The 72,089-nt window shown below is 33.3% G+C and overlaps 1 protein-coding gene across 1 annotated transcript; it reads right to left on the reverse strand.

Moving 5' to 3' along the window:
- Positions 1-2,578: 2,578 nt before the first annotated feature.
- On the reverse strand, positions 2,579-27,759 carry LOC124371922. Its single transcript, XM_046830294.1, has 5 exons — positions 27,682-27,759; positions 14,872-14,984; positions 8,894-8,964; positions 4,065-4,230; positions 2,579-2,667 (listed from the first exon to the last, which is right to left on the reverse strand). The coding sequence occupies exons 1-4, from the start codon at positions 27,757-27,759 to the stop codon at positions 4,145-4,147; spliced, it is 348 nt and encodes a 115-aa protein (XP_046686250.1). The 3' UTR covers positions 2,579-2,667; positions 4,065-4,144.
- Between the last annotated feature and the right edge of the window lie 44,330 nt (positions 27,760-72,089).

The following is a 72,089-nucleotide window of genomic DNA, read 5'->3' on the forward strand; positions in this document are numbered from 1 at the left end:
TCCTTCTGTTTTGCAAGCGTGTGTGGAAAAAACTATATTAAAAAAACTATTCAACCGATTTGAATAATTTTTTTTTAGTTTGTGTGTTATAAAACAAGGTATTTTTTTCCATATAATATTATAATTTTATTTTTATTTACATAAAAAGAATATAGGTTATAACAAAAAACTAAAAAATGAAAAAAATAAATTTCAAGTTTGAACTAAATTTTTATTTATACAATATTTTTTTAAATTTTTTTTTAGCTATACCATATGAAAGAACATGAAAAACTGAACAAAAATCATGCATAATATGGTGTGTTACAGTAATATTTAACCAGATACTGCAATATATACAAAATACAACAAAAAGCAATTTTTGTTCAAGTTTGTCAAAAGTTTAGAAACAATATTATAACTATCCTATTTCACTCAATGAAGTAAGACGGACTGTAAAATACTAATTATATAAAAATATACACAGGCCTACAATATAACCTTAGTTCTATAACCTTACTTCACCTAAAAATCAATAGTTTGATTGGAAGTTGCGTTTTACTTCATCACCAATCCCAACAATAAAATATACGTCACTAAACACGAAAAAAGAAGTTTATAAATGCATTGTAAGTTTTACTGAACACAATTGCAGAATAGTAATAACAACAGTTTTCAGCATAAACACACGAAACTAGCACAATGTAAACACACAACAAACGAAACTGTGTAGTTAATGGCAACAAGTAGCAGCTGACCAACTATTGCGTCATCTTTTTTTTTCTGATGGCAAATAACTACAAGGGGGCGGTGAACAATAAAAATCAATCACAATCGATTGTTCGAAACTTGTAGATTGCCGTGAAATAAGTTATTTGTCAAAACAAAAATTAATTATATGTGATATTAATTAAATACAAATCGTCTACTGGGTAGATGCCGGCAATTTTTGCACATTTAACAACATCTACTATGTAGACGCTGCGGCACTCAAAGGGTTAAAAAGAAAACAAGAGGCTTGTCTATGGTTTAATTGTAAATATCGAAAAATAAGATGTATTTTCTTCTTTTAAAACCTGAGCAATTATAAAAATTACATGATTCTACATTGGTTAATTTTAATTTGCTGGATGAAATACATTTGAATAAACAGCATTATTCAGGAAGGGAAAACATGCCATGAACGTTGTTAAAGAAGGAATGTTATTAATATGTCCTATCGTCATGCTCTTGTAAGGCAAGTTTCAAACTTACTTGATTTGAAGTCAGACTGATCTAGCATAGTAAAGGATTGGCAGTTGTACTTCATTAAATTTAACTTACTACAATGAGGTAAAAACTTGACCCCACCTCAGCATCTTTAAATCACAAAGAAACTGAAAAAATTGTTATAGGTTACCGGTCAAGTTTTACTGAAGAAAATTAATTAGTTCCTATGAACACAGTCTGCCTTAGAACAACCAAAACCAATGCCAGAATGGATTGTTAGCCAAGAAAACAAGTTCTACTCAGATTGCTTCAAACTCTTGTAACTTCAAAAATGAATGGTATTGACTGGCGAGGTTACATACATGGAATACTGCTTATTGGAATGATGGAGTAAATTTGAGGTGAAATAAAGAAATGGGTTTAAACATCAATCGAAATTCACTGGACTCACAGTAAATTTCAGTCCTCTTCAATGAATCAACTACTGTATAAGGACCTCATGGCAGTCTTCTTCATCTCATGTGTTGCTAATTCTATCCATTATGTATGACAATTTGGCTGAACTTACAGTAATTTCTTGTGGCTTATGTCATTAAGGAAGAGGTTTAATTGAACTGTGTTTTTTAAACAATAAATCCAAAGATTAAATTTGCCAATTACAGCCAACTTAAATAAGGTGATTAAACAATCTGAATAGGATAATGCTTATTATCAAATCAAGCATCAAATGGTTTTCTTAAAGTAAGAATGAATAAGATTCTTATTTTAAAAATTATTATGTTATAAAGTGGTAGGAGTTGAAAATGTTTGCAAAAAATTCAAGCTCAATGAAAAACTATTTTGCTTTCGAGATTTTATTGAGGAAAGTTTATGAATAACGTAGATCAAAATTAGTCCCCTTGCTAAATTCATGAAGTTTATGCCTTACTTCATGGAATAGATAGCACAATATATTTGCATAGCACTACTTAGAAATAATGCTTGTACATGTACTGTTTATTGGTGCATACACAACACAACATGTTTTTATTCAAACTAAATATTGCATGAAGCCCTTATTGCAATATTTATAAATGCCAATATACCAATAAATGCTTAAGTATAATTATAATATTTTAGTAATAAATATGAATATTAAAAGGTTTACTTTTTATGCATTTCTACATTAACACACAAGTACAATTTTTTTCCAAGTTAAATAATGCTGCTATAATAAAGTTGTACAAGACGTGACATACATTTTCATACAAGTTAAATTAATAATATTCTAATCATATCAATTCAGACTTTCTTGAATCCTGTTTATATGCATTTAATAAAAATAATAATTTTATATTTTATATAGTAAATAAATATACTTGTAAAATAAAACTAAAACTCGTTACTTGACCCTGTAAACTCCCAATCAGCAAGACTCACAGAAGAAAGCAGGGAAGCCAAATGAGCACCCAATTAGTGTCCATATGAACATTCTTGCTACTAAAGAACAGAAATAGATCAAATTAACAAACAAATAAATATAATAATGTTAAATTTATGTAGTTTATTGAAATTAAACCCTTCTTAATAGATTAATGAGAAAATATACCTTCATTATTTTGCAACAACAATAATCAAAATTTAAAGTCAGAACCATTAATTCTATTTTCTAGATACATCAATCACAGTTTTTAAAGAGCACAACTAAATTTTTTAGGACAGAGTAAAATTATTTTAAATGATTTTAAAATAAATCTGCATTTTTATACATCAAAATTAAAAGGATCAATAAAAAGTAGTAAGCTTTACAAAACTTACCAACCATCATAGGGGTATAGTCAAGGGGGAGAGCATGATAGTAAAAACTTCATAAATAAGACCCAAAATAGAATCAAAGAGAACAGAATCACGATAAACAATTTATACTTCATCAATCAAGCCAATCAGCTTAATTTGTTCTTTAAATAAAACACAATCAAGGATGTTTGATTGTGTTGTTTTCATTGTCCATATACATTTACCTCTAATAAGGACGTTTAAAATTTACTATGGTATCGGTTCCGTACCATCTGAGGGGTATGTTATGGTCACTGGAAGATACCTGCATTTCAGTATATTTTTCTGCAGCATCTCATCGTTTCTGAGGTAACACATGATTTTTAAAAGTTCAATCTCAACACTCAATTTTTGTAACATTGCTTCAATAGGAATTCTGAGTAATGTTAGTTTACAAAACTTTCCACAGCAACAATATATTTTATAGTGATTTGGAAAATAAAAATCCACACTCAATCCTATCCCCTTTGCTCTATGAAGGTCTTTTTAGTCCTTCCTAGAGCAAAAGATCTGATATCACTGTAATCACAACAAAGAACCTTTCTGAGGTAGCACATGATTTTTAAAAGTTCAATCTCAACCACTCAATTTTGTGACATTGCTTCAATAGGAATTCTGAGTAATGTAGTTTACAAAACTTTCCACAGCAACAATATATTTTATAGTGATTTGGAAAATAAAAATCCACACTCAATCCTATCACCCCTTTGCTCTATGAAGGTCTTTTTAGTCCTTCCTAGAGCAAAAGATCTGATATCACCATAATCACAACACAGAACCTTTAATAATAAATAACATTAACCTTAAACACTACATAAATGGCCTACTCTACATATTAAATAAAGAGTTCAACATTGGAGTAAGACTGCAGTTGTCTGTAATTTAGAGGTAACAGGTTTCAATTCCGTGGAGGTAGATCAAAATTAGCTTATGGGTAATCCTTAAAAAAGTTTAGTGTAATTAATTAAAATGCCTTTGGCATAGTAAGACTCCCTTCCAAAAAGGTTAATCTTTCAAACAAAAGATAATTGCATTCAAAAATAAATTTGTTTTGAAATCACCTGAATAATTGAAGACAGCTGCTTTAATTTTTAATTTGTAGTTTTTTGTGTAAACAGATTCAATAATATCTAAGTTAAACTCAAATGAGGTCTCTGGATGCTCTTCTAATTGTGTGATTGTCTCCAAGCCTCCCCACATGATCAGCGCTGACAGAGAAGCACCAAACTGTAAGAGCAAACAAAGCAATGGAATGTCAAGTAATAATTTCATTTAAACTACAATAAAAAATATAGTGCTGTTACTTAATATTTTGTATAACAGTTATAAAAACAACTTCTTTGTCTTTGGAGATGGAAGACTTCTGAAAAAATTCATGAGACTTGCTTCATACACTGCAAGTCCAGAAACTCCTTCAGATAGTCCTCTTTCTGGTATGTTTTCTCTTTATGCCAGACATCCAGCAGTTTTTTTCAGATTGAAAGATCAGCTGATCCTTAGAATGAAGATGCCAACCTCTCTCATTAACATACCACAGATATACTATCAGTTGGTACTACATCAGTTATGTAAGATGTACAAATCTGCCAAAGAATTTGCTTCTAAAATAAAGTAACAGATTAATGATCAACAATTCCCCAGCATGCTCACCCAGCCAAATGCAATACCAGACAGAATCATTCTGGAGAGGTACAAATTTTAAAAAATTGAAAGTTGTTAAAGAATCCAATACATATGTGTTGAGTGAGGATGAAATGTATGTTAGTCAAAATTCTAGTGCCAGTGTACGGATGGGGGTGAATCCTGGGCTGCAATAATCTTCAGGCCAGTGATGTCTCTTGAAATTCTCTATTCATTATTAATACTAAATTTAAACTGTATAATAGCATATTAGTGCTCGTAGTTAATCCCATATTTACAACTTTTTGTGCCTATAAAAATACAATGTATATTTAGTGTCTTATTCTTTTTGTTATTCCTCATGGCATAATTGTCCATAAATGATTGTGGAACTTAGAGGCAGTGGCACTTTGGTATTATCTGGAGGCCATTATGTTTGGAACAGTTTTTCTTACCAGGAACCTAAAAAAACTACATTATTAAGAAAAAACTAGACTTTATTTGACTTACTGTTGAAAATTGCATGTTATTAATATGACTGGTTCTTGTTTTCTGCCTCTCGTAAAAAAAATCAATATTGGCGAGAAGTAGGCTACACTGTTCTTATCTACTTCTTGTTAGTTTATGATGATAAGGTATAGATTAGTTCTCATAAATGTGTTACTAGTAGTACCAGAGTTTAAAAATAACTTTTACGATCACTCATGTGACCTGGAGCTTGAGTTTGTATACTATTTCGAGGGATGTTTCTCTTTTTTCACCAGAAGTAAGATTGACTTTAAACAATTACCAAATGATTTGTTGCAATGGATGTTTGTGCTACTTGTGTTTACCGTGATTCTTATGTATAACTACAAAGTTGTAGAAAAGGTTAGAACCAATATTTTAAAACTAAATAACCTTCCCATTATATGTGATCCTCAAGGCAAAATAAATTATGCTCAATGAAAGGGATAAGTTTATATTACAATCTACAATAAATTAATTTAATGATTTAACTAAAGTCTAACTAAAGTAGAGAGGATTTGGGTATTAACATACTCTGTCAGTTTCATAGCACACTAAGAATTGACTGGTTTTACTGATAAATATCTCAGCTTCAAGATGGTGTCTAGAAGTGATCAGTTTCTTTAGAAATTTTTATCCCTTCATCACCTTGACAGAATCAGCAATACACGGTTTTTTATGTAAACTTTTGATCTCACCAGCCTCATGGAACGTGGAAGTACACAGACTTCTTCATCTGCAATCTAGTTTGGTTTAGACACTGGTTTGACATATTCAGTTCAATATTAACAATACAATTGGCCTTATAATATTGCATTTTGATAATTTAAAAAAAAACTGTGCTCTAGTTTTTAACTATACCACTAAAAGAGCAAGGTTTCACTTGTAAGAAAATTGTACACAATAGGAGACTACTAATAAAGTTGTCCGATATAAGAGTTAAAATGTTCAGTGAAATAAGACCAGGAGAATGGGCACCTAAGTTGAAACATTTGGAATTCGAGAAGCACCCAACTAATTGGAGACAAGCATTGATGACAGACTTCAGCATCCAGTCACTCACTATAGAAGTTTTATCATTGTTATATGGCTCTTCAGACAGCAAAAGTGATAGTATGATGATAATATCAATGGCGTGTAGAGAATTTATCCATTATAAAAATGTCAGCTTTTCACATAAAGTATACAATCAGTTTTGGTATAGGAATCTTTCATTTTATAAAACTTTCTATTAAAATAAGCTTTCCTACACTAACTAAAAAGTGTTTGTTAAATATAGGAAATTTAAAAAATATCAGGTAGGGCAATCACAAAAGTGTCTAGTAAATCAAAACCCTTTTTCAATATATTTTAACGGAATAGTAATAAACAATACATATTAATCTTAAATAGACTTGATCAATTACTGTTTATAATTATTTAAACTAAACAATCATTTATGAATTTTCTATTTACACTACATTATGTTTTCTTTAGGTAGCTAAATTTACTAAAACAATCTAGATATTATCAATTTCCAATAAACTATTTTGGAATACAGTATTTTAGGCTTAAAACACTTTTAAGGTGCAGGAATTAATTAACTAACTTTATACTTGTTATAAAAGAGGATTGTCTGTTTTTGTAATGTTTTTATGCTTGATCGTACTGTGGCTGTTGCGGTTGGAAAAACTTTGATGATCATTCCAAGATAAATATGCAGTGTTTAGGGTCATACTCACAAAGAAAAAAACTACTGAAGATTAAGATATGAATTGTTAATGTATGTATATGAAAGATGACTAGAAGGAATGACATGTTCACATTTATAACAAGTTAAAGTACACCACGCCATGTGTTGTGTAACAGGCTTCACTAAGGTTGCTTGCAAAATTTAAAAACTATAGCTCATTTCATTCTTAAATTTCCAGTGGATTGATATATAGTCAATCATACGTAACAAATTTATTACATCCCTCAGCAGGCAAAAGAGACATTTTGTCAGCCTACAAAGTTCCACGGTAACCAAATTCCATGGCTGGGCGTGTATCACCATAAAACCTTTCTTGTCTCTGTAGATTCATGCAAAATGTAAAGTTTACATGTGATATATTTCTGGAATTATCTTTCTACACATTTACTTCACAGTTTTCTTCTTTAAGTAAAGTTTCATAACAGTTTTCAAATACCTTAATAAAAGTTTCAGTGGGCTAGGGAGGGTACTACGTTACGTTGTTTACAAAACTATTTATTCTTTTATTCTTTCATTGTCAATTGGTTATCCAAAGACTTATGTAAAAATGTTCATCAACGCTCAGCAAAATCCCATAACATGCATCATCACGTGTTGCCTAAATTTGCTTGAATTTAATTTGATTAGAAATGTAATTTTCTTAAGGCATAAATCATTAAAAAAACATGATGTTTCCTGAAATCATCATTTACATACATCTGTGAAAATTCAAATTCTTATCTCCAACTATTTTTCTTTTTCAGTGAACACTGCCAAAATTCCTACCTCTAATATCTACAACTCCTATTAAATTATTCAAATTTGTTAAAAATTAAAAAGCTTAAACCTATTAATTTGTTCCTTGTGTTTAGATAAATATCAAAATCATTAATAAAAAAACATAAATTTTCCCAATAAAAAAATATGCCTTTATATTCTCCCATATAATTTGATTCTATGCCTTTTTTTTAGAAATAATCCAATTATAGCAAAATACAAGTTGGTAATGCAAGAAACAAAATAAAACACAAAACAATTAACCAATAAAAAATTTACACATCTACTGGTTTTATATTGAATAAAAAATTAATTTCCTAAATAAATTAGTGTTTAAAAAAAATTTTTTTACAACAAAGAGTTGTATCACCCGTATAGGCAGTTCCTGTGTGGCAGTGATGATTTTGTCATTGACATAAATCAGGTAAGTAAAGAATTTAACTGAGAATGTACTCTTGAAGGACTCCAAAACTCTTTTTTCTATAGAACTGGAAACATGATTAGAGATTTCAATGTCTTGGGTTCTTTGACTTGGAAATGAACTAAGGCATATGCGAGGCAAGTCACGAATACCATGGGACTTGAGTATGTAAAACAGTGTATTGTGGTCAACATAATCAAACATTTTGGATAAGTTGAAAAACTTAATCCAATCCCCAACTTTGATATGAGCCATTTTTGAAGGATTTGATTTATTATTAATTATGCCCCAAATAGTTTTAGAAATGTTTTTAGAAGCCATAATCATTTTTGAGACATCAAATACTTTTTACTGCTTGGATTAACTTTTCATAAATTGTTTTATACTTTCAGAAAAATGTTTTTAAAATTGTCATCTTGAGTTTGTCTATAAATGTCAGTGTAAAACTTAAGTTTTTCTCTCGAGATAGAATTCCTTTAGTAATTCACTTATCGTTTTCTTTTTTGTTAAACATTGATAGTTCTTTTTTGACAACATAGAACTAAATAAAAATTGATATAGCTGTTAAAGATTAACATTTATGATCTTTTTTAATAGAATTCGATCAAACCAACATAATTTGGTTACACTTATAAATGTAGTTAATCAGGAAAAATATATAAAATTGTCTTTTTTAAGAAAAAAGACATGTTAACCTGTAGTGTGCCCCTACAGAACTATTATATTAAATTGGAAATACATTGAGCTTTGTTTTATGTTGCATTTTATCACACAGTTGATGTTTATTTATGTAAGTAAAACATTAAAAGAAATCAAAAACTCTAGTGTACTTTGTTTAGAAAATGAAAACTTACCATACTGAACCATCCAATTACTTTTGCACCTGTAGAGAGTGAACACCCACAACAGCAGGACACCATTGTTACTGAAAAACCAAATTACATCATAAAATAAGATGGGGAACTGAGGTAGTAGTATTTTGTTTTGGGTCTCATCTCTGTCATTCATCATTTACATGTTCTTCTTAAGATTCACATTTGATAACCCATTACACACGCTAATTACTTTGCAAGTTTAAATGAATGTCTGCGTATAGACCTTGATGTATATTTTTTGTTTAGTTTTTTACATAACCACTGTTACTTTCAAAATTTTAAACAGGAAAGGATATTTTACCAAAATAAAATTCAACTAATTAAATTTAAATGAAATTCTGAGTGCTTCAAGTAAAACAAAGTTTCAAAATAAAATTAATAAGAGGCACTATTTTCTAAAAATTTTATAAAATCATATCTTATTAAATATCAAGAACAAATTCAAAACAAAACAAAATTATATACTTAAACTTATTCGAGAATTAATATTTTTAATTATCTTCAAAAACAAATTTTTCATCATCACAAGGACACCACGTCAGCGTCCTATTTAAAACTGTCCAACACTACAACTATAAATTCCTAAACACAATACCTTCTTAAATTCAAAATAATAAACTCAGAACAATGCAAAGTATCAACTATTATTATATCACCAGAACTATCCCAAGAAATACAGTTAATTCCAACAGAATCAAATTTTCAAATCCAGTTTGTTACAAACTCAACCTGTACCACTTTTGTTTCTTTTTTTGTCAAAAGAATTATTCAACTTTGTAGTATTTTCCTTAAAATATATCGATATGTATTTAATAATCCGTAAAATCCAACGCAAATCTGGTTAATAAATAAATATATTTGCCCTCTTAATTTCACAGCATTCTTTTTTTAATTTGGTTGTAATTAGTAACTAATAACTCTTTCTTCAAAATTAAATTTCTTGTGAAATTTGTTATAATAAAGACTTATTGATTGTATTTATAGTCAACTGTTTTATTATTTGTGCACGAAAAAGGCTTAACAAACTTTGAAATACAGGAATAGCTGTGTCTGGCCCAGCTCAATTCAATTGCTGTCACCACCGGCCCGAGTATCTGTGGAATTTCAAGTTAAAACTTACCCAATAATTAGCACCTAATTTGTCCCAATTATTTTAGTCAAAAAAAGGAGTGACACTGGTCAAGTTTTAAGTAAATCCAAACTATGATATTATTTTCATTATCTATTGCACAGTTCAAGTTTGTACTGTCATATTCCAAATGTATGTCAATGCCCTAAATAAAAGTAGATGCAACAATAATATTTAAAACATCATGTTTTGTATATTTTTACATTTGAGCATAAAGAGTTTTTTTTTAAATATATTTGTAATTTTCAAATGCAATTTTTTTAAGTAATACCTATACTTTGTACACTTTAGAAACAGGAGTTACAAAATTCAATTCAATTCAGGAGGTGGGTGCATAGGCTATAATTCCGAGCACCTTAGACAAGCTTTGTCATCTTGGAAATGTACAATTAGGAGTTGAATAATCATAGAGCAGTTATATGATCGGTATGAATTTGTACAGAAGTATTGGTAGGGGGGGGGGGGGGGGGGGGGGGGGGGGAAGGTCAAGGCAAAAGTAGTCCCTTGTGAACTTAGTGCGCTGATACCCTAGAGGCTTGCCACAAGAAACCAATTATACTTATTTAATTGGTCGCTGTGCCACGCCATAGACGGAGAGAATCACTCAACGCTCGGTGAATACACTATAGTATTCATGGTACCCAAACCGTAATCAGAAATGTTGCCCCTTAGTACCTGTATAATTGGTCTCTGTACCATGCTGTAGACAGAGAGAATCACTCTCAACACTCCGTGAATACACTATAGTATTTATAGTACCCAAACCGTAATCAGAAATGTTGCCCCTTAGTACTTGTATAATTGGTCTCTGTACCATGCTATATACGGAGAGAATCACTCTCAACACTCCGTGAATACACTATGGTATTCATGGTACCCAAACCATAATCAGATATGTTGCCCCTTAGTAGGACCTGTATAATTGGTCTCTGTACCATGCTGTAGACAGAGAGAATCACTATCAACACTCCGTGAATACACTATAGTATTCATGGTACCCAAACCGTAAATCAGATATGTTGCCCCTTAGTAGGACCTGTATAATTGGTCTCTGTACCATGCTATAGACGGAGAAAATCACTCTCAACACTCCGTGAATACACTATAGTATTCATGGTACCCAAACCATAATCAGATATGTTGCCCCTTAGTAGGACCTGTATAATTGGTCTCTGTACCATGCTATAGACGGAGAGAATCACTCTCAACACTCCGTGAATACACTATAGTATTCATGGTACCCAAACCGTAATCAGAAATTTTGCCCCTTTAGTACTTGTATAATTGGTCTCTGTACCATGCTATAGACGGAGAGAATAACTCTCAACACTCCGTGAATACACTATAGTATTCATGGTACCCAAACCGTAATCAGAAATGTTGCCCCTTAGTAACCTGTATATTGGTACCTGTATAATTGGTCTCTGTACCATGCTATACACGGAGAGAATCACTCTCAACACTCCGTGAATACACTATAGTATTCATGGTACCCAAACCGTAATCAGAAATGTTGCCCCTTAGTACCTGTATAATTGGTCTATGTACCATGCTATAGACGGAGAGAATCACTCTCAACACTCCGTGAATACACTATAGTATTCATGGTACCCAAACCGTAATCAGAAATGTTGCCCCTTAGTACTTGTATAGTTGGTCTCTGTACCATGCTATAGACGGAGAGAATCACTCTCAACACTCCGTGAATACACTATAGTATTCATGGTACCCAAACCGTAATCAGAAATGTTGCCCCTTAGTACTTGTATAGTTGGTCTCTGTACCATGCTATAGACGGAGAGAATCACTCTCATACACTCCGTGAATACACTATAGTATTCGTGGTACCCAAACCGTAATCAGAAATGTTGTCTATTACGTACTTGTCGGATTACACGAATTTCCAGTCATATTGCATAAGATAATGCAGAAAGGTTCCTGACGTCTCTGTTGAGGACAATTTATTTCCGTGTCTGGTTCGATGAAAACGGTAAAAGGCGTATAAATAAGTGTATGTTTCAATGTTTATGTCTGACTAGAATTTTGAGAGTTTGTTTATAATAAATTTACCAATGGCGAAGCCATTGAATACTCGTATATGAGCGGGCGAAACAAGGAAAATGCTATTTACTATACTACCAATGCTGCCATCCTCAAAACCGGTTTTCTGCAATTGGGTCACGTTTTTACACCACGCCACTGCAGAGTTCCTGACTGTTCTGTAATTTGAAAATAACCTGCCAACACACCTCTTATTTACTTAGTATTTTAAAGTTAATTCAAGGAAATTGTTGTAAAGTTTTAATGCTGCTATCTATAAGCAGTTTTAATGCTGCAGTCGAAAATAGTGATGGAATCAGTTCATGAGTATTTTCGTTACAAATTATAAATTTTTCTTAAAATTTACTGTCCATGGAATGAATTTTTATGGTGTTTAAGAATTCAAGGAATATAGAAGCCACGTGACCCTTTTTGTTTTAGTTGCTGATGTAGTGTCAAATTATATATAAGTAGTATTGCAAAAGGTTTGAGGATAACATTTGTATTTTACTAATTCTATAATTACGTTGATTTTACTATAAACATAATTTATTACTTCATATGTAATAAGGCTCTCTTAAAAGCCGAAAAGCTAAATTTTACTTTAAACTAATCTTTGGCCATTTATAATAGGTACAATGTCTTTACGCTCAAATCTTTTTCAAATATACAAAACGTGACGTTTTAAAAATTATTGTTACAATTATTTTTGTTTCGGATATTGACAGCCATTTAGATATCCCAGTAGCCTACAAGCTTCAGCTGTGCAGAAGATAATGAAAATAACTATTTTAGTATGGATTTACTTTAAAACTTAACCAATGTATTTGCTGCATTTTTATACTAAAATGCCTAAAATAATCTATTGATTGACAACATTAAAATTTAATTTGCGTTAAGATTACTTATAAAAAAACTTTGGTTCATTAATTTATATTTATTTCATATTAAATTTTGATTATATTCATGATTGAAGATTATAATACAAATTCAGTATAAATGAAGAATAATACATATCATTACTAGTCACAAAACATACATATTGCGGGTCGAGATTATATTTACACGCAAGGAGAAGCCAAAAGAGAATAGAACTATCCCGCAATAGAACTATCGAGACGAGTATGAACAATATTTTTTCATAACAATGCCCAAAAAACACATGAAATCGTTTAAAATATTTTCTGACATTTGATGTAATAATAATATATATTATTGATGTCAGACAATTACAACGGATTGTATAGCAAAGCACAATTATTAATTTAAAATAAGCTAAAATTTATCACTCACTCATCCCGTCAAAAATACAAAAGAGCATTCATTAAGCTTACACCTGCTCGCCAATTATTTCCCTCCGACACCAGGGTATATTATCTTTCTCCGAAATCATTGGTCTCCTAGTTACGAGGGTGGTTTGATAAGTCAGTGAATTTTTTTCCGCGCAGAAAATACACGAATGTTTGGACACGAAAAACTGTCCGCGAGAAGGTGAGGCGACTGCTCACAATCGATCGTAAGCGCAACCGTGTGGCCACTTCAAAAGAGTGCTTAGTTATGTTCAGTCGTAATCCAGACGAGTTTTGGCGTTGTTTTGTTACTGTAGACAAAACATGGATCCAACGCTCCAGGGACGAAGGAACCATCGAAAACAGTGGGTTGATCGTGGACCACGTGTACCAAAGAAGGCCAAGGTGAGTCTGTCAGCCAACAAGGTCACAAGTCACAGCCACAGTTATTTGAGATGCACGGGGTGTCACTTACGTCGATAACCTTGAGAAGGGTAAGAGGATCACGGCGAATATTATTCAGACCTTTTGGATATATTCGACGTTGGTTTGAAGCAAAAACGACCGCATTTGGCGAAGAAGAAAGTACTGTTCCATAAAGTGCAAGTGTACTCGATTGTCTAGTCACGATGGCAAAAATCCATATATAAATTTTGGCCACGAACTGCTACCCCATTCAGCATATTATTCTTCAGATCTAGCTCCCTACGACTATTTCCTGTTTCCAAACCTAAAGAAATGGCTGGGCGGTGGCGATCTTGGTCGAGTGAAGAAGTCATTACTGAAACAAACGTCCATTTTTAGAGCCCTGAGAAAACCTATTATTTTGAGGAAGTAAACAAATTATAAAAACGTGAACTAAATGCATCAAGCTAAAAGTTGCTTATCTTGAAAAATAAAATATTTATTTGGGCGAAAAAATTGTTTTGTTCAAAAAGTTATTGACTTATCAAACCGGCCTTGTATATGTCAGAAACTCGCCACGCTATAAAACGCGTTTGAGACCAGAATGCGATTGAGGCGAGCCTTAAATACCTTGATAATTTCTTGAATTTTGAGTCAGTTTGGCACATTATTAAATAATACAACACCGATTGCGAGGGCAAATGCTCGAAGGCTACTGTCATGTGCCGGCCTGAACCGAGATTATTCATGCCTCTATAATGTTGTGACTGTATATGTGTCGGCCTCGTGTTAAGGCACATTTAGACAAGCAAATATGATAGTCAAGTAATTGTTTTTTCCATAAGGAAACGTAACACTATTTTATAACTCGTTTTGGTGTTAAAATCAGCTGTTTGAGCATAGGATTATGAAAACAAATAACCAATTTTATTGATTATTCGGGGAAAGAGGCGCTTACATGATGAAAGTAATGTCTGGAAAAGAGAAATTCAGCTGACAGCTATAAGGGAAACGATGACTTTCGCAGAACTGTGCTGTACTGGAAAGTAGCTTATTACCATACACAGTGACGACAAATTATTTTATAAACTCACCTCGATGATGAACAGGAATGCTCTACACTTGACTCGTTGACAGGATGCCTTGTGCTGGCAGCAAGAAGCACTTTGAACCGGGGGCGCACAAACGGTCCAAGGAACAAGCGATCCTATTTTTCTATTGGAAAACATTACGTACAAATCAGAGGGCAGAATGGCGGTGGGGGCGTGGTTTATGCAACCTCCAAAGTAATACAAGCAAAGAGTATCAGGCGCACAGAGGTTGGCAAGAGAATTGGATGATGCTACCCTCACAGCTGTTTAGAGAGATGGCGATGGGAGAGAGCGATATGACGTAACAGTGTCTGAAAATGTCAGTGATGAACGTCTCAAGTATCAGGAGAGTAGAGAACAACAATAACATTGGGGCAGAGTGACCATCGCTATCTTGCTTTGCGCCCTACGTTGAAGTCGTTGAGAGCCCACCGTACTCACGACGGATGTATTAGATAAGACAATGAAATTGCAGCCGTATTTTAGTTATCTCTATACACATAAGTTTGTTGTATTTCTTGATCACATATTACATCATATTTTTGCAGTTCAAAAAACTGCATTTATCTATTACCAGCCCAATTCTATGCAGCTTTAGTATAGACTGGTTTTCTAAAGAAGATCAGTTTTGTGTTTTTAATTTTAAGCGCTCTCTACTTTAACCAATTAACAAGAAAATATTGACAATAAAAATATCTTATTCAGAAATTGTAAGAGACATCTCTTGGGATATTTAGGAGTATATTGTTTTAAAATTCTAAATTAATGATATAGCAACGATATCCATAATTGGAAGTAAGAAAATCAATAATTACGTCATGTGACTGCCGTAAGAATTTGTCATCATTCAGCACAAGCGTATATTGCGTAATTCGGCAGCCGTGTATGTGTATTTAGCGGCGAACAGCGTTTCTAGATTTTATTTAAGAATATCAAGTACGATCATATAGCGGCTATGAATATTGTACCTGTGTCAGGCCTGTCCCGGAGCTGTGATTACAGAGTCCTGTCACGCTCACCGCTTACAGGCGTAGGTTAACGGTTAAAATTTATTGTATTTTAAACGAATGTTCCACCGCGGCGCCTTTCATGTCCTGTCAACCGCGTGCAGCACCTGCGGCTCGTGCACAGCATCTGCAGCTTCAAGATTCTAGTCCAAAATTATAAACTTTATTATTTATTCTCGTAGACAATTTGTATACTGCAATATGCTTCATATATTCATGTCTTAATCAAATATTATATTATAAGGTACGCGACACGTGGTTTGGTTCAAAATGAAAAAGAGCAAGGAAGGAAACCTATTGAGAAATGTATTTATTTCTTCACTTTGTTTATTATCTATGTCTATTTAGATCTCTCCTAAAACATTTGATAGTGCTGAAGTGGTTTGAGACATAATATCGTTACAATTTCGTATGAATGTCTATTGAATGCCTACTACTAGTATGCAAACTATCTCTGTGTTTGTATCGTCATGACGCAAAAATACATTGCTTATATTTAACCTCTTTCCACTAGTCAACAGAGCTGAAATGTTGCATGTAAATTCTAATCCTGTAATGTTTTTTAAAAATATATAACAATTATTTATTTAATTACAACAGCTGTATACCGTTATACATTAGTGTTTAGTAACTGAGTTATTGTTGTGTATGAGTGTAATTTACTTCACTATAGCTATTTAACAAAGTAGGATATCGTTTAAAAAGAATTTGATGTGACTGAGATGCAAAAGGCTTATTAAGTCCCTTAAAAATTGAAATATTACGCCTCAACTCTAATTGTATATTTTAGATGACGGATGTTTAAAAATTGTTTCTGTAAAAACAAAATGATGATCATAATGTATTTATTTAAAAACTACCGATGATATTTCAATTATAACTGGTTTTCTGTTGAAACAATTAGAGTACAAAGCACCTCAAATAAATAATAAATTGCTCAAAAAAACCCTAAGTAATTGTAAGGTTCAGACACATTTAATGAACATTTATTTGTTTATGTGACTCTTAACAATTGGAAAATATGTTAACGGATTGAAGTAGCACATGAACAATGTTTATAGACTGGTGTTGTCACTTCTACGATAGGAATCACTTTGTTCCTGCTACATATGTGGTTTTGGTAGAAAACAGACTTGGTGGTGTCGCTATGCAGAGAGATTCCACGGGCCATGAAACTTAGTCGGCTGCTCTCTCTCTCTCGCATTCCAATCTATTTCAACTCATCTTCCGGTACAGTACGCGCGCTGAAGGTTCGGCCCTGCCGTTGCCCTACTAACCAAATAAAAACATTGACTCTCCAATGATCCGTCACGGACGGCAATGTTTAATTCTCGCTCGACAATCAACTTATGGTTAGGCCAACTTCCTGTACAAATAAAATTCTGAAACTTTGCAGATCTATTTTCCTGTTTATGCCAATGCTAATGGATGTATTAAGTTTCAATTTCTTATTACTTTTCTTCAATAAAATATATTTTAAAATTAACTGTGTGCCAAAATTGTGTTACAAAAAAGTTTGTATGTCAGGATTTTTCTTTTTATTTTTGGTCAGGAAACTTTCACAAGCGGGAAAGTTTTTCTGAATGAACTGAAGTTAATTTTAGAATTAACTTTTTTCAGATACATAGTTTAGGTTAGCCGTAACTTAGTCTGAAGTGGAATGTATCACCGACACCGCTGCCCTACAGTTTATGGCCCATTCACCTCACTACTAACTAAACTAATGAATTGTGAATAACGCACTTAAACAACCTGTCCACTTCTAACAACAGTGAATACTCGACTGTGAGGGAGAACAGGGACAATAAATATTCAGACTACAGCGGGCCAAACATTGGCGGATGTCTGCAGAACAGTTGTTATATCGGGCAATCCACCCGTCCCCCGCCATAGTCCGCTCGGTTGACTCGGAGCCGAACCTTCAGCGCGCGTACTGTACCAACCTATGTTTTGTTTCTAGACCATATCGGCTGATGACTCGATACACCCAGCTCCTAAATAGTCGTTAATATTTTGCGCACTTGTTTTCCAACAACCCAATCCGTTTTGGAAGTTCTTAATCAATATATATACACACAAAAATTATAATTTAAATTATTTTGTAGAATTTGTTAGTAGCTATTTAAGGTTCAAGATTTTAAAGGTCGCAATAAAAATACTTAATGAGTAGCCCATCTCGTGGCATATGGTTTAACACTGCTTTTCCCTACCGAATACCGATACCTTTGGTAGAATCAAAACTGAAAATTATTTCACTACTTTCAAGACAAAATTTTGGATTTTTAAAGCATTTTAAAACCTAGAAGACGACAGCCATGCTATAAATTGTTTACTATAATTTGTTTTTCTAAAGAAGATCCCTGACGGAGCTGGGTCCAGACGACCTCTATTACAAGCTAAACATTATTATTTCAAACTTCTACCACATAAAAAGTATACACCTATATCACTTTGGAAAATTGTTTACTGATTGGGTTGTATTTACACATGTATATTGAGGTTTGTGATAACCAAAAACAGTTTTCTGTTTAAAATATAAGCTTTCTTCACGTTAACTTATTATTATTCCATATTCTTATTCTGCATTTTGTGTGTGTCTTTTGAAGAACGACATACAAAAAATTTAGAGTTCACGTTAATAATTAAAGGCGTAATTATTTTTGTTGAAAACCCTTACATAATCGGTTATCAGTTATTATTTTTAGATTTATAAAATACTGTATGATGTTAAATGTTCTGCATGTGAATACAGATTTTGATTTGTCCTCATTAAACTTGCATTTATTTATAAATCAACTATCTGTTACCTTTGGCCGTAGCCTACTTTGTCAAAGCACTTATAATATTTGAATGTTGAATTTAGCTCAAATTCACATTACTTTTATTGCAGTGTGTGTAGTATTTGACGCTGTCTCAGACTTTACTCCTGGAATGAGATCCAAAGAAAGTCGGCAACTACGAAGCTCAAAACGAAGCTTTAAAACCTTTTCGACATCAGAGACACCTATAAATAGAAGAAGTGGAGTTCTCATTATCTCATCATGTGTACAGCTGAGTGCACTACGATGTTCTGACGTGGTCTCTAAGCATGATAGAAAGAGTTTGTTCCATTTGAATTTATTTTGGCTATTTTTTCGATGTAGAAAACATATAACTTGCGTGCGACTTAAAAGTTACTGCGGTTAAAAAGAGTCACGTCCGTTCTAATTTATTTACGGTTCACAATTGAATTATGCCGTTGAACTTACCAAGGAAATAGTCCTATATTTGCGACCAGCTCTTATGTAAATCGTTCTTAACTTTGTGCAGAATCGAACATTATTGTATGTTTTAAAATTATAAAATAGTAGTTAATTATAAAATATATGTTTAGGAAATATAGTTCTCAGTAATTATCTAAACTTACTCATGAGGCTTGAAACATTTTCATTTCTATATGCCTGTCTGTCTATACACACGATATCTTTAAAACTACCTGACGTGTTAGATTTGAATTCAAGAAGAACATCACAAATTTTATAGCACTCTTCAAAGTATTTTTTATTTAAAAATTTTTTAACATCTACATCACATATATCACCTTAACACACTAAAAGAATGTAAACATTCTACATTAATGATATTTTAAAAATAATACACCAATCATCAATGATGAACTTAAATCTAAGAATTGTTTCAAATTTAAACTAATGTTCGAATATGATCAGGGACCAGGAATGTATACACGTATAGGCCTACTAATTCCATACTAACTGCTGAATTACATCTACCAATTTATACTATAAGATAACCAGCAACGTATTTAACTCCTAAAATTATAAATACGGAATGAGATGAAAAATAAAGTTGTACATTTTATAATAAACCTGCCATACAAAATTAAATTATAACTATGTGATATTGAAGGGAGTTGAATTGACTAAAAGCTAAAAAATAAACATTATACCAAGTTTATACAAATAAGGTCTTAACATTTCAATTTATTGTGGACAAAATCTTGAGCTGATCTTATAAAATATTATTAGTTCTCAGGTACTGCACTTAATTGTAAAGTTTTAAAATTTATTCCTTTTCCCAAAAATGTTTTATAGAAATAAATGCGCACAAATGTTATTATTTTATTAAATTCTCCTATTTTTTTGGTCATTGGCACTTTTAACAAATTTAAGAATACAGAAGGCCAATGCGCAATACTGTTTCTTGTATTATACCTTTTTATTGGCCCTTTTTAAGTTACTGAATTTGGAAAGAAATATTATGGTATTACATAATGAGATATTACACAAGCACATTTCCATATAGCATAATATAAAACCATAAAATGTAGCTAAGGTCTGTTCACACTCTACATTCACAGATGGTATAACTCTTCGTTATACTCTGCATTAAAAGATGGTACATAAAAGCAACATATATCTTTTCACATTCTAATTCTGTATTAAACATATCGGAATTGGTTAATAATATACGAGGGTGGTCTGAAAAGTTTGCTTTCTGAACGTGAAGATGGAAGCTTCGTTAACAAAAGCTACTGAATTTCGTCTGTAGACAGTTACTAAGTTTTAGCTACGAGTATTTTCGACGCGCCGTTTTTATGTAACATTCGAGTGAGTTGATGTGAGTGTTTTTGTGATATGGACACTATTATCGTTCTGCCATTAAATATTTGTGTTTGAAAGGCAATACGCCTTCTTAAATAAAAAATGAGTTGGATTCTGTGTATATAAACTCTGCACGATCATTTACCTCAGTGAAATTTTGGGCTGCTTCATTTAAAAATGGATCTTGGGAGACGATGAACGTTCGGGACGTCCAAAAACTGCAACTACCCACGGAATCATCGACAAAGTTAATCAAATGGTGCTAGACGACCACCGAATTAAAGCAAAAAAATATATCACAGGTTATATTTCTAAAGAACGTGTCTATCACATTTTAAATCAACATTTTACGCATGAAAAAGCTGTCCGCGCGTTTAAGTAATGTCGCGTTTGCTCACGTTAGACTAAAAACATTTTAGGATGAACATTTCCAACGCTCTTATCGTGCAGTTTAGGCGAAATAATCCAAATGCGCTGATTAATTACTGTAGATAAAACTTGACTATACCATTATACACCCGAAAGAAAAATAAAAAAGGGGAACCGACTCAAAAAAAGAAAATATGCTGCTTTTTTGGTTGGGAAAGAGATGATGACTGTTTATGCGATATTAATAGAATTAATTTAATCGATTAGCTTCAAAAAGGAAAACAATTACAGGAGCATACTGTCCATAATTGCTTGACAAGGTAAAGGTAGAAATTTTTTAAAGAAACGCCCACATTTGTATAAAAAGAATATAATGTTTCACCAAGGCTACGAACCTTCTCATCCCTTAGCGGTTATGATAGCGAAAATCCATGAATTACGGGTCCATCCGTCTTACTCACCAGCTCCGATCCCAAGCGAATTCTTTTCGTTCCTTCATCTCAAAATTGCGCTCGGAGGACAAAGATGATCGTCTAATGAAGAGGCAATCACCTTCGTGAACAATTATTTTTCAGAAAAATATTCCGAGTACAATGTTTACGGGTTACAGAGATGGTATCGCTGATAGAAGTGTGTAGAGTGACAAGGATGCTATGTTGATTTTTTTTATTTCACAAATGATGTCATGTTTGTTAGGTCGGAAACTTTTCAGACCTCTCTCGTAGATGTAAAGCTTTATTAATGGCTTTTAAGACCTACATGCATTGAATGTATAAAATATTTGTCAAGTTCGTAAATTAGGACCAAAAAAACGGATGGATATCAAAATTTTATTTTTGTACGTAATTTAGAACTTCAGGAAAGGACAAAGTATTTAATAAATAATTACATACTTATTATTCCACATATCTTAAAAAATATCTATATTTAAATCAAATATAATTTAACAATTTTATTATGAATAAAATAAAAATATTCCCACAAGCCACTTTTCTAGCACGTACGGTAAAATGTATTATCCTTATTATCAATGATTTTTAGGCCTAGATATAACATGAAGGTATTAATAATATGTTTTATTTGTTTTGCTTTCACGCTTTAACTATTTAACCCATTGTACTGCAATTTTACGTTGACATTCTTAGGGTTCCCTGGATGAATATATGCATATTCTTATTTTAAAAAAAAATCTCTTCGGGCTACTCCCTACTGGTCTATAAAATAGCTAAAAATCCCATTTTCCGTCTCTACAGTAAGCCTACAAAAATTAGTTAGTAAAAAGAGCCTTTTAAATGTCAACTGTTGTAAAATATTATAGGTGCGAATTTTGCACATTGATTATTTTATGATCATCATTATAAATTTCTTTGTGTTAGGGAACCGCCCCAAATAGAGAATGGTGTGAACGTACCGATAAAAAGGTTTAAAGAAATATATATTTTTTAATAAATTTAAACGTTTTTACACACCTAATGCTTAAGCCGAATAAGGTTGCTTTACGCATATGTGCATTACACTTGATTAGCCAAATAAACTCTCCCTCCCCAATTCTTTCACATTCATACACACGATAATAATACCTTGCTCAAGTCGTTGCATAGAATGTTAATTATAATTAGCTTTTAGTATATTTTTAATGAAAACGAATTCAAGATATTTCTATAGATTTAAACACTACACGACACAGTAATAACAGCTAAATATACTCTTATGGGATAAATATGGAAGAGGTTTCCAATGTTGCTCGATTTTGAAACTTCAACGCCGCGCCTTAGTTTCTCGTATATAGTTGTGTTATGTATTATGTATATATTATGTATGTTATGTAAATGCGGTGGATAAACACTCAGTAAATCGCGTTAAATCACTGATTCCATCATAGAGTTTAGAATATTTGTTTGCACTAAGTCTGGTGCATAAATCTAAAAGCAAGGCGTTCTTAAAAGTGTGTCACGAAGTTCTGTGTCTGATAGTACTTATGATCCCTAACCAAATATGTCCTATAAGGAACTGAGACCTATTTGATTGGATTTAAACCCTATCAACATTTAAACGCTACGGGACGCCAATGCACAATACTGTTTCTTATTTACCATTAAATGTTAAACATATACTGTAACTTATGATATTAACCTTTCACTTATTTCATTTCGTTTATAATTAACTGCATTTTTTCCAACGATCATACTTGCATTCCTTTCTCCAAATAACATATAAATGTTTCCGTCTTATTGCAAGAAACCACAAAATACTAATTTAAAGTTACTAAACACGGGAGGAAGTAATTCCTCACTACATAATGAGTTACATCAAATCATAGATATCTCCAAGTAGAATAATAAGAAGACTCAGCAAATCTGTTCACAATCTACATTGCCATTTGTAAAACCGAGGTCTCGTTATACTCTGCATTAACAGAAGGTTTAACAAAGGCAACACGTGTAATTGCTTTTCACATATTACCTCAATATAAGTCGTAAGAGAATAAGTTAATAATATAGGGATACAGCAATATTAAAGGATTTTTACGATTAATATATGTTTAAATGAGAAAATGTTTGTGATGAAGTCTAAATTAAACGGCTGATGCCGATGATAAAAAGTGAATTTTGTACAGTACGTAGATTAATAATAACTTCAGGACGTGACATTTCTTAATTAATGATTTGAGAAAATTAAATTTGTTAAGATTAAATATAGCTTTAAAATGTTTAACAAAATATTTAAATAGTTAAAAAATGTTTTATAAATAAATTCATGACATTTTATTCAGCCAGACTACTTGCACCTAATTTAAAAATTCATATATTTATCATCAACAGTTTTTAGTTCTGGTTATGAGATTAATCTAAACATTTTTTTTAATACCCAAAATTACAGTATTAGGAATAATCATAAAGTCAACCTTAAAGATCGGCTGCCAACATAGAGTTAAGTGGGAGCGAGCGTTAGTTATTGAACTGTTTTAGAAAAACTCAGGAATGAATCCCTGACCAAGTGCAGGAGGTGCTGACCACGGTCAAGGCACGCCGGACATGAGTAGTATTGTCGCGTCGTAGTGGTAGTAAGAGTACTATATTGGTCAGCGGGGCGGATGTTCATTCTTTGTCATTAGACTGCTCGCTCTCTCTCCCACGTGAGATGATGGTCTGTGTCACTCTATAGAGTTTGGTTAGGCACTAGCCGGAGAGTGGTAATAACACTAATACCTTTGTTTCGTATTGCACACAATAATTTATACTATAGATTAATTATACCTCATATTTTTCTATTGAGTAATTATTTGGGCAAGATATTCATAAAATAAATAATAACTAAAGAAGAAGTTATCAACATACAAAAAATAAATATTTGTATCGTGAATGCTTAGCTGTTAGCTGTAATATTTTTAGGAAAGGGGTAAATTTATTTAATTAACAATAAATTCAACATTTTCAAAAATAATATTTTGGCCTGACAAATTGGCCCCTTGTGCATACTAGTATGTCTAAATTACTACAATGATTTTTTTATGTATCAAAGGAATTTTATATTGTGGAAAATTAGCATTTCTTTGTTATACACATTATTTTGCTCGAAAGGTTTTAACAAATACCACACAGTTAGAACACATTTTATAATATTCTTTTTAATATGCACTGTTAAGATATTATAATTGCGTTATCGTCTTATTGTATTGTCTTATTGAGCTGTCTTCTCTGGAGCGGTTCCCTGATATTTATAACTCCAGGCTGTCGCTTTCCAGATAATAAACGCGCCACTCAGAACACTCAACCATTGAAACCGTTGGCCTAACATAACATAAACTTACATGATGTTTCATTCCAATTTGCTAATTAAATAGCAATATAATGAAAAATGTGTCAAAACAATAATTTTCCAAACTCCTGCCTATCATGAAAATTTACATTGGACTAAAATCCTAATTACAAATAAATTATTGACATGCGTAGATATTAACTTCTTCATCATTCAGCTAACGCACTTTTCCCTATCTACAGTGTCATAAACATCGTTAAAAAATTCAATACCCATGCGATAATTTTAATACACGCTGTTCTAATGTATTGATAGAGTTTACCAACCACGTCATTCATGAGAGGGCGCAATGAAAGCTGATTAAAAAGAGGAAGGAAATTACTTTGCTTGTTCTCAATTTATTTATACAATCATATTTAGTATTATTGCCAGATTTAGGAACTACATTGGCTTTTTGTATCAATAAAAAAGGTCATGGATGTATTTAAATATAAAACTATAGACTTTAATAGATGATTCTACGAGTTTTTCACTCCGGAAGCAAACCGATATGAACCTCTGGAAATTCGTCTGAGTCGTCCCGAATCTGCTTTGCTGGCCGAATCTCGGTATACAATATAATAATATTTCATATTACTCTATATTTAATTCTTATAAAACATTTATCAAAGGTTTTAAATTCAATCTCATCATTCCCCATCAAAAGCAATACCATACTTTGCTGCTTTTGTATTAAGGACATTTTAATAAATCATTATTACCAGTTTTCCATTAAAAAATTGTCTCAATAAATATTATAGACTTGAAAACTGTGCCATCACTCCTATCACACAATAAATGTCTCAAATCTGCTACTTACAAATTAAAAAATAGTTTTAAAATACCATTTGACATACACTCTTGAGTCTTTCGCCTAGCTGACCACTGTGACCCTGGCTTATCTCGTCACAGACAGCTCTTATTGAAATCGTTCTAAACTGAATGTGGAATCGTAGAACGCTATGTTTTAGCAATATGTTTAGTAGTAAATTGTTAAATAGGTTAATAATTACGGCTTAACAAATCCGTTCAATAAATTATTAAGTGAAATATACCTTTTCCAGAACTAAGCCTGAGTCACTGTTGTTGATATTTGTAAGTAATATTTATATCACCGTCAGCCAACGAGATAAACGAGAACACAGTTTTCAACAAAATAATCCGTCTTCATAACAGTTTCACAACCTATTCTGTTATTAGGGCCTCTCCTTAACAGATTAAAGAAAATTACGTTGTATACTTATAAAATTGAAATTGGCTCTCGGCATCAAGACTATACATTATGGTTAAGTTAAATGACGAATAGTGGCCTAACTTTAGCTCCTAATATATATTTTGCTAACACTCTTATTAACAGCTTAGAAAAATTTAATGTTCATAGCTAAATTCGCTATCAAAATATCACAATGAGTTATTTCAAGTTATTGGTTTTGATAAAGCTCAGCCAAATCCTATAGAGAAATATGACTTATCTTAGAACTCTATATTGTCTCTATAGAAACAAACAGATACAACAGAAAATATTCCGGCTTGCTAAGAATATTCTCAAACCTAAAAGGTTTGAGAAAACGCAACGAAAGTCTTGTGTATTGCGTTTCGTATTTACACATTGATTTATTCTCCGATTTTCTCGTTATTATCATGGTTAACATTAAGACAAATGTAACATTCGCAAACGCTCAGCATCATCATGAAGTGGAATGTAGAAATAAATGTTCATTGCTAAATTTATAGGTTCATTTAAAATTGTTTAATTGAGTGACAGGTTTCTAAATGCTTTGAGTCAAAGATGACTACTATTAAACGGTACAATTCGTTATATTTGTATTGCACCATCCATGAAAAAATCAAGGTTCAATATTTTAAATGTTGTTGGGTGCTTATTATAGTTTTCATACTGACTCCTGAACCTGAAACTAGTGAATTTTTGCAAGAAGTAAAAACACATAATAGCTTTGAATACATTATTGTTTTAAAAAATAGATAACTGTAAACGATATTTCTTATGACTGGGTTCTTATAATTTTATAAATACTTTAAAATCCTAAACCTTTCAATACATTGAAAATCATATAAAGCTAATTTATTTTACAGTTAGGTTTTGTACATATAAAAAGATTAAAGGGATTGGGTTGTTGGAAAGTCGTAGAGCGCAAAGTATTAAGGAGTATTAAAGAGCTTGTTATATCAAGCCGATACACCCAAGAAAACAGAGCATACGTTGGTACCGGAAGACGAATAGGCAAGGATTAGTGTAATGCAGAGGAGGGAACCTCGCGACTTGGTTCGTGGGATCATCGGGCGACACCACCGAGCGTTAGTGTAGAAACAGATAATTAGGGCTCCATAGCTACAACGTGAATAAAATTGTATTATTGGGCCAAAAACAAAATTTAATCAATATACAGATTCTACTCCTATTATTAAATTCCTAGATTTTTAAGTTCCACGCTCCGCCAGGCCCAAAGCTTCCTCCCAGTTGCTCCCCTCAAACAACAAAGCCGTGTCGTCGGCATAAAAGAACGCCCGGTTCCCGACAAAATTGACTTTATCTAGGTTATTTACAAAAGTGAGAAACAGGAGATGACCCCACATACTTCCCTGCAAAACCCCATAATCAGTTTTCATTTTAGAACTATTCTGGTAAAATATCCTAACTGGATAGCGATCAGTTAGGTGCTTTGCAACCATCAGAGCCTTTTTTTTTATTTTTTTTTTTATTTATTTATTTTTTTTTTTTTTTAATCAATGAAGCTGTAACATTATCAATGTCAGGAGGCAAGCCGTCCTTCATACCCGTAACAACACGGCCTCAGGAAAACTTTGTTTCCTTTTTAATTTATTTTCATACGTCTTTGCCGGATGTTATTGTACTGACAGTAGTTTGGATACAAAATTGTGAAATAAATTTGTTTTTAACTAGTGGGTATAACCAGTATTCAAACTGTAATGACAGCTACAGATCAGGTAGAGTGATTGTTTATGTGAGTGATCGATATGAGACCATACGATCAGGCGCTGCTATGCAATCAGCTGACGCTCTCAAGGTCACTGTTGACATTGAGTCTGTTGGGCTTTCTGTTGCGGTCGTAGCGGTTTAAAGGCTGCATTCCCATTCCATTGCGTCTTTCTTGAACGAATTAAATATCTTATTGTCTGAATCCAAACATCGGAATTTAGTTGTTACCGGGGATATGAATTTATGCTATGGTCACGCTCGTCGACAAGTATTTAGCGATTATGTCAAGTAATGGCCTTGAGCAACTGATTGACTCACCCACAGAGGAAATAACTGTTTATATCATATATCTTTAGAACTAGAGATCAATGTAGCTTTTAATAGCATGTTTTAACTTCTTTCAGACAAGACCATAATGCGGTAGTTTTTTAATATGTAATATCCTAATATGTCACTTTGTCTTCTGAATTTAAAAATAAATTAGAGGTGGCCACACACTGGGAAATATAAGCGTTCACTAAATTAGGTTACTAATGTTAAACCGTGTAACTATGCCTTTTCCTAAATTAGAAGTTTACAAAAGTATTTATACATATTAGAAATTTACAAAAGTATTTATACATATTTAGCTCCTAGGCTCTATAACACATTATGTTTCGCAGCGTCTTCCTCGAAAACATTGGGCACGCTCTTACGCAAGCTGACATGCTGGGGGTTTTTACAATTAATTGTTGACATAGAGCAACTCATATATTAGAAACTTTGTTTGACTGTTAATAAATGTATTTGCTGAATCTTTTGTTTAATCTGTATGTACTTGGTTACACATTAACAATGCACTTTACGTTAACTTACAAAAAACTGACATTTGAAATATTGAGCGCCAAAATAAACCGTCATTTTAATATTGAATAACGAAAGAAAAGAGGTATTGTATTTGTTTGACTGGTATTTTTGTGCATTCTAAGAATCGAATGGTTTCTACTATGTTTTATGTACTTTCAATAACACCTTCTTATAACTATTGGTGGCTTGATTTCTTAAATGGAACGTAAAATTATCATAGTGCGATTCTACAAAGAGACAAAATGATTCATAAATCTTTGTCCTTTATTTTTACAGAACATAGGACGCTGTATAAAATGTAGGTAGACTTCAATGTTACCAATATGTAATAAAAAAGAAGTATCTGTCTTAGATGAGAAAATAAACAAAGAACGGAAGAAATCTTGTTCATACGTCTAGAAACCTTTAGGCCCCGGGCACGATACGAGCGTCGAGCGCCGAGCGTCAGAGCGGCACCGCTCTGCCAACTCTTTGCAATCGGGCCCCAAATGTTGTCGTGCAAATGTGAAGAGGGGTGTCACGATAAACTTGAGCGGTGAGCGACAGTGAGCGGCGCCGCTTAGCGTCGAAGACACCGCAAAACCCTGCCCGATTACTTTTTGTACGACGCTCAACGCTCAGATGAGTCATGCTTCTTTCCACGGTTTCAGTCTATTCAAGATGGCAGAGGAGCAAGAACCACGTGAGCCTCCGGCAAAACTTAAGAAAAAGGACATTGTTGCTTTGAAGAAGCTTAGTGATACTCAATTAACCGATTCTTTTCTTCTCCAGGCTGCCCTTCAGTCTATTTAGAATAAAATCAAACGTCGGTACGCTCATCCGAATGTACTGGAAAAAACGTGTTAATTTTCTTTCAACTAGATTAGATGGTGGTACTCTCCATAAACCCTTCTTCTCCTGTTAATTGGATGAACTCCCCATCGTTTTATCCCACGCTTGCAACCCCGAACTACACGCCTTTTCAACATTGAATTTTCCGGTAACAACAGAAGATGTACTAGGTCCTCACTCGAAGGCATATTGCAACACACTCGCGCCGCTTGTATCGTGACCACCCTCACCGCTCTGGTGACGCTCGACGCTCAACGCTCACCGCTTATTCTTGGGGCCTTATTCTTGAACCGGTCTATCCCTGTAGAAGCAACTACAAACATTGCTAAAACTAGTACAGCGTCCTGCTCTCCTGATACTCCGGTCCGATCAATCTCATTGCGATAGCTGGGTTGGCAGAGATGGAGACGGTTTTGGGACTTGTGATTGATTGATTTAATAAGGATACTTTTATTTATTAATGTGAGTAATTAATTTTTTCCATATCTAGAAGTTTTATATCTTAATAATACTGGAAATGACACAGTAACACGTCTAAATAGTTTTTCGATGGAGCAAGCACTAGTAGTAAATAAACTATTTCTGAAGTAAATAAACTCGATTGGTTGTTTACCTTCACAACCGTTATTTTCAAATTAAAGGGATAGGGCGTAAAGTATTTGTTCTGCTAGCTAGATTTGTTTTGCCACTGCTCAAACTAGCACACAACATGCGTACAATTGAATCGCAATATGGCATAGTAAGTATGTAGAAGAATTAAACAACCATCAAAAAGCAGAAGGTTTGAAAGTTACTACTTCATGCAATTAAATTAGTTCGAATTTTGTATAATCTTTTTATTATAAACATTGCCATAGGAACTATAACATTAATACGAATCACCATTATTACCATGTCAGAAGTTTGCTGGACAAATATTTAATGAATATCAATCAATACAACAATTTGACTTAGAAGATATTCGTGAGGCGAATCTCATTTAAAGTAATAAATAAGTGTACTATTGTACAAAGTTGTATGCAACTCTTCTGATGTGTTTGTTAAATATAGTTAATACACGTTAGTAATTTTAGTAGCCAAATTGGAAATAATGACCTAAATTCCAATACTTGTGGCTGTCATATGGTTCTTATATTATTATAATGATAATTACGTGTGACTCAATATACATAATAGCTTCCGCCAAACTGAGAACAAAAGTCGAGAGTCCAGTGTCAGTGCCGCGTCAGTTCCCCTCATTTGTAAAAACAAGTACAGTAAAGATGTCTTATTCTACCAGGTGAAGCCCTCTCTAACACTTAAACTGGGGACCAACGGCTTAAAGGTGACTTCCGAACCACCACCAATGGTCGGGCAGGCGGGCTGCTTTTAAGGACTGGATCTCTCAGCGGTCACCCATCCAAGCAGCAGCCACGCTCGACGTTGCTTGATCCAGTTATCTTGCGATAACCGTTGTACCCGCTACACAGCGCCATTGACAGTAGTTTGGATACACGATTGTGAAATAAGTTTGTTTTAATGAGTGGGTATAACCAGTATTCAAACTGTAATGATAGCTTGAATACTTATTTGTAATCGTTTATAAACGGTGCAAAATTACTTCCTATCAAAAACGTTTAAAATACAGAATACAATTGTACTTTAATCCAAAACTTTGTCGCAGGAAGTGTTTTCCTGGCCCAATAATAAAAAAGTTCCTAGCTTACTCCTTTTTTATGTTTTTAACGGTGTTCAATATAAGTTACATTATAAGTTTTAATTCGCTAAAATAAATTACAATAAATATGTAATTGTTAAAAATCCACCCAGTTAGAAGCACCAACTTATTCAGTTAATGACTGTAGAAATTAGAAATGTTATGTTCAGAAATAAATATATCGGCGCAGGTTTATTTAACATATGTTTGTTTAAAACAGTGCGGCTCATTCAAACTGCCCGCCTCAATCGATCGCCAGTTTTTGATAAAATCGGTGATCGCCAAGGTTCTGCTACCTGAACCTCTATCCATCTCTGCGCGCCTGATACTCAGTTACAGGTGAAACATTGAAACGCTGCCTTATCTTGGCTCAATTTCTATTGGTTAGTTAAATATTCATAACTCTGTTCTTGAATGGCTATATTTTTGTTATGGGCGGAGCTGGACTGGTTGTTTCTTGGACCGTTTGGGTGGACCCCCTTTGAACTCAGGTACTGGTCGAGGCGCGCCGGCGGGATTTCCGTTGCGTTTTCCTTATGTGACGCGGCATTCATACGAGCGTTCCCGAAATAACCCGAGCACATCCGAGAAATTGCCAGAGCACCTTAAAAGATTGCAACGTGTTTATCTTTCAATAAAACTATTTACTGTATGGTATTGAATGAAATATAAAGTGGGTAAGAGATATCCTATTTTAACAGACGATGTTAGAAGAGTAAGAAGCTCTTTCTAACACTTAACCTGAGGACCAACGGTTTATAGGTGTCGTACCATAGCTCGTGTCGTCTTTGTGAGTGTGGAGGACAAAGCCGCAATATTTAAATAGTTCCATTTTGGATGATGATAGTTACATCACAAGATTGTGATGTCGATTTGACTAAGCACAAAGTTTTCATCAGTGGCCATAGCTATAATAACGCTAATGTAGAAAGAGCAAAACCAGAAAGTGGTGTCTGTGCACACACAACGGGCTCATGTTGTGAGGGGTGACAAAAAGGACAAGCCATTTATTGTCAACCAGTTAACGTTGAACGATATATCACTCTGAAGTATCTGAAAAAAATGTATTGTCCATAGAAAAAAGTTAATAGTTGTCAAGGAAACAAAGATGGTGATCACGGTTAAAGATGGCGGTTATTGAACTGAGAAGATAATCCCCATAAGCAATGTTGTTAAGTATTCTTATGAACCAGAACCATGAATCATATTTATGTAAACGAGCAAATAATAAAGGAAATCTTGGGGACTTGCCTGAACAGCGCATAAACAAGTCACACAACAAACTGTCAGTTTTGAAGGTAATATTTTATAATTATTGATTTTTTAATAATCACAAAAATTAAAACTATAACTTTTTTACTCAACCAGTTAAATCAATACCCATAAAAAGTAAGGTGGAAAATAAGGTTTGTTATTAAATCGTTACGAAAGGTCTTACACACTTATTAATATTTGCATTACATTTACATTACAGATCTTGTTTTAGGTTTTGCAGCCTTCAAGAGCTTGCTGCAATTTATTCCACATGCATATCATGAATTTTATTCAAACCTCCAAGTACATTAAACAAAAGAGTATGAACCTTGCTTGGAGTTGAGGAAGAGAAGGATGATGCGTAGATTTATGCAACAAATAGTTCTAAAAAGGACAATGAATTTACGAGTATTTCACTAATTGTAAACACTCGTGTAATAAAAGTGTTTAAGTAACAGCTCAAGTTTATTGCTTTTTTATATTTTAACTGTTTCTTGAATAAAAATGACTTATACATTAAAAGCAGATCGGGCTAACTTAAATACTTCAATGGGCTAATCCAATCTTGTATAAAAGCAGAATGGACTAACATGAGTTATAACATGGACTAAACCCCAATAATAAAAAAAAATCATGGACTACTTATTTTAATTTTTGTTTTAGGGTAGGCCTATTTATGTAAAATATTTTACCACCAGCTACTCCTACAACATTTCTATAATTTCTTTAGGAATAATGCAAAAAGAATCATCAATACAAAAAGTTAAGAATGGTTTTAACTTTATTTACCCTAAAATATTTCAAATCCCACTTTTTGGGAATAGTCCATTCTGTTGCATCTTGGCCACTCATTTGTAAATGTAGCATCAATTATTGCTAGTCTCGATTCTGTAGATGTCCGTAATCTTTCGGAGGTATTTTGATAACTTGGTCGCCAAAGGCGCCAAGGCTCCAATGAGGAAAACGCCTAGGAAATCCCACCAATGCGCCTTGATTAACTCTGGTCTTAGTAGTAGATTTTCCCTTTTTCCCTATCAAGAAAAACGATAACTAAAATAGATTTTAAAACAGTCTTCAAATTTACAGTAAAAGATAGGTAGAAACTTTGTATTTTCAATTCAATACTTAATATTTGTTAAAAATGTACAGTTAAAAGTAAATTAACAATAGTATTATTTATGTGTTTTTTCTTTATAGACTGAAAAATGTGTTTAATATTTTAGAACCGGGGCTGGTAGTACATTACTTCAAAAGTACAGCCCAGCAAAGGCTCATCTAGCATAATTCTTGTCAACTGTTTCAACGGGAGTTTTCGGAGTCAAAGTCTGATCATCTTATGGTTAGGGCATTTTCTGTAGAAAGCTAATGGTTACGCCTTAAAGCATTTACATACTATAAATATGAACAAAATTTCAAATAGTGGTTAAATGAATTAAACATGTAGTTGTGCTTTCATAAAAAAGGTCTACACAGAACAATTGATTACATTTGACAGGCTCTTTCAATTAATACTTCACAACTTTAAGGTCAAAGATTGGAACTTTTGCCATTAAACAGACCAGTGGGGCGTAGCCCGGCGAGATTTTCGAAACAAGAATAGGGCTATATTCATCCTAGGGACGGTAAGAATGTCCATGTAACTTTTCAGTTGATTGAATAGTTACGCTTGAAATCAAAAGAAACAAACGCACTTTTGCATTTATTATATTATTAGTATGATATTTTATCAATATAATAGCTGACAGACAGCACGACACAAAACTTACGCTTAGTGTTTTTTTCGGAATGAAGAATCTATGTGCAATTCGTAAGGGTTGAGAAATTCAATAAAAGCCTATGTATATATATACAGGGTGTATATTATGTCTGGAAACACCCAAATATATCCTTTAATAATTTAAATATAAATTTGAAACCTCTTACAATCGTGATAGAGATTGGGCATCTACTTTTTGGAACAATGTTTTGTTATGTCACACCAACGGGGGTCGTCCTGCCGAGGGTATCGTGAATATTCTTAATGGAAGCCTATACCTTGTGATACATAATTTTAAAGGTAATAGCTTACTGAATTGAATGCCACAAACCGCATCTCAAAGGAATTATTCTATCAGAAAATAGAGCATTTTTAGTATTGAAAATTTACTGATGTTCAACAATGTAATTTTAACATGGTTCTTGCCACAAAATGTGTTACACTAATTTTTTAGCATTTTTTAAATGTTCAATTAAAATAAAATAAACAATTTATTTTTAAGCTGGTTCTATTAGCACAAATTTGCCAGTTTTTATTACAGTACAATTATGGAAATACTTATGTTATTGATTTCTTATTACAAATAAAAAATAATGTATGCTGTTAGAAAAGTCTTACAACAAACGTTTTACCTGCATTTGGTGTCAAAGCAATTGTTCGAACTGTGTTCCTTCTACGGTTTGACAATGAGCCAATCTTGTGTAAAATGATTCGACAGAGTTGCCTAACATTTCTTCAGTTATCAAAGCAATCTCCTCTATAATCCTGTTTCTTAGGTCTTCCAAATTATGAGGCTTTCTTCTATAAACATTGGATTTTAAATGACCCCATAGGAAATAATCGATTGGTGACAAATCCGGAGATCTTGGAGGCCATTCGATTTCTCCTCTTCGGCCAATCCATTTATGAGGAAACCTTAAATCCAAATACTCTCTTACCTGTCTCCCATAATGGGGTGGAGCACCATCCTGCTGAAACCATACATTATCAAAGTATTCTCCTGATGCAATTTGAATAGCTGGGATTATTTCATTTTGGAGCATATTGTAGTAAAGTTCGGCATTTAAATTTCCATTGATGAAAAAGGGTCCAACAATTTTGTTACCTAAAATTCCACACCATACGTTCAGTTTTTGTGGTTGCTGTGAATGGGACTCAGTAATCCAATGTGGGTTTTCACTAGCCCAGTAACGGCAATTGTGCCTGTTAACATTGCCATTTAGGAAAAAAGTTGCCTCATCAGAAAATAGTATGTTGGTCAGAAAATCTCTATTGTCATCACATTTGCGCATCACAAGTTCACAAAACTCAACTCTTCTGTCGTAATCATCCTCACTTAACTGTTGGACTAAATGAACTTTAAATGGTTTGTATTTATTAATTTTCAAAATCTTACTCACAGACATAGGGTGCATATCATGTTGCTGTGCAGCTTTTCTGAGCGATGTATGTGGGTCTTCAATAAATGTTTGCAAAACATCTAGTGCATGTTCTTCATCTGTTGCAGATTGTATCCTACCCGACTTTGGCCGATTACGTACACTCCCTGTCATTTCAAAACGCTCAATAGTTTTTGATATTGTTGAAACACTTATGGGATTCCTTTCTGGGAAAGTGTCATAAACAAATTACAAACTTCCCGATAAGATCTTTGACGATCGCCATATCCTCGCATCATCAACAGAGTAATTCGTTCTCTTTCAGACAATTCCATTAAAATGCCAAATAAAAACTGAACTACTGTAATTAGATAACCTGTTGACAGCAATGCTTCAGAGACACTGATTAACTCGACAGGAATGATATGACCTTTGTCCATTTGTAATTCCCAAGCTTAGACCTGTCTATTGAAAGCTCCATGCTCAACAAACTGAAACCTGTAGACCAGATGATTAATAACACAATAATGTTTCTCATAGGCTAGTGACCTTTGTCTCTTTAAACCTTCCTGCTGACTGGAAAACACCAAGTACAGATTCATAAGTAATCAGAGAAAGTGACTCATAAGTTTTATTCATTGTAATAAAAACTGGTAAATTTGTACTAATGAAACCAGCTTAAAAATAAATTGTTTATTTTATTTTAATTGAACATTTAAAAAATGCTAAAAAATTAGTGTAACACATTTTGTGGCAAGAACCATGTTAAAATTACATTGTTGAACATCAGTAAATTTTCAATACTAAAAATGCTCTATTTTCTGATAGAATAATTCCTTTGAGATGCGGTTTGTGGCATTCAATTCAGTAAGCTATTACCTTTAAAATTATGTATCACAAGGTATAGGCTTCCATTAAGAATATTCACGATACCCTCGGCAGGACGACCCCCGTTGGTGTGACATAACAAAACATTGTTCCAAAAAGTAGATGCCCAATCTCTATCACGATTGTAAGAGGTTTCAAATTTATATTTAAATTATTAAAGGATATATTTGGGTGTTTCCAGACATAATATACACCCTGTATATATACAGGGTGTATATTATGTCTGGAAACACCCAAATATATCCTTTTATAATTTAAACATAAATTTGAAACCTCTTACAATCGTGATAGAGATTGGGCATCTACTTTTTGGAACAATGTTTTGTTATGTCACACCAACGGGGGACGTCCTGCCGAGGGTATCGTGAATATTCTTAATGGAAGCCTATACCTTGTGATACATAATTTTAAAGGTAATAGCTTACTGAATTGAATGCCACAAACCGCATCTCAAAGGAATTATTCTATCAGAAAATAGAGCATTTTTAGTATTGAAAATTTACTGATGTTCAACAATGTAATTTTAACATGGTTCTTGCCACAAAATGTGTTACACTAATTTTTTAGCATTTTTTAAATGTTAAATTAAAATAAAATAAACAATTTATTTTTAAGCTGGTTTCATTTGTACAAATTTACCAGTTTTTATTACAATGAATAAAACTTATGAGTCACTTTCTCTGATTACTTATGAATCTGTACTTGGTGTTTTCCAGTCAGCAGGAAGGTTTAAAGAGACAAAGGTCACTAGCCTATGAGAAACATTATTGTGTTATTAATCATCTGGTCTACAGGTTTCAGTTTGTTGAGCATGGAGCTTTCACTAGACAGGTCTAAGCTTGGGAATTACAAATGGACAAAGGTCATATCATTCCTGTCGAGTTAATCAGTGTCTCTGAAGCATTGCTGTCAACAAGTTATCTAATTACAGTAGTTCAGTTTTTATTTGGCATTTTAATGGAATTGTCTGAAAGAGAACGAATTACTCTGTTGATGATGCGAGGATATGGCGATCGTCAAAGATCTTATCGGGAAGTTTGTAATTTGTTTAATGACACTTTCCCAGAAAGGAATCCCATAAGTGTTTCAACAATATCAAAAACTATTGAGCGTTTTGAAATGACAGGGAGTGTACGTAATCGGCCAAAGTCGGGTAGGATACAATCTGCAACAGATGAAGAACATGCACTAGATGTTTTGCAAACATTTATTGAAGACCCACATACATCGCTCAGAAAAGCTGCACAGCAACATGATATGCACCCTATGTCTGTGAGTAAGATTTTGAAAATTAATAAATACAAACCATTTAAAGTTCATTTAGTCCAACAGTTAAGTGAGGATGATTACGACAGAAGAGTTGAGTTTTGTGAACTTGTGATGCGCAAATGTGATGACAATAGAGATTTTCTGACCAACATACTATTTTCTGATGAGGCAACTTTTTTCCTAAATGGCAATGTTAACAGGCACAATTGCCGTTACTGGGCTAGTGAAAACCCACATTGGATTACTGAGTCCCATTCACAGCAACCACAAAAACTGAACGTATGGTGTGGAATTTTAGGTAACAAAATTGTTGGACCCTTTTTCATCAATGGAAATTTAAATGCCGAACTTTACTACAATATGCTCCAAAATGAAATAATCCCAGCTATTCAAATTGCATCAGGAGAATACTTTGATAATGTATGGTTTCAGCAGGATGGTGCTCCACCCCATTATGGGAGACAGGTAAGAGAGTATTTGGATTTAAGGTTTCCTCATAAATGGATTGGCCGAAGAGGAGAAATCGAATGGCCTCCAAGATCTCCGGATTTGTCACCAATCGATTATTTCCTATGGGGTCATTTAAAATCCAATGTTTATAGAAGAAAGCCTCATAATTTGGAAGACCTAAGAAACAGGATTATAGAGGAGATTGCTTTGATAACTGAAGAAATGTTAGGCAACTCTGTCGAATCATTTTACACAAGATTGGCTCATTGTCAAACCGTAGAAGGAACACAGTTCGAACAATTGCTTTGACACCAAATGCAGGTAAAACGTTTGTTGTAAGACTTTTCTAACAGCATACATTATTTTTTATTTGTAATAAGAAATCAATAACATAAGTATTTCCATAATTGTACTGTAATAAAAACTGGCAAATTTGTGCTAATAGAACCAGCTTAAAATGAAATTTTTGTTTTATTTAATTGAACATTTAAAAAAATGCTAAAAAATTAGTGTAACACATTTTGTGGCAAGAACCATGTTAAAATTACATTGTTGAACATCAGTAAATTTTCAATACTAAAAATGCTCTATTTTCTGATAGAATAATTCCCTTGAGATGCGGTTTGTGGCATTCAATTCAGTAAGCTATTACCTTTAAAATTATGTATCACAAGGTATAGGCTTCCATTAAGAATATTCACGATACCCTCGGCAGGACGTCCTCCGTTGGTGTGACATAACAAAACATTGTTCCAAAAAGTAGATGCCCAATCTCTATCACGATTGTAAGAGTTTTCAAATTTATATTTAAATTATTAAAGGATATATTTGGGTGTTTCCAGACATAATATACACCCTGTATATATATATATATATATATATATATATATATATATATATACATATTGTTGTTGTTGACGGTAGTTGTGTAATGGTGGTTTTTTTTAACAAGTGCCAACATTGTTAGTAGTAAAACGAAATTATAAAAGCACACCTTTAGTTTGCCGATTGTACAATTTAAAATCTTTTTTCATTCGATGTTATTGTTACTCTTCTCGGCAAGTTTCTACCAAAATATCTAACTTTGGTAACAATTCTACCAAAAGTATAAAAGTAATACATATGAAATATTATATGATATCAAAGCCTCTTTTGATATAGTTGACCATCATATAGAAATAGAACGACTACTGATATGTCCGAAGTTATGCAATGATGCGTTTAATTGATTTTATAACTTATAATTTACTGTATGTATTCAGCCAAAGTAGGGAAATGTCGCGCCCTCTTAATTAACATTATACTTAAGATTCGTATACCTTAAACTGTTTTTATTTTTCACAAGAGAGCATTAAGTTTTTTTGAATATCAATTACACGAATAAAATATAAATAAATCATAATAGTCAAACAAGTTTTTATTACCAAGTAAATGTTGAGCTTATATTCGACTAATCTCGAGAGCTTTATGCAAATTGTAAATACATATCCATCCTACCGACAACGTCCAAATGTTATCCTAAATAGTAGTAAACTTAAAGCTGTTATTAGTTCAAGAGACAGTTAAACTATGTAGGACCAAAGTAGAGAATTAAACTTTAATAAATGTTTAGAATTTAGTTTATGGTGTCTATAACTATGACGTGGAATTTTAAACACATTGACGTTATTAAAAAACTAATACAATGATAAATCGATAAATAGGGAAGTATTAAGACACTGTCTGGCCGAAAACTATCTTTTACAACTATCTTGATCTCGGCCCGAGATCGCAAGAACATAAGCAACAAAATTCCGAAAAAAAGAAAATCCCGAGAAAACTACTCCATATCTCAGCCTTGACTCAAAAATACTATCTTAAGAAACCGACAGTCCGTGGTCAACAACGTCAAAAGCCTTATTTACCTCAGAAAAAAATCAAATTGTGCTCATTTTGACTTAACGGGAGCCAAAACTTTTCAAAGAAGTAAAGACGCAACGGAAATTGTGGAGAGATTGTGACGAAACCAAAACTGAGATGGATATTATTGATTTCAAGAAAAAAGTACAGTATAAGTTTACTTTAATGCAATAATGCAAATTATATTGTACGTTATGTGGGAATATACAATTTTCTAAAATACTATTTTTTAAAATGTCAATAATCGATATTAGTCTGAAGCTATCAAGATTAAATTTCTATTTTAAAAACAAAGAGATAGCTTTAATAATATTCAAATCTGTTGTAAAACACCCTGAGTTACATGAAGTCAAGATACAGAATAGCTCATATCATATTCTTTGACGAGTAATGAAAATAAGTACTAATACAAATCAGTTGTAATACTCCTTTTAGGAGAAGTGCATGCATCCATAGATTCAAAGCTAAGAATCATTCGTAGCTAAGAATGATATTAGCAATGGGAAATGTTATGTCCTTGGATTGGTACGAATTGAACGGTGGTAAGACTGTTTAAATGATGTAGATTTAAATGCACCAGAGATATTGACGATAAAGTAACTCTGTAGACATTTCTTGGCGATCGGGTATATCTCGTCAATTTTCAATTCACCCACATCAACCTTAAATGACAAGATGATAAATTTTAATTTGTTGATAATGTTATACGCTCCCCTCAACGGGTTGCAAGTCCCTGGCATGGTTGGAATTTACTATGGCAATAAATGTTTGTTCAAACTTCTTTAATTTATAATAATTCTTCAGTTCTGGTTCACCATTAATCTGTAAAATTTAAGCATCTCGAAGATCTTCTCTGTTATCTCTATTTTTATGACATAAACTGATATTGTTTTGTAAATTAAATGCGATGTTCTTTTGAAGCGATTTCAACATCTGCTTTATTGAAAACACTAATCCAATATTCTACTTGTAATATTTTCCGAAAGTTTTATGTGGTTTTCTTAATAAATATTTTTACCTTTATTTTTTGAGGTTCCACCCTACTTGCTACTGATAAATTGCTAAATAAAAGACATTCGTGATCAGACAAGTGAGATTGGAGAGTTTTACATTTGTTATGAAAGATGTTATCATAAAGGTTATCAACACCATGCCCTCCTCTGCCAGACCTGAGATTGGTGCCTATAATAGTTTGTCTGAAACTGTGACCAAAGAGAATATCTAATATTGTAATAGAGTCTTTGTTATGGTGAGTAAACATAACGTTAAAAACTCCACACACAATAAATAGGCTATATGTTTGTCGATTCATATTCGTGTAACTTGCTTTCGTTCATTATTACGAAAGTTATTTACAAGTCTCGGTTTGATGTTTACTTCACGTGTCAGTTGAATTAATCTTGATAACTTAATTTCATTTTTGGTGTTTATTGTTTTTATGCACTAAATTTTTACTTCAAGGTCAAACCGTTAATGAGAGATAAATTGTGAGTTTATTTGGATTTCTTAGTTGGATGTTTGCCTTTGTTTCAATTGGACGTTCAATGAAAGGTTATGTTACATACACTACCCAATAGTCATTTTTGGTGTTTATTGTTTTTATGCACTAAATTTTTACTTCAAGGTCAAACCGTTAATGAGAGATAAATTGTGAGTTTATTTGGATTTCTTAGTTGGATGTTTGCCTTTGTTTCAATTGGACGTTCAATGAAAGGTTATGTTACATACACTACCCAATAGTCATTTTTTCCGGTCGAATTTTGGTGAAGTACTTACTAGTGCTCTTTGTTATAGTTTCTCCTGTGATTGGTATTACTGTACGTTATTAACGTACTTCTGATTTTATTTTCTTGTGTATACTAAACCTGACCGGATATTTGGGAGGGTCCGGCCCAGAGCTCCACCGAGACGGAGAACATGGAGGCGCAGAGAACTATTATTGTACCCTACATTATTATTGTATTCGATCATGATTATATGGATAGTTATAATTTATAAAACAATTAAAATAAACAGAAAAGGGATAAAGATGCTAGCAGCCCTTTTAAAAATCAGGATAATAACAAAACCTTACCAAACTTTAAAAAATATCAAGAGATGTTACACATTTGATAATCAAGGACCCTTTGAAATTATTATTCAAGATAAAGAAAAATATACGAGTAAATTAAACCCCTTTTACAATAGGTAGAATAACGCACGATTATGAAGACATTGAACACATAGAGCGTTTAATTAAAAATCTTTCAGTGACATGTAAAACCCATGAAGCTGCCAATAATTTAGTAGATTCACAATACTAGTCAAAATACTTTTTTACCCTCAGTTAGAATATATTCTGTAGGAGTCATGTGTGTAGAGTGAGAAATATCAGAGGATGAAATGCTTGCAGGTACAGAAAGTCAGGTTAATATTATCCAAGCTTCAGGAAAATTAATATCGAACTAGTACCTTTATCTTATGGGTGAAGCAAACACACCCTGTATAAATAATAGCCTTTGTAGAAACTGGATATCAAATCAAATCAAATCATACTTTATTGACATTTAACACATTACAAGCAACGGCATGAGTCAATAATTTATACATTATCTGATATAAAACATAATTTTAACAATTAAAACGAATTCCTTAACACTATAATAAGACTTTGATATTAACACCTTCTTCAAATTCTTTTTAAACATGTTGATAGTCATTTTCATCCTGAGGTATTCGGGAAGGGCGTTAAAAATATAACTGAATTATAAAGCATTTGGTGAATTGAGAAAAGAAGTTTTATGATATGGAATGTTAATTTTTTTATGGTTTCTGCTCTGATATTTATATTGTGGCACAAGGTGTTGAAGAAGTCCAGGGGTTTGTTTAGAGTAAAGTACGATATGAACAATGTAAATTGAGGTAAAGGTATGCATTTTTAATGAGTTGAATAACTGTTTGCAAGAATTCATTAGGTAGTTTGAGATGAGCTGTTGTTGTAACTGTATTTTTGCAAAATAAAAATTGGTTTTATGTAACTATTTTCAGAACCCCATACACCAACAACATAATAGAGATGTGGATAAATGAGAGCATAGTATGCAGTGAACATTATGTCAGTGTTTGTAAAAAAGACAATCTGCGAAGGACAAATAATCCTGAGCCCAACTATGCAGCTGCAATTTCTATGTGAGAATGATTCAGGTTTCTATCTATTCAGGTCCCTAAATCTTTTACGAACTGATCAGATTTAACCACAACATGTCCAATGTGTAGACTCTATGTACCAAATGATCGAGGTGATACTTTAAAATCGATTAAACTGGTCTTTTCTGTACTAACAAAAAGACTGTTACTATAAAACCAATAAATGATGATATTTGACTGAAAGAAAGAATCCATCTCCATGACATTATGACATGTATTATTGATTACCAAGGGAGTGTCATCTGCGAACAGAACCTGCATATCCAGAGCCTGATACGGAGCTTCTGATATCATTTACAAAGATGATGGATAGTAAAGGCCCAATATGGAGCTCTGGGGCTCACCAGCTTTGACAAATGTGATATCAGAGCAGCATTTCTTTAAAACACCACCCTCAGGATTGAACGCTGACAGACTAACGACGATCAGCCAAATAGGACCGAACCCATTTTCCAGCTACACTCTTCACACCAGTCAGCTCAAGTTTTCCTCAAAAGTCTCTCGTGAGAAACCATGTCAAACGCTTTTCCCAGGTCAAAAAAATATTGCTGATGTAGATTCAGCTGTATCTAGTGCTTCGGCAATCTTGCTAGTTATTACGAAAATCGCGTTAACATTTGATCTTTCCTGCACAAAACCGGATTGGTTTTCAAATACTTCTTATTTCGCTCTGATAAATACCATAACATTTTTAATGCAGCTTTTTCAAAAACCTTTGAAAATTTACATGTGATGTAAATTAGTCTGAAGTTATCAATTTCTTTCTTCTTTTATGAAGAGGCTTCACAATAGAAAGTTTTAGAGAATCAGGAAACATGCTATTTTCAAAATAATAAGTCATTAGATGAACAAGTGGTTGGATAAATAAAAGAGTGCAATCCTTGAGCAGTTTGGAAGATATATTGTCCATTTCTAAAGATGTCTTGGTTCTTAGGGAATCTTATGTCAGCTATTTCAGTTTCAGAAACTGGAGTAAGAAAAAAGGAGGGAGCCAAAGATTTGGTTAGTTCAGTATGAAAATGCTGGCTGTTGTCCTCGGCATTGGATTACAGAGCTACATTTACGAAGAAATCGTCGAACATATTTGCACATGATTTTGGGTCTTTGTTAACGAACCATACTCGTTTTAATGCCATCAACTACATTATTATAGAAGACTTAGTAGTATTCCTGTGGCCATTTATAATATCCCAAGCTGTTTTGACTTTATTTGAAGAGTGATGTAATCTATCAGACACTACAGATAAATATGACTTAACATTCCTTATGCTACACCTATACCCCTTTTTCAGGGTAAAATATAACTATTTTGCATTATGAGGACTGTCTAAATCTTTAGCGAAGAATCACCACTCACTGACCATGTCCCAAATGTCAAATATTTCTTGGTTTCAGGGCATTTTGAAATTTAAAGATCTCGATGTAACTTTGGCTTTCTTCTCTGGAAATGCTTGATCAAAAACAAACTGGACAAAGGAAGAGAAAGCCTGCTTTTTCTCATCTATTGATTCAGAGAACGGGTCCCCTCCCCACCAAAGACCATTTTATTTCAGAAATTAATCCCCTTGTAGTTTATTTTGGACTAAAAATAACATTTATGTTGACACTTTGAAATCAATTATAATCAAATATATAAATTGAAACTTTATAATTCAATTTAATTCAAAACGTAATATTTCCCCGTCACGCAGTAACTACGAAAGTAAGGTTAGTTCATACTATTTCTTGTGGCTTCTCCCTGTACGCTATATTTTCAGTAACCGAGTGAAAAATGTACTCGCAATGATGTAAAGTCATACGTTACTCCTAAAATGTTTCAGTTACTGTTACTGCTAAACGAGTCCAAGTACTTTGTACAGGAACGGCGTAACGTGTAAAGTATCTGTGTTGTAAAAGTGACCTATACCGGGTACTTTCCGTTTGCGATGACTTGTAGTCTTAGGACGACGAGTGCCCAGTACAAAGTATCTTTTGGAGTAGTCCCTATATGATCAGTTGTCACAGTAGTGAGTATGTTGCCAAGCTCTGAGCAGTTCTTAACAAGTTCGTTTGTTGTCGTTCGTTTTTCCTACGAGGCAACACAGCCTGGGCAGTGTGACGATTTGCGCTTTAAAACGAGGAGTGGCCAGTTGCAGTAAATCAACAAAATGGACTCAATTTAATCTGTGTTAAAAATTGTAACATTTTTAGTAGTGGTTTACAAAATTAGATGCTCAATTACGTACTAAGAGCTCCATGACGTGATCAATACCGAATTTTAAGGATCACCCAGCCAAGAATAAAAGTTAAGGTGGCATTTTTATAAGAACGTTATTCCCATACTATTCTTAGATTCTAAAACAGTACATACTAAATTAAAGTACACTTCCATACATCTTGTATAAAGATTTAATCATTACCGAATCACAATTTTCTGAGATATGAATGTTCAAAGTTGCAGTTTGGTTGAAAAGTACCAAAAACCCAGTATTTTTTTCGTTGTCATTGATATATCATGGAAGTTGTTGTTAGTTAACAGTTTTATATGTAGAAATGCAGAATTGAAAAAGCTAAGTTTTAATATAATTCCTGTTATTGGAGTTCAATTAGTTTGTGATCCGAGAGTAGACGTCAAGATTTATCTTTGGTCTTGATTTGTTATTCAAACTTAACTATTTCGTTTACTATTTTGTTAAAGTTAGGATTAAATTTTGTTTTATTTAAGGAGAGTCTGACGTCATAAGAAAGAGATTTTACATTTTACATGTTTCTTTATTTTTATTATTTTAAGAATAGTTTGATATACAAAACAAGTATATTTAAATTTGCTAAGCCACTCAATTAAAATTTAACAAAGTTATATGACACAAGGTTGATTTGTCCATTTTTTATTCTTATACTAATATAACTTTTGAAATATTGAGTTTATGCTCTATATTTTATGGGTTTAATGCTCTTTACTTTCTTTGGCAACAAAATCAAGCTTATCTACAGAGATCTACAGGATTCTTTTAGTAATTTAAAGCTCTTAAGTAGGGTAAAGGTGTTACAAGAACTCCTTGGTGAGGCTGATGCAAACTGTGGGCTAAAGGCATTTGATCAAATGCAGCAAATAAAAGTCGATAAAAAAGTTGATGAGATGATCAAAAATGTCAGCAAGAACTAAGAAAAGGAAGCTGGAATACTGGAAATAATAAGAGGGGCTTTACTAGTCTGGAATTGATGATGTTGTCTAAATAAACATAATATTTCCTCTTTTCTCGTTTCTTCGTTTCCCAAAAACTTCAAATTTCAAGTTTAGGTACAGTTGTTTTTTAAGTGCTTAATTTTCACCAAATAGCTCTTTCAACCTCCTTTGTTTATACCTGACTTTACACAATAATAACCATTGAACAAGTATAACTAAATATTGAAGTTTTTAATGTTATTTTTATTCTGTATATTTTATAATGTGGTTTTTATTGTTATTGTATTGGTATCTAGTTTCTAATTATATATATATATATATATATATATATATATATATATATATATATATATATATAATGATTAGAAACTTAAATTTGAGGTATAACAGTTAGTTAATGGGCTATATTACAATAAGATTAACCTTTTTGGCTACAGTAGTGTTTAAATAACTTGTACCGATACATAAGAAATTTAACACTAGGTTAAATGAGACAACAGATTCGCCCTCAACAAACTTCATATTAACTTATTTAGTTGCAGAATGTTTAATTGTCCCAGTATACGCTTACTGCTGATTGGTGGTAGAATGATTTTACTACTAACTTTATACACTCCACTTTGCCCTCCTTTTATTAGTTCAAAAGTACTATATAATAACTACGTATTTTAGGACCTGATAATTCAAAGACTTACCAGAGGAATGCCAGTGGAAATGGTCACAAATTATACACACAATTACAAGGAATAACATCCATATGTGTATGATTCAGAAAACTTAGCTGACATATCATGCTTACATTTGAGATAACATGTACAATATTGAAAGAGTAAATAAATTTGATGTTTACGGTGTATTGCAATTATTTTACTTAAGTCTGTTACATATTCAAAAACATCTATTTACAACAACAATGTAATACAGTTAATCTGTATTGAAATAATTCATTTTAAGAAGCCTATTTACATTCACAATGTATATTGTAAACCTTCAAATAAAATTGAAAGAAGTTTTTGGCAACAATACTTATTCAATAAAGATCGAGGTTTTACATTATTATGTGTGGATAAGATGTTCATCACCCAAGACAAGGGGAAATGATATGTTTCATAAGTACAACAACTCATTGTTTATTCTGCTTAATGATCACAGGTGTACTACTATGCCCTCCTTAAATAATCAAGCTTTAACCATTGATTTATCTGTTGCGTCACCAAATATGCATGCTTTACGGGGAAAATGGGAAGTTTGTAAGGACTCTATGGGTAGTGACTACTTATCTATAAGTATACTATTTAATATGTCTAGTCTTACATTTAAGAATAATTCAGATTTTAGTAATATTAATAACAACAAACCCAATTTTAAAATAAGCAAACTGGCCACTTTTCACTAAGACTATTGAAACAAAAATTAGGGTTCTACAACCAATCTCTCCTGAACGGAAAATGGGAGAACTCTCTAATTTAAACAGTCTAGTGAAGTATCTATTCCCAAAGTCAAAACTCCCATAAATAATTCATGGCGACCTTTTTCACAAAAACCATGGTGGACAGACAATTATTCCCGAGCTGATGCCCTAAGTCAGTTACCATTAACTAAATTCAAGAAACAAACGACTGCAGTTAACCAAATATCTCAATTAAAGTCTGGAGAAGAAATCCAGTTGACTAAGAAATTCAATTGGGAAACATGCCAGGATATTTCGGAAAGAAGATGAAGTACATTTGCTTGGAAAATAGTGAATAAGTTAAAAGATAACAATAGTATTACTAGTAATGACGCTGTTATAAATAACAAGGAATTGTGTGAAGGCTTCATGAAACAAATAATTGCACACTATGTACGCCATGCTATGAAATTCAATACATCAAAATTAGATTATATAGATCAAAAAACGACCCTTCAGAAACAAACTTAACTTTAAAAGTGTTACAACTAGCCAGTAAGAGCAACAAAACACACATCACCAAGGCTAGATGGAATTACTTATAAAATAAGAAAAATAAGTGTTTGCCAATAAATGCTCATAACATGCTCCTAAAAATTTAAATTATATCTGGAATGGATATAATGACATTCCTACAACTTGGAAACACATCAGGGTCATTGCCCTACTTAAATCTTCTAAAAATTTCTGGCATGCAATGTGGTTTTAGAAAAATGGTAAATTGAAGTGATTATGTTATTACTTTCATAACAGACACTTTAATAGCCCTGTCATACAACGAAACTACTGTTGCTACAGCATTAGACATATCCTGTGCCTATGATAATGTTTTAGGACTAGCACTTATAAATAAAATGACTAATCTAGGTATTCCACCTAAATTCTTAGTTTATTGCCATAACTGGCTTATCAACAGGCTCTTAACTTTCATTGATTCAAAATACATTCCCATGTTCAAGTGAATTATATAAATTCAGGAAGCATTTTATAATCTGTACATCTAAGGTAGAGGCTCTGTACATAAGTCGATAGAGGATGTGAATTGTTCTTAAAATACAGCAATATTCCAGAGCCAGAGTGTTCTCATTGGTATGTGTTATTGGGCGGTCTCCAACAATTTTGACTTAGGTTGCAACCGTTTTGTGGGTCTTTATGCCATTGTAATTTATTATAAGAATAATATGCATTTGGGAGGCTATCAAACTTGCAACTGTTTAATATTATAGCATTCCGGGGAGTGTTTCTGGGCTGTTGCTTGACTGGGAGGAGTGCAAAATTCACAGATATTCCAGTCGTGTAGTGGTAACCCCCCCCCCCCACATCGTTACGTCATTCTAGATACGCCTGTGCCGCCGCCATGCCGGGTCAGAGCAGAACCTTGAGAGCGTCGCAGCAGAGTGGGTGTACAGTCCTATCACAGTGTTGTCTTCCTCTTCTGACCTTTTATAAGGTATGTCTAGAAAACTAATATTTTCGCAGTTAAATTTCAGATGAAGCCTTATTTTTTATTTATCCGTGTTTTACTTCATGCCGGTTGTGTCGGTGAAACCATAGAGTCATAACATTAAAATAACAAGAATGTGTGTACATAAGGTGCAACGCATCGTAATTATTGTGCCTATTCTCAAAAATTAAACAATGGAAATTGAACATACGCAAGCAAGGTGTATTCGTGGATATCCCCAAACACACATTACCAACGTACACCACATTAGCACATGACAGTGTAAATTCCATACTCCACAAGGGGGAGTACGCCCCACCGTGTGTTTACAGCACACATGTAGTATGCATATATCTATATTATAGTGACAATATAGGTTTTTAGTAAAACATTTAAATTTTGTAAATAGAAAAATATTATAGTGTGATATAATGTGTGTACATTGCACTGATATATCCATAATTATTAGTTTATCGAAAGAAAGAGCAATATGAACAGGATATTCATAAAAGGGTGTCACAGACCTTTTGTGAGTATAAGTGTTCATCATTTCAAACAAAAAACGTCATATAAACATAGGCCGAGAAATATCTTGTCTAGGCGTTAGCCACCATTTTATATTTTGTATTAAAATCTAAAAAAATAGTTAAGCTAAAAAAAAACAAATAGTATTATTTTATTTAATATCAACAAAATGGCGCCTGTTGAACAATTTTAAAGTCAAATAACATAAAACTTCACAGAGTTGAGAGGTATTAGTTGTTCGTTGCTCCCGTCTTTTTAAAGTGGTCGCGCTCGCTTATATGTGGACAGATTTCGTTGGAAAAAGTACCGTTGAAATGTTATAAAAATTGCAAAATAGTTGGTAACTTGTACATTTTTTATAACTGATGTAAAACAGCTGATACCTATCAAAAGACAAAATGATACTGCTCTCGGCTTGTGCAAGCCGACCTTTAGTGTGGACATGCTCACTTATGTATTGACAGATTTCGTTGAAACAAGTACCATTTTAATTTTAATATAATGGTTAAAGTAGTTGGTATTTAGTAATTCTTTATAGCTATACTGTTTTTGTTTTGTTATTTGACTACAAACTCTCAACATATGCAATTATGGTAATATAAAACTTAAACAACACAATTTTGTTTTAAATTTTCCTCTTATTTACTCAAACCAATGTGCCAAATTTGGTTTTTTCAGATTAACTGGTTTTGCATAATTTTAGTGCAATCAGAATGGAACTATGAATCTGTATGATATACGCCATAAGAGAAATCATTTTATTTGTATTATTCGGTCTAATCAAGAAAAAACATCATTGTTAAGTGAGCTATTAGTTTAAGTCCAAGTATCAGTAATTACACCTAAGTATAATAAATAAATCACAGCTATAAGTATAGTAACGGAATTGTACATATTTGTTTGTTGCTATGGTGACCATTTTATTATTAATATTCCATTTTTAAATAAATGAAATAAACGTTATTTTCCCTTTTGTTATAGCTTTTTTATGCCCTTTTTAATATAGTTAAAACAGTTTCAGTGTTTTTTTACATGTTTACTTATTTTATAGATAGCTGGACCAGTCTCCGACTAACTAATACACGCCCTGGGAAATAAGTCTACTGGCGCCATTTTTCTCACTGATTTATTTTATAAAGATAGCCGTAATAGGATTTTAAAACCTATGTTACCCATATTATACAACAGAAAATAATAGGAAAAGTATATCGTTCATAGAAAATAATGAACCCATTTATTGATACGTTATTCACACTACAAACTAAGAATACAAAATTAAAAGTTAAATTAGGTACTCTATAAAAGAAATAAACAATTTTTCCGGCTTTTAATTTATTTACTACATCAGAAAACTTGTATGTTTTTATTATTTTGAATATCAAAATATGTAACTATCGCATAAATAGCAACCGTAATTGTATTGTTTGTGCAGTTTAATAATTTACTAGTGCACTTTCCAATTTTGTCATGTGTTAAATGCTACCTCTTAGATGCTCCGATGATTTTGTTTGTCCGCTTTAATTTTCAAGTATGCTCGTTTAGATTTGTAGCAAACGAATTTTTAAATAGGTTACCAAAACTTGGCAGGCGCCTGGCACGCGGCGAGGTTGTCGGGTCACGATAATAGACCCAAGAAATGACCTTGAACACTACAATCTCCATGCCTCACAGCTCACAGATGCTGGATCTTCTCTTCCTTTCTGAATCTAACGTTTTCCTCATTCATTATTCTGCTATTCCTGGAAGCATGTTCCTGGTTATTGAATTGTATTGCAGCAATTACAGTATTGTGTGTTCAGAGAAAATTAATGTGTTTTAATTGTATAATATGTCTGTAGTATAATGATAACCTATTTAAAGCCTGATTGATACTGCAGCCACAATAATTACGGTTAAATCTTACAAACACCAGAAAATATTAAAGAATTATTAGGATATTACTCTTCAGATATTAAAAGATTAAACCACAGGGAAACAAACATAGGATGCCGGACTTTATTTACAGCGAGCGCCATATTGTATACTTGATTTCGATATAGCGACAGTAGGAATAGATTTTACACTAAATTTCAACCCTATAATTAAATCATTCGAAAGTTATTTTACATGCAGACGGACACACATAAAAATATAAATCTGATTTTGCCAACTGGTGGGAGAGTCTAAACGCTCAGACTTTGTAACGCCTAATTTAAATATCTGAATGCGATCAAGGGGGCAATCCTAGATTTTAAAATCAATCAATTCGTTGCAACAGTTGCTTGCACACCTTCTGTACACAAGTAGACACAAACCGAGTCCACTTGCGTCTGTAAAACCATGTAAATAAATACCACCCGCACTACCCAGTGTCATGATTTTCGTTGGAAGAAGATATCCACCTCTATCCTACCTATATGCCATTATCCTAGGTATATTCAAACACTCCTATAATTGCAAGTGAGGTTTTTAATGGCTATTTTATGGTATATAATATAATACTTGGACATTATGTCAGTGTTGTCCAGTTATGAGCTATGTTCTAAATTTCAAAACTAAAAAGTTCGATATTTGTACTCTACAGACAGTAAATTAATATAAACATTCAAACTACTATAGAATGATGGCATCCATTCTCAGCTCATCACATTTCAATAATGCCAATCAATAAAACACAATGTAAGGGACACGTAGTTATTAGTAAATAAAAATCCATAAGACTAAAAAATAGATCGTCGTAGAAAAGGGAGTCTCGTATTACAAACCGAAACAAACATCCCTCGGATGTAAGTGGGGTACCCACGTCCGCCAGCCACCGCTGCTAAACAAACAATTACACATCAAACATGCTGATACCAAAAAATATTGGTTCTCACCAATTACCATAGAGAGATTTGTCAGGGGCGTGGTCAGGCGAGCTGGCTGGGACGATTTATGTCCTTCTGCCGGGAAGATCATGGGCAGTCTCCTCTAGATTTTCACGACAAAAATAAAAAATCGTGTGTGCGCGTGAGAGTGTTCGTGTGTTGTATAAAATTACTTTAGGCGAAATAGTGTCATATGTTAGTGTCAAGTGAAAATAAAATGTAAGGTAAGAAATTTTGTATTTAGTTTTAGGAACGTAACATTAAATAATATCAGAGTGTTATCAATCGTCTAAGTATGTTTCATTTTATTTTTCAAAGTCCTGTACCTAAAGTGATTAATTAAATTAATAGTTTGCTATTAAAATACATGCTTATTAATTTCATATAATTTGTGTAAATGTTTTTCAATTGGAAAAGTAACTAATTCATTTTAATTACGTAAAAAGTATGTATATGTTTAGATCGGGAAAAAAAACAAAGTGGAAACATACTCGTAGAACATATACGAGTACGTAAAACTTGTTATTGAAATCAATGAAATATAACTTGTAAGATAGAATCCAATACAACATGTTATTCATGGCTAATATTAAAGTTGTTATATGCTAAATGTCACTAAATGTCTTTAGTTTTTATGTTATGCTGGTATATATTACTTAAAATGGACTGAAAATAATTGAGTTTAAACATGAATAGAATATATGTTGGTTCATTTGAGTGTGTTGAATTTCCGATCGAACCTACTAATTAAATCGTCACAATAGCCCTAGCTTGAAATATATCTTATTTCACAGCCAAGCCTTACTTGTTGAACCCCCAAGCAAACTTATTATGATAAAATCTAACCACAACCTTACAACACAAACAAGCTTGCTGTGAATATGACATTGCAGACTAAGCAATGTTTAAATGCTGCATGAAACTATTTACGTTCATCACATGTTGATAAATTAATAAAGAAGTCATATGATCAACCTCCACAATATATTTTTTATTGTTGTGTATTTTGGGGTAATTTCCTATACAGACAAAATTGGGCTCTGAAACGGACCGATGTTTAAAATTTTCTATACCGACATAAAAGTACTAGAGGTAAGGTTTCACACCAAATTTCAACCCTTTAAGTTTAAAGGCATGTAGTATATTAAGGATTGGCTAATGTACTCTACGGTTTTGAAGTATTACTTTGCGTAGTGCGTAGGTAATTAAGTATATAAATCGTGTTTTGTAAACCGCTCTTCCTAAAGGGTTGTTGTGTAATGGATTTAGGAAAGCTTCTATACTGGGTGGCTTAGAGATGGAGATTCATATCTTTGTTGGTGAATGACGTCAGCAATGATGGAGAATATCCAAAAAATCTTCGATAAGAATACCCGAAGATGCCCTGTTCGAGTTTTCAAACTTTCCCAAACCTGCAATGAGATGGGTAGGATGCAGTTGGATATATCTCTCTAAATAACCATCACTTATAATTTCGCTATGCAGATACAGAATCTTGCGATATCACTAAGTGTTGCCGACCTTCTGGACTCTGTACAACAAGATAACATTGAGCTTGAAAATGGGTATTTTCGCAAGTAAGCATTACATACACTTTGTGTGCCTAAAGATATTTCTCAATTCAAATGAAAATGCCAAACTGCACTCTATAGTCTCCGAAGTTCTGAGCCCTGATTACTGAGAAGCTGTGGGATATAGACCAAATGTAGGTACAACCAATACACGTTTTTAGCCCCAGGGATGCTTGGAGATAGCTTGTTGTCTCTCTAAGGTTATCTACTGACTACATCCATTTAAGTGTAATCTGTCGGGGTCACTTTTTCGTAACTACTATGATTAAAACTGTTCTTCACAGTTCACCTTACACATACTTTGGGACCTCTTGAGATGCGAGTAAAAGGTGGTACCTTTTTAAAAGTAATTGCTTCAATTAAGTGGTTGTTGAGTTGGCATGATCACAGATCACCTTTCGAAGAAAACAATATTCCAAACACAACATTTTTATCAACTGGGCATCCTTTATATAGTAAATATGGCTTGAGTATTATAATAAGTTGGTTTTGTTTATATTATGGTTTTGAATTGTAATTTAATATTGTACAATAAATAAATGTTGTACCGAATTGGTATCAATGTCTATTTCAAGCTATTTTAAACTCTACTGCTCTGTAGAGTTAAATTGTTAACAAAATGTCTGAAATTTGTAATCGCAGAGTTTTTTATTCTTATTTTACTTCAACAAACGGTTATTTTGCTTCTGCCACTGACACTGGGTATGAAATTGTCTCTCTTTTTAAGAACAAAAACTGGTACATTTATTAGTATTGCTATGCAGTTTGTAATGGGTTAGTTTATATCTGGAGTTGGTAAGGGTGACGACTCTCGTGGGCGACTCTCCTAGAGCAGATTGGGTGAATACTACCACACCTAAATCCAAAGACCAATAATGATCATCATTTTTGTCCACATCGGTAGACATTTAAAAATGTGTCATATATCAGTTGAGCTATTGTGTACGAAGAATGAGTTCGCGATATACGAGGATAACAGCGACACAAACGTCGCGATCCTGGGCTGTCCAGTCGAGGCCACAGGTGGTTGACCTTGGTAGTGCCTGGTGCGTACGCACGTGACTCCTGGGCCTACTCGGTGAAGCGATATATCCATTCAACATTTCTCAAAATATAATTGTACTTGTATATAGTTATTGTGGATGGTAGGTATTCGGTTTGGGCGCTGTGGTTTGACGCTCCTTTTAATTGTTTGTTACTACTTTTGTTTGTACTACTTCCTGCCGCGCCCCACTTCCTCATTTCATCTCAATAGAATCGATGAAGAATAACAATAAAGTATTTTGACTTTGTAACTCACATAAAACAAAAAATCTAGCAAATAATTTGTTTTTGGTTCGATCTTTAAAGAAGTATCTGTTTGGAATTTAGTCAGTTGTTCATTCTCTTCAACGTTTAGATGCATTTCTTCGTTAAATGGATTTGATACCCACAGTATAGAGTTGACATCGTTGATAGGAAGACATTTATCAAAATACACTCAGTTTGGAAGGCATTCTTCAATAAACTGTTTCAAGGCGGAAAATCTACTGTATTCCCCTTTAACCGTGATGAACTTCCTCAAATCGAGTTTCTTTTTAAAACCTTCCACTTTGTCTATTTAAGATATCTGTGTTCTTTTCATGCAATTACTTATTTAGTATGTTTATCTTTTCAAACAATTCAGTAAGTAAAGCTATCTTCGACGGAAAGTTCGTATCAATAAATGTATCTACAATGACGTGGTTTTTGCATATGTATATTTTGTATGCGTATGCTTCTGGTGTGCATTTCGTGTCTCAGCTCACGACCTTGGTTGGTTACCAAGAGCCAACTAACGAGAACTACTGTAGAATAAAACATGAGTGGACAGATCCCATGTCATTATTCATTTGTCAATTTGTTTAAAATTTGTTGTTTAGGAGTGTTTTAATGTAGTTGATTGCACCGATAACAATGTTAAGTATATCATGCAGTTCCTTAATGAGATGTGTAGCTGATGCTTCTCTGTGGATCATGCAATGGCTCCAAATCACAATTGTCGCTTTCACTAGAACGGAGCATGAAGCCACCTTTTCGACTAGCCAGTGAACTTCTACTACCATTAGACTACATATTACAACACATTTTTGCCAGTTAATGTCATGCTTATTGGCTTGTCTGAGTGGAGTGATGTGTAGCGTCAGGGTAATATGTTCCAGAGAAATATATATGGTGAGCCTTTGAGTCTCAAAATAACGCTATTCATGCGATGGCGTAGCAATTTCCTTTGTTTATGCTTAATTGTTCTAATATAAAAGTAATTTTAAGTAGTTTGTGGAGTTGTATTCACATTAAGACAGTACAATAGTTTGATATGGCTTTATAGATTTAGTATAGCTAATAATATATGTATATGTTTAATACTTTCACACGAAATAATATTTTCTTGAACACTGCCTTTCAACCACGGCACCCCTGGCAGGATTTAGAGGCGCCCCAGGGCGCCGCGGCGTACATTTTGGGAAGCACTGCTTTATTATACGAGGTATACCTAGGTCATGAACTTTTTGATGAGAATGACAAATCGATTTGGTTTCTCTGCCTTTAGAGCCTATAGTTATCTTACCTTTGTAGTTTATTCGTATTATAATTAATTCACAATTATTTCATTTTTATTACATACAACATTTTGTCTATTGTGTAAATCTGCGAAGGAGAAAATATAAAAATTTATATTCCATACTTAACTGATTTTGATACGAATATCGAGATTAGTGAATTTGAAGCTGCCACAGATCTGACTCCTGGAATTTGGAGTCATGTTCGTCTGAAGATATCCAAAAAGTTGGCGACGAAGAAGCTTAAAATAAATTCCCTACATAACATTTTTTTTTTCAAAATTAGAGACACCTAGACTACAAATATAGTGTAATCTAGGTGAAGAGGTATTCTCATTGTCTCATCAGGTGCACTATTGAGTCCACTACGATGTTTTAGACACGATCTGTAAGCACGGTGGAGAAGCCAAACTGTCTACACATGTCGTAGCTAAGGACATACATACATAAATACAAATATAGTGTAATCTAGGTGAAGAGGTATTCTCATTGTCTCATCAGGTGCACTATTGAGTCCACTACGATGTTTTAGACACGATCTGTAAGCACGGTGGAGAAGCCAAACTGTCTACACATGTCGTAGCTAAGGACATACATACATACATACAAACAAATATAGTGTAACCTAGGTGAAGAGGTATTCTCATTGTCTCATCAGGTGCACTATTGAGTCCACTACGATGTTTTAGACACGATCTGTAAGCACGGTGGAGAAGCCAAACTGTCTACACATGTCGTAGCTAAGGACATACATACATACATACAAACAAATATAGTGTAACCTAGGTGAAGAGGTATTCTCATTGTCTCATCAGGTGCACTATTGAGTCCACTACGATGTTTTAGACACGATCTGTAAGCACGGTGGAGAAGCCAAACTGTCTACACATGTCGTAGCTAAGGACATACATACATAAATACAAATATAGTGTAACCTACCTAGGTGAAGAGGTATTCTCATTGTCTTATCAGGTGCACTATTGAGTCCACTAAGATGTTTTAGACACGATCTGTAAGCACGGTGGAGAAGCCAAACTGTCTACACATGTCGTAGCTAAGGACATACATACATAAATACAAATATAGTGTAACCTAGGTGAAGAGGTATTCTCATTGTCTTATTAGGTGCACTATTGAGTCCACTAAGATGTTTTAGACACAATCTGTAAGCACGGTGGAGAAGCCAAACTGTCTACACATGTCGTAGCTAAGGACATACATACATAAATACAAATATAGTGTAACCTAGGTGAAGAGGTATTCTCATTGTCTCATCAGGTGCACTATTGAGTCCACTACGATGTTTTAGACACGATCTGTAAGCACGGTGGAGAAGCCAAACTCTCTACACATAACGTAGCTAAGATTGGGGAGATCTGTTTCAATGTGAATGTTGTTTATTTATCTCCAGTTCACCTTTCTCATAGTGCAACGTCTGGAATCTGACGCCTGACGTCACAGACCTGACTCTTGGAATTTGGACTCTTGGACACATGTTCTTCTGAAGTGTGGGTAATGTGTGTGTAACCGATTCTCGTTTGGAACTAAACATGTACCTTTATGGTACTGTTTGAATCATTGTATTATATAATATAACATTATAATATATATATATATATATATATATATATATATATATATATATATATATGGGTGTATATTATGTCTGGAAACACCCAAATATATCCTTTAATAATTTAAATATAAATTTGAAACCTCTTACAATCGTGATAGAGATTGGGCATCTACTTTTTGGAACAATGTTTTGTTATGTCACACCAACGGGGGACGTCCTGCGCCGAGGGTATCGTGAATATTCTTAATGGAAGCCTATACCTTGTGATTACATAATTTTTAAAGGTAATAGCTTACTGAATTGAATGCCACAAACCGCATCTCAAAGGAATTATTCTATCAGAAAATAGAGCATTTTTAGTATTGAAAATTTACTGATGTTCAACAATGTAATTTTAACATGGTTTCTTGCCACAAAATGTTTACACTAATTTTTTAGCATTTTTTAAATGTTCAATTAAAATAAAATAAAAAAATTTATTTTTAAGCTGGTTTCATTAGTACAAATTTACCAGTTTTTATTACAATGAATAAAACTTATGAGTCACTTTCTCTGATTACTTATGAATCTGTACTTTTCCAGTCAGCAGGAAGGTTTAAAGAGACAAAGGTCACTAGCCTATGAGAAACATTATTGTGTTATTAATCATCTGGTCTACAGGTTTCAGTTTGTTGAGCATGGAGCTTTCACTAGACAGGTCTAAGCTTGGGAAATTACAAATGGACAAAGGTCATATCATTCCTGTCGAGTTAATCAGTGTCTCTGAAGCATTGCTGACAACAAGTTAATCTAATTACAGTAGTTCAGTTTTTATTTGGCATTTTAATGGAATTGTCTGAAAGAGAACGAATTACTCTGTTGATGATGCGAGGATATGGCGATCGTCAAAGATCTTATCGGGAAGTTTGTAATTTGTTTAATGACACTTTCCCAGAAAGGAATCCCATAAGTGTTTCAACAATATCAAAAACTATTGAGCGTTTTGAAATGACAGGGAGTGTACGTAATCGGCCAAAGTCGGGTAGGATACAATCTGCAACAGATGAAGAACATGCAAAAGATGTTTTGCAAACATTTATTGAAGACCCACATACATCGCTCAGAAAGCTGCACAGCAACATGATATGCACCCTATGTCTGTGAGTAAGATTTTGAAAATTAATAAATACAAACCATTTAAAGTTCATTTAGTCCAACAGTTAAGTGAGGATGATTACGACAGAAGAGTTGAGTTTTGTGAACTTGTGATGCGCAAATGTGATGACAATAGAGATTTTCTGACCAACATACTATTTTCTGATGAGGCAACTTTTTTCCTAAATGGCAATGTTAACAGGCACAATTGCCGTTACTGGGCTAGTGAAAACCCACATTGGATTACTGAGTCCCATTCACAGCAACCACAAAAAACTGAACGTATGGTGTGGAATTTTAGGTAACAAAATTGTTGGACCCTTTTTCATCAATGGAAATTTAAATGCCGAACTTTACTACAATATGCTCCAAAATGAAATAATCCCAGCTATTCAAATTGCATCAGGAGAATACTTTGATAATGTATGGTTTCAGCAGGATGGTGCTCCACCCCATTATGCGAGACAGGTAAGAGAGTATTTGGATTTAAGGTTTTCCTCATAAATGGATTGGGCCGAAGAGGAGAAATCGAATGGCCTCCAAGATCTCCGGATTTGTCACCAATCGATTATTTCCTATGGGGTCATTTAAAATCCAATGTTTATAGAAGAAAGCCTCATAATTTGGAAGACCTAAGAAACAGGATTAAAGAGGAGATTGCTTTGATAAACTGAAGAAATGTTAGGCAACTCTGTCGAATCATTTTACACAAGATTGGCTCATTGTCAAACCGTAGAAGGAACACAGTTCGAACAATTGCTTTGACACCAAATGCAGGTAAAACGTTTGTTGTAAGACTTTTCTAACAGCATACATTATTTTTTATTTGTAATAAGAAATCAATAACATAAGTATTTCCATAATTGTACTGTAATAAAAACTGGGCAAATTTGTGGTAATAGAACCAGCTTAAAATGAAATTTTTGTTTTATTTAATTGAACATTTAAAAAAAATGCTAAAAAATTAGTGTAACACATTTTGTGGCAAGAACCATGTTAAAATTACATTGTTGAACATCAGTAAATTTTCAATACTAAAAATGCTCTATTTTCTGATAGAATAATTCCCTTGAGATGCGGTTTGTGGCATTCAATTCAGTAAGCTATTACCTTTAAAATTATGTATCACAAGGTATAGGCTTCCATTAAGAATATTCACGATACCCTCGGCAGGACGTCCCCCGTTGGTGTGACATAACAAAACATTGTTCCAAAAAAGTAGATGCCCAATCTCTATCACGATTGTAAGAGGTTTCAAATTTATATTTAAATTATTAAAGGATATATTTGGGTGTTTCCAGACATAATATACACCCTGTATATATTTATATATAATATTTATATAGGTCCACTATATTTAAACCTTACGACTTTTTAAAACAAACTTATAACAATATAAATTTTTGTAAATAGTTCTAAAAAATAACTTTAATTTTGAGCTCTGTTAGTTTTATAGATTATAATCTTGAATGTTGTAATATCGTCATTCTAGTAGTTAAGAATACCAAACCATCTCAAAAATTGTATTAAATCCCATAATTCTCTCAAAACATCTTGTTTGTTCATCTTATAAACATCTTATATTATGCAACGTAATAACCGAGTTAAACATTTTGCTCTAAATATATTGATACTATATTGAGAAGTGTTTATGAGTATGTGTTGCGACGCGCGTCGTACGCCTTGAGTATTGGAATATTAATTAGTCCTAAATGAAACACTTTGGTAACTTTGAAACTTAGTATTTTAGTTTGCACTATGCTATTGATAAACACTATACTGATATTGAGTGCCCTCTGTCCTAAAATATATAAAATGTAGGGAACTGTCTACCGTAGCAAGTTCAGAACTGGAGAGGCTATCCATTGAGCTACCAGGCCGGCATTTATTTGTATCAAGTTTACTCGAGAATACATGTAAACAAATGAGAACTTCACTGACGTCTACAGTTGCATTCTCCGTAACCTCACACAATTCACTTCAACACATTGTGTGTTATATTTATTCAAACAACTGTTATCTGGTCACCTTTGCCCATTTGAGATCTCAAATGTAAGAATGAAACTTGTTTCAGATTACAATATAAAATATTAGCGATACTTCAAAATAAACATTTCGTAACTGCCTCTGCCGAAATGGCTGCTAAGGAGGGGAAATGAAATAATCCAGTACACCCAGCCGGAATGTTCTCTAATAATTAAAACATCCTCTTTACTCATTCATCGCCTATTCTTCTAATTGTAGAATGTGGTACGTGTATGCTATTCCCTAAACATGACGGTTAAAGCATTTAAAAACAAGAGGTCTCAATAGTCCTTGAAAGTTGCTTCCCCTACAGTATTCACATTACAGAATTGTTGAAACTGTTATAAAACTACCACAATAGACGGAACAGTGTGAAGTCAACTGAAATAGTCGCTTTGGTTGCATCTAAATTGAAAACTGACAGACAGTTTCGATTATCTCAAAAGTGGCTAACTAAGTCTATCCTTTAAAGTTTCTGCATACATTATTGCAACTAGTAACTGCGGTTTTGGCATTTACACTTTTTTATTTCATATAGGGTCGTTAAGAAGGGGGCGTGGGAGACGCCGTGGGCAACAACTGATGTAACATATAAACGATAATCACAAAATCTTCACAATTAGAATTTTAGAAAATAAAATAACGAATTTATCAAATATAAAAAAGCTGTTATTATCATCCGACAATGTGTGCTGCCAAATAAATATTATGTATCTATGAAAATGGCTAACATAAATATTGGGTTATAAAAAGCACCTGCTTACAAAGTAAACGATATTAAATGTAATATATGATATTTATGTATTAGATATATTAGAGTATCACTATTTTAAATATTGAGCAGTTGGGCATAATACTCTCAGACAACGTAACATTCCAAACATTCCAAAATGCTTTAAGTTTTCTCCGAAACAAAACTACATTCGACTTCGACCGCAGCTGTGGAGGAAGGTTGTGTATTTATAAAACAGCAATTTATAAGATGTATGTTTTAAATAATGCAATGTCCTGTGGTATAACTAAAGATCTGGAGTTTCGAAAATTGTATTTGTAACTTTTGGTAGGTTGAAATATGTTCCCAGGTTTCATGTAAAGAGCTTCATGTTAAGCATGTACATATCACAAAATTCAACAGATTATATATAACTGGATGTAACACCCTCTACAGTAATCAGATCTGGTCATTCCAAAAATCAGCCTAATGTATTTTTTAACAAGCGAAAAATTGTTTCATTTTTGTGGTTTCAGCACCCCAAATTGCAACTGCATATGACTAATGCGGTATATATACGCGTACAGCCAAAATATGCTGTGAGGAGGACATTATTGTCAGCAAACTTTGCAAGCCTCCTAATAACAAAGGCACCACTGTTTAACTTACCAGACACCTTAGCGATATGTCTTAAAAAATCAAGGCGAGAATCAATCATAAGTCCAAAAAAAAATTAGTGCAATAGCTTGAATCAATTTCGTTCTTGCTTACAGTAGTCTAGAAGCATTTCAATCAGAATTCCTCAACCGAAAGTCAATGAGCACAGTTTTATTTGTGTTCACAACTCTAGATAAGAATTTATCCTAGTCTTATTTTCAGTTTTAATAAAAACAGTGTCTAGGATAGAGTAAGATATTTTTTATAAGTAAAAATTAATAGGCCTGATAAGTGTTGCATATTTATACTCATAAGCTTTTGCATTTACTATTGTTATTACTCAATAGTTCACGTATACTCGTACGAAGATTAACAGATCTTTCATTAGTGTCGAGCAAGCAAAGCTGAAGTGAACACAAACAAAGAGCAACTGTGAGTAGTGTACTCGTATATCAGAGTCTCCTCACGAACATTTTAGCGTCGGAGTCAGTGCGGTCAGGTTGTTGGATTAGTCGAGCAGCTACTGCGCATCTACATGGCGCAACTGGGACTACCAGAACAAGGTCACCACTCTTGTTGTCCCGCTACCACTTTAGTTTTTAGAGTCGGCTGTATAAACACTCTGCTATTTTCGTGGCGCCTTCAATTAATCCATACAACATCGCTACATGCCTGCTCTGCTGCTGGACTGACTATAAGGCATCTACAAATGAGACTAAATCTAACATGGCTCTGTTTTAAAATCACGCAGTAGGGAAGTTTTAAACATTTATATTATTTATTGTATTTTTATTTTATTTTAAATGCTGATCGTGTTTGTTGAATTTTAGACTAATTGTTAATTTATTTTTCTATTTATTTTATTTGTTCACGATTTTAATAAATATTTTATTATATTTATTAATAATTACAATTAGGCTAGAATTTGAACATATTGACATAAACATGCCTCTTATTACTAGATCAAGTGAAATGTTGAAAGTTGCTGATGTTCTGTTTTATATTGAACAAGGAGTGATAGATATTGCATGTCAGTTCACAATAAACTAAACTCTGCCTCGGCTACATTTAAAGAGGATGCAAAATCAAGACTTATTCCTCACATTAGTTTACTTTTAAGTAAGTTAAATTATACTATGTCCAAGAAAAAAAGTAAACTTACCGAGGCGAGGCAGAGGCGTGTCTCAGTGGATGATGGTTTGCTAGCTGAGTTGGTCTTGACTGAAACTACCTCAGCATCAGAGCAACGGACACCGGACATGATAACAGCTTGCAGCGTAAATCTACCAGACGACCCTATCTCTGCTGTTAGCCCTCCAGAGTCTCAACTTCAGTACCGCACTCCCCCTCAAACCTCCAGGACCTTTTAGAATGTACTTTTGATAAGTGATTCACACGAGATATTCGGCCAGAGAATGTGTTCAACTATATTAAATAGTGTTTGCTAAATTATGTAGATATAGAATGAAATGTAATCTACATTTACGCAGGCAGTAATAACCTTAGGTAGGGCTATCGTGAGGAGGATGTCCAGTCTCTAATATTGACTGGGGTAGCATTGAGTGGGGCATTGACAAGGCAACTTTGGTTCCCAAAGGAGTCTAGAAACTTCAGAGGTATTGGGACACTAGTTGAAAGGGGGGAGGGGTAAAAGGCGTCTCACATTAGATTTCTTTAAACATAGGTTTCGACGAGGTGAGTTATCTTATGCAAGATTTTAATTTTGATGCCTTTGAAGTTTTTGAGACTTGGCTTTCACACGAAACTTCTCCTGCAGGTTACATGTTACCGGGGTACATTCTGCTAAGAAATTATCGCCACGGTAATCAGGGGTTTTGCTACATTGAAACGACAAGTGGGAGCATGGCTCAGTATGTTAAGGAAGGGTATCGCCTGTGAGCGATGTACTGTAGCTGATGATGCAGATTCTGGCATTGAAACTCTTTGTGTTGTGGTCAAAGCTGAGGGAGTTGCGTTTGTTGTATGAGTGGATTACAGGCCTCCACACCTGAGGTAGACTTTGATGTCAACTCCTTTAATTTTTAAATCGATTTACTATCGAAGACTTGCAATGAAATTAGGTGTTTACTACGCTGACTCTTGAAGGAATAAAATACAATGCAACTTTTAAAGGAGTCGCCGAGAGTGACTGCAACCTCGGCCAACTTGTTAGACGACGTAATTGTGGACAGTCGGCTGAGATCGAGAGGACTGGCGTCATCAACTCACCATGTACCAAATATTTTTGACCATAGAGGAGTAAAGATAACAGACCACAACTTGATTTAATGTACTTTTAAACGTGGTAGAAATTAAACATGTGCCTGAAATGATTACTTACAGAGATTTCTCCAAGCTTCATAAAGAACACGCTGTAGCTGCTGTCGTTGATACTGATTGGGACAATGCAATGAATATAGAGAGGGAGTTGACAATATTGAGCATTTTATTAATACTAAGAATATTATAAATGTATTTAATGAACAGCCCCCTTTAGTTAGCAAAAGAGTGCCAATGAAGAAATGGTGACATTAATAAAAACATAAAGATTCAAAATAAACGACATAGAAAAATACTGGAAAACCAGGGATAATGAAGACTGGGATTTGTTTAAAACAGCATACAATGAACTGAGCCAATTAATATGGAAGGGAAAGAAAACTTATTTTACAGAACAACAATCATCTTCAAGTAACGCCAAGGATTTCTGGACTTGTCTCTCAAGTAACTTGCTGGTAATTAAAAAAGTTATTTTTTTGAAGTGAATAAGGTAAATGATGTGGCAGCTATTACAAATTTCCATCCAGTCACTATTGACTAATGAATGAAATACAACCAAGAGCAGCAGGAACTTATGAAATAAGAATACTTACGATTAAAGCCTTATCCTTATGTTTTAGGTACCACTTATCTGATCAATGAATCTCTGACTTAAGGGTTTTTATTCAGAGGTAGAAGGAAAGTATATAGTTTGTCCCTTATCTAAGGTGCCCACCCCTCAGCGTTAGCCAATTAAGACACATTTCTATTTTACCTGCAATATCTAAAAACTCTGGAAAATACGGTCAATCGTAAGATAAAACACATGAGTAAAAAAAATATTCTGCCTAAAACAAAATCTGTTTTTAGATACAACCACAATGCTTGTCGTGCCTTGACGGATCTATTTTGTGATCTCATTTGTTGCTAAAGACAACGAAAAATAAAGTTCAGTTATCATGTTAAATTATTTGCAGGCTTTCAACTCCAAGTCATAAGATATTATTGGCTAAGATGCACTTCTATGGTTCTGGTTATTAAAACGCTGTTAGAGTGGGTGAAATCATATCTTGGAGGACGCTAGGTTACGAAAGTTGAGAATGAGACATCTGCCTCTCTATTTAGAAGGTGAGGTGTACCTCAGGGAAGTTACCTTGGTCCTGTACAATCCAATTTGTACACTTCTAACTTCCCTACGTGTATTAAACATTATGCGACACGTCTGTGTTCTGATGATTCCCAGTTGCACTTGCCCTATGATCCTAGTTCAGTCTGGGAGGCCATCATCCATATTAGCTCTGACCCTGAAATATCAGTAAATGGTCTAAAGCTCAATGTAGGCAAGTGCACTGTCTTTTTCTTTCATGACATTCCATATAATCTGGTATGGGCATTGATGAACAGGGGTGTGGAGATCGCTCTTGATGTCGATTTTTTGGCACTGTGTGATTAAGTCAATCTGTACATTCTCTGATCATGTCACTCATATTATTCAGCGAGCTCTTGGCAGACTCAGTGACCTGTACAGATTCAGACATCTGCTGCTGGAAATCGGAAAGCTTAAGCATCCTCGCAGGGTGATATGGATTTATTCATAAACTTCAAAACTCTGCTTTGCGTTTCTTTTTTAATTTGAGCCGATTCGATCACTTATCCCCCCTATCGAGAGGCTATTAAATTACTTCTAATGGAATCCGTTTGCAGGCTGCTTACTTACTGCATGATCCACAAGGTCCTATCTCACAAGGAACTGCAGTATCTGAGCGAGCAATTGTAATTCTGGGAGGAGGTCTCGTAAAGTAACACCCGCCATAGCTATAAGCTGATTTTCGTAAGGTCAGGAGGAGGTTTCCGAACTTTGGCCCTAAGATGTACAATGACCTCCCCACTAGCCTCAAAGAATACAGTTGTAGTTCATTTAAACAAAAACTTAAGCAATTTTTAATTCTTGACAACGAACATAGTTGAGCCGATAATTTATTAAGATTTTTATATGGTTTTTAGTATAAGAATTTTAAATGAGCAACTAGATTTTTAGTTATTTGTTTGATCTAGAGTTCAGTTAAGAATTTTTAATTGTTACTTGGTACATATTTAGTATTAGTTCCAGGCTACTAATGACTTAAATTGTTCTGAAAAACAGTAAATGTACTGAGAAACTCTTGTAAATAAAGACATGTTCATTTTATTATTTATTTATGGTTTAATATTTTAAAACTATTCTTCTAGAAATAGTTAGCAAAATCATATAGACATTCTGCAGAAAACCTCAAGTAATGGTTACAATCTTTTTAAATATTTGAGTAAAAAATGGTCAGATATTCACAAAAAAAACCAACGTATAATTGAGAATATTTAAATTGATATTTGAAAGCAAAATGACTAGACGCTCTAAGTTGGTTATAAAATTTTAAAATGCACAGATAGTTTTATAAATGATTAAATCTAAAGCTTGCTTCAGAAACACAGAGCAACAGAAAATCTAGAGCATTCTTTCCAGATATGTATCCATGTACAAAAAACCCTAGAAGCGATAAAAAATAAAGCTTTGAGAACACCTTTGCCATCAAGAGAGTTTCGAGTGAGAAAGGAGTAATTCTGGTAAAAAATAACGCTAGAAATTAATTTTGTTGTGTCTGGCTTTATTTTACTCCAAAAATTTATTGACTGTGGTGTGTTTCAGCAACAATGGGCTTACCACAGTTGAAATCTTGCTGTTGCGGCTGTTCATTGTCCTTAGGGACAAAGCTGATCGGATGGTTATGTTTGGTAAGTTCTCTTACTTAATCTGAAAAATAACAAAAACATACATTCTAATTATATAATAATCCTAATTTGGATCACTGGAAAATTTCGTGTGAGCTATCAGAAAAAAGTCAGTACGAATTTTAGAACTGTAGACTCGGCCAAGGTGTACTAGACTCAGCGACCAAAGAAGAACATAGACTGGAAATCCCTATACCAATACATTACCGCAGTTGAAGCCAACCCACACCCACTCTGGTGGACAGACCGCCCGGGCACCAGCTCGCGGCGAGTATACATTTTAATTCGCCGCGTTTCATTAACACACCGTTGGATTATACAGTTAGAGTTGGGGATAAAAACTTGAAAATTTCACAATTTTGTAGTCAATACTATGGCAATGATGATGTAGTAGATAAACATTTTAAAAGTTTATTACAAGTGTTATAAAATTAAATATTATTAATTAAAAACCAAATTGAGCTTTGGCGATGGACATGAAATAATGAGTCGGCTGCTACTTTTTTTATTTATTGGTCAGGCGAGTTTCGTCTGCGAGAAAGTTTGAGATAATAAACCAAATTTTACCGTAGTATTTTTTATAAATTTTTGGAGTGAACAGTTTGTCGAGAAACGAGGTATAAAGCAGATACAAATTTCATGCGGCGCAAACACGTACCCGCCGCCTCGCCTCCATACGCTGCAAATAGGTTTAATGTTTAAATGCTCAACCTTTTTTTATACTCAAATCCATAAACATTAGCAACTTATTATGGGAATATATCTAAATTTGATTAAATCAACTAATCGTTGTAGCGGGTTTCAAAAACCAACAAGTACATAATAAAATGAAACATTATATGTAATTAAAGCCTATAAATTAACCTTTTACAATACGGAATAACTTAAATGTCTAACTTAAATAGTTAGTTTACTTTTTATGTGATGTTACAGTTTACAATGTTACTGTTTATTTGGTGTTAAAGTATATTCAATGAATGATTTCTAACATTCTATACAGGTTACAGTATAGTTTTTACAGTATCTTTATGGTATTTAGTTTATATCCCTTACTTACAATGAAATAAAATGTACACAAATTCCAGCGAAGTATATTTTAGTTGATCATTCTTAAAAAAACATCCAATTTCAATAATACAAATTCTATAATCGGTGGCAAGCAAAAGCAAACAACGAGAGCGAGCACATCCTGCCGCCACACGGACGCTCGGTAGTGGGTGACTTATCCACTGCCATCCCCACCACTCTGGTGATGACCGGCTTCAGCCGCGCGCCCCGATTGCCAGTTCTTCTTTGGTCGCTGAATAGACTGCATGAAAAAATCAGTCTTGCTGCGCAAAAACTCTCCTGGAAGAGACTGAATAGGGATTAAAAAAACTAGTGACCTTTTCTCTCGTGAATCTGTAATCGTCAATTTTAAGATTTTAAGGTGAATCTGATATCGTACATTTTTATAAAATATATCGATTATTTAAAGCTTTTACTGCTGGTAATCTAGTTGTTAAGGTTAAAAAATCTTTAAATTGTCACAGTTTATATTAGATATAATATTTACAATGACAAGCAAAAAGTAGTAAGCGAGGATTTTGTATGGTTAGACAAAATTTGTCTGCGAAAACGGTTTTTTTAAGATGATTAATGATTTTGTAATCTTGCATTTTCTATTGGACTTTCAGTATGATAATTTTTATTGTGATTACTTTTGGAATAAGGAAAGCCTAAATTTTAATCATAAAAACCGAGTGTTCTCTATATTTTTGGTTATCACAATCTAGAATAACACACAATATTTTACTCGAATACATGGGTGAATACTACCTAAACAGTAAATAATTATTTCCGAGGTAATATAGGGGTTTATTTTAATGTGGTTAAATGTTTGAAGTGAGATGTGTTTAGCGTGTGAGAGAGGTTGCCAGAGAGGTTTGCCGGGACCTGGCTCCTCAGGGATCTTCTTTAGAAATACAAACTTTAGGATGACTCATTGTCCTGCTTCCACCATCTTGTTGTTGCGCTTCATTTACTTGGCTTCATGTCGTATTTACCTATGCTACGGCTTTTAGTCCTATGTAGTCCATGGGTAGCTCATACATTTTAATTTAAGTAAAGAGAAGGTTTGATAAAAAAATACTATACAGCAGTCAAGCAGCTGCTTATCAGTCAATTTATACTTGCCATAACTTGCAACCATGGGTTTTTGCTAGCTTTGTTCCATTCTTGGTGAAAACAAACTCCTAGTAATCTCCCCCTTTTAAAAATCCTGGCTACACAGCTTCCCTGAAGATATATGACATCATGTTAACCATGTTCTGCAAGTTTTGGAAATAATTACAATGGAATTAATCCAATTTGTGTGTATTGTTTTCTTCTTTCAGGTTGGCGCTGTTGCATCAATGTTCGTCGCATGGGGGGGGTTTCGGTGGTGCTAGACCACCCTGATGTAAAAGATAACGAGAAAATTCAACCTTTCATACCAAGTTAGTAAATGTGTCTAGAATAAATTTGTGTAGATAGAATGTATTAGATAATTCTTTTACGATGAATACAAAACCGTTTGTTTTGATTGGTAAAGCTCTTTCTATCCATTAGGTCCTTTCATACACTTAACCTGTGTCAATAAATACAAATACAAAATTACAAGAACTTAGCCAAGAAAACATTTGGGGAGGGGTCTAGACAGCTGATATTTTCCTGTTAGTGTACAGATGGGTGTGTATGGGTAAGGCCCCATTTTGTTCCTTAAAAAGTTTTTGACTTCTTTCTTTGTTGAGAACTATCTTTCAGCAGTATATGTCAGTAATACTGAATTATTTTAATAATAAATAATCGTTTGAAAATAATTGAAGATTTGGGGGGTCCAGATCCCTTGCTGGCTATGTTCTTGCAAAATTAATTTGTAATAAAAACAATTAAAAAATAATTAACAATAAAAAATTATCACATATAGCATTTACTTCCCTAAAAATACCAATAATACCATTTCTAATACACATTGAAAATTTTATAAATCAAAATGAATCGCTAAATGTGCTGCTAAGGGATAGTCTCAAGAATAACTGGACCAATTTGGCTAATTCTTTTTTTTATTGAAGTCCGAGGGAAGGTTTTGATAAAAAGATAAAACTGTAAAAAGTTTCCAGGAATATTTTTTATTTTGAAAAATTAATGATAATATTTATGAAACATACTTCAAATTTAACTAGCACTAAACAGCTGTTGATTACTCTCAGCTAATGTTTGCCAAAGACGCTGAAACATTAGTTTAATTTAAAGTTTAAAGAATGTTAAGAATACAGTGCTTGATAAATAAAATTATGCAAATATCAAAGACAAAGTTAATATCTGACTTTTATTGCAAATTGCGCATTTAATAGATTGAACATACTTTTTAAACCACTGGTGTAACAGCCCCCTTAACAAACCTGCAATAAATATATATATATAATATATATACAATATATATATATATATTTTGGGTTACATGAAGAATTGGCTGGCTTCTTGTTGTTGTATTAAGACATTTTTACAGTGGTTTAAGAGAAAACCAGAGAACAAGAAACCACTATATAAAACATTCCTCAATGATCTGTTCTTTCCAAAAAAAATATACTCCAAAAACCAAGGTAACAATAAAAAAAACTTACTAACTTTAACAAAGTAATATTTATGCTGTCTTGTTTAGCTATTCTTAAATGTCATACGATTAAGGGAAACATTGTTTGAGAGTTTGATTTATCATAAAAACAATTTTTGTTACGGCCAATCCTCTTTTAAATATTTGTGAATGTCCTAATTAGAAAATTGAATAGAATTGTGTGGTTTTTTAACAGTATTTTTACACACATTCTGTGTCACACATCTAACTGGAAAGATAGCATTTAAATAACACAACCAATTAATATTTATTTTAACAATTCTCTGTTAATGTTTATTACTTACATTTTTGCTTTAATGCTTTTTTGTAATTCTAAGTTTGTTGTTCCAGTCCTTAAAGTCATCTTCTGGATACTCATTATAAATGCCGCCATCTCTCTCGTATTTACTGTTATTCTTCTGAAAGGAGCTTATGAGGTTAGTTGTATTTTTAGTTCTTCTATTTTAAAATATGCTGAATAAGACAGGGTTAAACCAGTAATGGTAGTGCTCATACCAACAACCCAGTGCCGTGAATAGTAAAAGTCATGAGTCAAGGATTAATTTACTACTGATCGAAAGTAAAATAATCCTCCTCAGCTTAGAGTCATTCCCCAAGTTCATTGAAAACTACTCATAGAATTCTAATTAAGTTACCTATGGTCAATCATATTGGGTCTCTTTAAGGGT

This window comes from Homalodisca vitripennis, unplaced genomic scaffold (assembly GCF_021130785.1).
Source record: "Homalodisca vitripennis isolate AUS2020 unplaced genomic scaffold, UT_GWSS_2.1 ScUCBcl_2267;HRSCAF=6837, whole genome shotgun sequence".
Lineage (NCBI taxonomy): Eukaryota > Metazoa > Arthropoda > Insecta > Hemiptera > Cicadellidae > Homalodisca > Homalodisca vitripennis.

Coding starts and splice junctions, on each gene's coding strand:
- LOC124371922 (XM_046830294.1), bottom strand. CDS start 27,759: ATGGGAATGCAGCCTTTAAACCGCTACGACCGCAACAGAAAGCCCAAC. Junction 14,985..27,681: donor TCAACAGTGACCTTGAGAGC/GTCAGCTGATTG, acceptor ATAGAAAAATAG/GATCGCTTGTTCCTTGGACC. Junction 4,231..8,893: donor TAATTGGATGGTTCAGTATG/GTAAGTTTTCAT, acceptor TTGCTCTTACAG/TTTGGTGCTTCTCTGTCAGC.